The following is a 71,626-nucleotide window of genomic DNA, read 5'->3' as shown; positions in this document are numbered from 1 at the left end:
CCCACCAAAATATTTCCTAGCGCACCTTACAACTATAGACAACACGAGCGCGAGAGCTGCCCTAGGCGCCCTCAACACAACACCAAACGTCTTCCTCCAACACAATATGAATCTCACCCGTCCAGTGACCAGGCTCAAATCCAAGGTCATAGGCTTTATAGCTAAAGCCCTGACTAAGCCAGCTCATCACCCATTATTCCCATTCATCCAACAAGCACAAAACTCTAATCCGAAAACTCACCGCAACGTCTTCCACCAGTTCTTTCAACACGAACTGGGCAAGGAATTCGAAGACTTTACCACTCAGCTACCAATAGACCCTTCGGCAGTTTTGCAGAGACCAAACAACTACTCAACAATCATCCAAGAACGAGAGTCAACAGCGATCTTAGGGACGAAAGGCCTCAAACCGTCACGAGAACACCTGATTGTATATTCAGATGGGTCCCGTATCCCAATCAAAAACACCGCTGCGGCAGCGTGGTGCCAAAACACTAACAAATCAATTGCACGACACCTAGGGAAAGCACGACTTCACGGTATCTACCAAGCAGAATACAAAGGGGTCCATATGGGACTGACCCTTGCACTGCGATACACCACGGAACAAACGAGACGAATAACCATCATCCTCGACAACCAGTCGGTCATCAAGGACATGGGAAATTGCCCAACTTCCATCACATTGCTTCAGGATAGGAAAGAAGCCTTCAAACTACTCAAGTATATTTCGGCAGCATTCTGCAACGCACAAGTCACAATACGCCCAGGCCATCAGGGCGTCAAAGGTAACGAAATTGTTGACAATATAGCTAACAAGCTAGCAAAACACAACCTCCCCAGCACATTCACATCAACTCCAAGCCTCTCCAGTTTCTTAACAGCAATCAAAGAATGGACAAAACTTGAACAAAACAACTACAACAATAAGGACTCTAAACAACTGGGACATAAACCATCACTCAAAAAACACCTCGACGCCCTACGCGACCTCACGAAACACGAGTGCACCACAATTACCCAACTCAGGGCTAATCATGTGTATCTCAACTCATACCTCTTCAAACATAAACAACAATTTGACCCCCTCTGCGATTGTGGAGAGGGAGTTGAAACCATTGACCACTTTTTATTCATATGCCAGAGATTCAAACGCCATAGAAGGAACCTCACCAATGCCATACTTGAACTTCAACTTCAGGAATCAACAGACATCCTCAGACATCCCAAGGCCTTCAAGAGCATTGCCGTGTTCTGTAACAGCACCTGGAGGTTTAAAAATCGCTGGGTCTGGGGCAATATCATGAACAAAGACCCCCCGAGAGGGGCACAAGAACCTCTTTTGTAATCATCCCTCCTTTAGCGCCACTAGTAGTCCATACCATGTAGTTAAAACGTTGAAACAGCCAGCCCGTTTCCTTTTCCCCACAGAGGTTTTCACTGGAGCGGAGCAAAATAAAGTAGCCGTAGTGCCTGATAGCCTTTAGCTCAGGGGGAACTTTAAACAATGAAATAAAAAAAAATAAAAAAATAAAAATGACAGGAAAAAATTCATTATAAATCAAAAAGCTCAATTGGTAATAATAAGGAGCGCCTTCTCAGTGTTGCAGCTGCCTTGGACATTGGCAACTGACAAACTCTACATAAACATGTTGCCCTCGACTCACAATACTCTTGACTGCCCCGTGAGACCAACTCAACCCAACCATATTTATCAAAACTTGATTGCAACTGGACATTAACTGTTCATATTAGGGTACTCTGCAAACTATACACCTGTTTCTTCATAACAGCTGGAGGCAACAGACACAATAGGAATGTTGAATTGTTTTTCTTGCTCAATGAATAATAAAGGCATGACCAAATGCTAAAGTGTTCCTTCTTCCGCTGGATACAACAGGTTCCAGTTTTGCACTTACCCAATTCCACACTTGAAGCAAGTGAATTCACTTCAAGCAAATCATTGTTCTGGAAGTTCATTTAGGGGGTATCTTACACCACGGGGTAAGTGTGACGTGGCACAAACTGGGTGAGACTTGTTTTTGAAACGGTCTCGTTTTTCATTCAAAAGAAACGGCCCCAGAGAGGTTCCCAGATGGGACCAATTCAAACTCGCTCCTGTCACAGAGAAGTTGCCGAGGCTGGCATTGGAATATGACCGGCCTTCGCACCGCCCCAAGGACGTGCTGACACGTCCCTGGAACGGTGTGTTGGAAAATGTACTTGATACGGTTCCATAGTGGGACGTTCCGTTCCCGGTGGCCTCGCGGTCACCAGACCCAAGAATACCAAGGATGAGAGGGGCGACAGCAACACTGTCTTCGATTTGGGGCCTCATGACTTCTGCGTTTTCAAGATTTATCAATATAGTTTCATATTGATTGAAGCATCTTGAGCAATTGGTTTTCATGTATTAGCAAGGCAGGCGTCTTGGCTTCTCATGATTCCAAAAGTATTTCAAAGTTGGAATCAAACAAAAAATAAGTTGCTTTATGAAAGGAAAATGAATTGTTTAAAAAAAGGCAGGTGAAAGAAAAGTCGCATGTATTGAAATGAACTAGACAAGTATGAGGCTTTCATAGTGTGAGTCTTCAATAAAAAGGGTAACAAGGGTAATGAAATGTAACAAGGATTATTATATTCCTGGATATAATATTGGAAAAAAAAAAGATGAAACCTGATGGCAATCTCAATTGCTATTGAAAGCTGCTCACTATTGATGTAATCCTTCGATCATACAAGGCTTGGTTCACCTTCAAGGACCCACTGTTCCAACTCGGCTGGGGTAATGATACTTAAGCTGTGTGATTGTTTGATTACTTCAAAGCTTTGTTTGCCTGTGAAAACTTTGCTGTCATATTGCATTATCCATTGGTAAAAACTGTGTAACAAATGATGTGCGTGAGTGCAGAAAGTACTGTAGAAAGCAAGATATGTATGTACTGACAATTTTTGAGAAGATGGGGAAAGAGTCGCAACCCAAGCCAGTCGCTTGTCAACACAATCCCACATTGATTGGTCACAATTGCCTTTTGTGTTTCCGCTTCTTGGACGGGTGGTCTCCTTTGATTCTGATTGGAAGATAGCACCTTCGAGACGCTACAGTACATATGTAGTGATTGGTGTGGTGATCAGCTGCGTCGAGAAGGTAGAGAAAAGCTCACCAGAAGAGCCATTCGACTTTTATCACTGATTGAGGCGCTATGCCACAATTGCGCGTTGCTTTTCTTCAGGCCCACATCAGTTTGCTTGCAAAACACTTGAACTAACAGTTCGTTCAACTGGGGAACTAAGGAGCCAACTGGGGGGTCTTTGATATTATCAAGGATCTGAGTAACATCATTTGTCCCTGTAAGCCTATTGTTTCTTGAGCTTACCTTTGAAATTACTCACTAGATTTTGGTATTTGTTTTTCTCAGACTTGGCAATTTCCTTGATAAGTCGTCTGACTTGATTGTCTGCTGCCGTATCTTCACGTCGAAAGTCTTCAGGTAAGTTGGCATCCTCAATCTTACTGTCTTCCTCACTAAGAAGCAAATGCTACGTGTCCATATCATTAGCTGATTTTTTTTGGTTGATGTAGAAACTAAAATGAAGTAAAAATCTCACTATGAGCATATTCTCAAGTGAATCCACAATCGGCTCGTTTTTGGTGTTGTAGGCATTTGAGTAAGCTTATACTGAGCTTCCAATCAGAATTTCTTTGATCAAGTTCCTGATCAAACTCTGTTTGTTTAAATTGGGTCAGTTTTATCCCAGATGCTACTTTTTTGAAGTATTGACTTACTTGAACATTTTCATTTGCTTTCCAACTGACTTTCTCACTAGAGAGTCTGATGCAAATATTATCAGTGGCGGTGATGACGGTTTCACTGATTTCTTTGTTAAGTTCAAGAAACTGTGATCTCAAAAAGCATATCATTGCGATCTGACGTGCTTGATTGTTTGGTTGCTGCTACAAACAGTCAGTAAAACTACTGGGTGAGATTCAAAAAATGATGAACTTACCTTATACACTTTCTCAACTTCTGAGTATTCACTTTGGGAGAGGCCAAATTGTTGTCGTATGTTGTCAATCATGTTGGACAATGCACATGGGTCACTCACTTCCTCTTGAGAATTGAAACTTGACTGTCCAGCATGCAGGCCAGATTGCATTGTGGAAGGAGTGCCCAGATTATGATCTAGACCAGATTGATAATCTGGCTCTTCACCCAACACACTGTGACCGAACGTTTGTGATATGCGGGGGCAAACATTGGGGGTGTTTTGGTGTCTACTGTCCATCCCAAACGCAGAATAAGCTGAGCGGACACCGGTTACGTTGGATGATGACAATCGGTCATAGTTTGATGGAGGATATGATAAAATTGAGCTGAAGGAAGCATGATGAAAGTTGTATGGAAAGGTGGAACTTGAAGAAAAAAGGGAAGTGCGGACCGAACAGGACAGAACTCACCGGGTGTCTTTCCTTTCTGGTTGGTTCCATGTCAAAACGGAAAGAGTGCAAAGAGCAGATTCAAAAGGATTTGAACAGGCAGGTTTATTGGTATTTTGATTCCGCTCTTTGAACTCTTTCCACGTGGAACCAGTGCAAAAAGAACTTATAAATTTTTAACTTTGTCTTTTGATTTTTTAAGATGTCCCCTTCAAACACTTGTCTCACATCTCCAAGTCAAAGATGCAAGAGCTGCATCAACTATCACCAAGACGACATGCCTATGAAACTCGATTTCAACTTGTACTCGCCAAAGAAAAAGAAGGGGCCTCAAGGTTCTGAAATGACTTATAACTGGCACTTTAATCTTCCTCAATCTGAACATTCTATTGATATCAGCAACACATCGCTGGATGATATCAAGCTTCATCTAAAGCTCGTGCTTACTACCGATTCTTAGTCTGAATCCATATCAAAGGCAAAGAGTGATGACTTACATATCTCTCAAACTCATTCGCCACCACATTCATCAATAAGCTTTCCATTTTTAACCTATAACATCTTATTCCATTCAATGGATCGATCAAAAATTGAAGTTACAAATTCACACAGAAACTACAATGATTCTACTACAATCTCGATTTCTTCGTTTTGGTCTTAAATTTCTTTATTTCAGTCTTAGTTGGTCATTGATCTTAAATCCAATGATTCAATCTGCTCAAAGGGTTTTTGATCAATTGATATCTTTCAAAACTAAACACTTCAGATTCAAAACTTGATAGTGGTTGATGTTGTCCAACATTAGTTGTATTGCAATTTCTTTCTTTCCGTCTTAACTTTTCCAAAGCACAACTTTTGGCTTGATTGATATCTTTCAAAGTAAAAAACTTCAGATTCATAACTTGAGAGTGGTTGATGTCGTCCAACATTAGGGCCCGCCAAAAACTGTTACACAAAAACATGTTTGATCTGCCCCTTATTCAAGGAGGGGCAGATTGAAAAAGCGTTTATTCGGTGATACAATTGACTGAACAGTCATCAAAAACAGTCATCAAAAAACTATGAAGACCTCTTCTGGAATGTTCCGCTGTTTGGTAAATTGTACATAGATCGCATAAGAATTGATTTTGAAATTTCAATCTTGATGTTTTAAACATCATCCATTGCCATCATCAACTACATGATCAAGTCTCCTTTTTTTGCACAATGCACAAATCATAAGACTGTTGAATGAAAGTAGATACAATATGTATGTCTATGAATTATCTACTTCATGAAAAAGCTTGCCTTATAGAGGAAAGGAGTTGCTGTTGCTTCTGTCTCATGAACTTTTTATGTAGGTAATTGAGTGAACATCTTTTATGAGAAAAAAACCTAAGAATACCAAACAAATTGATTTCACATCTTTGAGATCTGCAGAGGCAGTCTGAGTGTTCTGCAGCCTCAAGGTAGAATGACAGAATGAATTCAAAAAAATCACAATTTCTCTTTTTTGGAGGCTAAAGCAGTATAAGCACCCTAGCTTTTTTTCCCTTCTTCTTTCCAACGTCTTATCCCACAATGTATTGCTTGAGACCAAGCTTCCGGAGTGACTTGTTCTGGTTCAATATGAGCCCATTCATAGTGTGCCTGACTGTTGTACAGGGTGCCACTGTTTACAATAAAAAGATATGAGTTCTTGTGAACAAGTGTTTGCAAAGGTGCTGCTGGTTCACAGATTTGATGTTCTGTGATGTCCTGTGCTCTTCCTGTCTGACACTGGGAGTCATAACAATTATGCTGAACATTGATTGAACACCTCACTTCCTGCAGGCGCAAACACATCAGGTCTCATTACAAAACAAATATTTGAAAGCTGACTCACATCAAGGTATAGAGAGACCACATAATTGGGATCAATCTTGAGCGATTGCATGCCATAGAAAGAATGGTAGCCATTTGACATTGAACCCCATTCAAGTGAAATGATTGGAGAAGTGTGATCCTCTGTGGAATACTTTGGTGACCATATTGTGCGTATCTGCCCAGTCCATTTTGGAGGGTTCATGTATGGAGTCATTAGCTAATTGTCAAAATAATGTCAATACACTGGATATGATACATGTAGCAAGGAAATTTTGTCACATACGCTCACAAAGTCCCCATTTTCCACTTGTTGTCCTTTTTTTAGAAGAGTAGAGGGGACAACCTCCAAAATATCCCCATGCAAAGAAAGGAAATTCTGAGCGGTTGTAAATTTCTGGTGTGTTTTAAACCCTGGCTCATAGTATGTCAAGTTTGAATTCATAATTTCTTCCCACTGGCAAAGCTTGAACCCAAATGTATTATCAATCACCTTTCCATCCTGCTGGAGAGCCTCCAATTTGGATCCGCCTTTGGTCCACTTTCCATGGGTTTCATTCCAAACCAGGCCTCCACCAAAATCATGCCGTGAGACTTCCACATTTAGGAAATTCTCAGCCAGGTGTGAACCATGGTCATGCGGCTGGAATGAATAGATGCAGTTGGGGTAAGTATGTTTTCACTTTCAAAAGAGTCTGTGTTGTACAGTAATGGAGGTCTATGACGCCTGATTGCAGCAGTCAGATGAGTTAGCATGTGTAGTTTAGGTTTGTTCACCCATCTTGCGTTCAATTTGATCATACCACACAGAAAAAGGTTGATGGGTTGGTCCAATTGATGACAATGCTTGTCCATGTTTTTGATTTCCAGTTGATATATCTTTGACGTCATATGACCAAGATGAGTCCATACAGCCCTCTCATCTGCGTTGAGCCATTCAAAAAGTACAAAAGGGGCACCCTGGACCACAATACAAAATTCTTTACCAGTCAGAGAAAGTGCGCAATGAACAAGCCTTGAGGGTTGCAACTACTGGATTTTTAGTCCGGATATGTTGAATGCTTTCCATTTAGCCACCACTCTAGCTAAATGTGTCTTTGGTATCTTTTGAAGAGCATCCCTGTACAAATATTTGACTACTCCTAATAAGATCACATGTAGCACCTCAACGGGTGTATCTAAGTGCCCATCAAAACCTGGCAAATGTTCAAGCTTAGCCAAGAGTTCTATCCAAATGAAACACAAAATGATGTGACATAACTACATACCATCCAGTTTGAAATATGGATTCCACATCCTGTCACCAAGCCTACTCTGACACTGCATAGCAAAAGTTTTTGCCTTAGCTGGACCTTCCTCACGATAAAGTTTTCTGTATTTATCAATGAACGGCTGTAACATTGTGTCTTTTAAACCATAAGACTTTTGCAAAGCATCCACTTTGGAAATCATATTTGGTTTCAGTGAGTCATTCCAGACCTGCTCGGACACCCTTTTTGTTTCACTCCAATCTCGGGACTGACCACTAATCTAAGAATACAAGAGAAGTCAGTCAACAACTATAACTATTTCCAGGTAGAAAAATAATATACCATTTTGCCATCTGAGTTGATTCCAAAAGCACGTATGTACTCTTTGCTCTGCCTCAAATCCTTTGAATCCACCCCCAGATGACATTGTCTACAAGGGTGCAGACTAGTGCCTGGTATATTAGTATTGGTGATTTCAGCATGCATTGGGGAGTCACCCAGGTGCACCAGCTGAACAGCAATCACTAATACATCTTGTTTGATACTGGAATTGTATGCAGAGACACCCTCTCTTGACAAGAAGCTATCCCATATCAAAGAGTTATATATTAGTTACAGTCTTTGCAGTAAGTTTTGTGTACTCACTTTAACTGGTCTACGATATTGTCTCCCAACTCCAGAGCATGTGCAGTGATAGAAGCGACAAGCGAGTGTATGTTGTACTCCAAGTTGGCTAGCTTTGAAGGTAGGCCCGAGTAAGTAAAGTAGTAGCACATGTGCTTGTTAAACCTCTTGGAAGTTGAACCAGAAGTGTCATCACTATACATTGTTAATGGGATATCCCTAACAATTTTGCCCTGTGCTCTAGCTCTCCACGGGTTGGGTAATGGGATTGGAACCACAGTTCCATTGCCCATGCATTCTATCAACAATAGTCCATTTGTTCAATGTGTAGAAAAAATTTAAATCTCCAAATCTCAAAGATACTCACGAAAAAGAGTATGACCATACAATACTTTTGAAGGATCTCCATTTGGCAGAATTATGTTTTCAAAGGTCTTCCTAAATTCCAGAATGTTAAACACTGCAACTTCATTGTAATCAACTCTTCCCTCCTTCATTATCTCCATACATGAATCTCTTGGGTGCTCATAATCCACTAGTTTCAGTTGCAAACATTCTGCTACCAAATCATCACCCAAATAATAAAAATGAGTGGGTACCACTACCTGTCCTGAGCTTAGCTGGACTGGCTCATAAAGGCAAAAATTGCCAAAAGAGCTGTACACCATTGGGGCCCGCAGATGAGCTGCCAAACCATTCAGCCATTTGTCACTATGGCAAAATTATTTGACCAGGCCATCCTTTGATACCACAGGGTAAAAATCCAAAGCACACGCAACATGTGGTTTTGCTAAATCCTGCATTTGGAGACATCAACAAAATCATCAATCGGAGCAGAACCTATTATGTTATATTAATTGACAGCAACATACCAATTTTAAATGTACCTTCAGGGGCAAAGAATAGCAAGGATTGTTCAGAGGACTGATTTTTGATACCACTTTCAACCCCATTTTATCTTTGACTCTGCGCAATAGCCCCTTCATTGTTTTGTAAGATGGTAGTTTGAGGCCAGCTAGACTCACTGCGCTGCGTACTGTCTCATGTTGTGTTTGAGAAAGCAAGTTGTGTGCTTTACCATAACACATCACAGAAATGATGTTCTGAAGAAGAGGATAATTCAAAGTATCAAAAATCATGACCTTTGCTTCAGGGGTCATTCTGTACTTGGTACATACCTCCAATGTTTCAAATGGGTACAAATCATCATTTATTTGAAACCCTTTTTTGCTGGTGCCTTGTTTAAAAGATGAGGTGTATTTGGTACTTGGTCCGTAATACACCACATCCTCCCAGTTCTCTTCATCATCTCCAAGTTCATCATTAATGACTTGCTCCATCATATTTTCAAAGTTTTCAGCTTCTGATGAGGGTCCATCAGACACTGATGAACCAGTCTGATTGAGACTATTTTCCAGTGATATATTTGAATTGTCCATTCCTGCTGGCGTTGTATTGTAGGGTGAGACAGGTGAAATACGTGTAGAGCTTTGCCTTGGCATGTTGTAGAGTGATGTGGGTGAATTTAAGGTGGACCTTTGACGTGGAATAAATGAGGGTGGTGATTGCGTTCCAACTGAAGAAGGCCTGGACTTATCTAAATGAGCAATGTCAATATGACTCATACTGTAGAGTGACCTGGGGGAAATTGATGTTGATCTTTTCCTTGAAATAAATGAGGGCCCAGGTGATTGCATTTTGACAGATGAAGATCTGGAATGATGTTGACCTGAGGCTGAAGAATTTCCAGAACCTGAGGAAGCTCTCTGCCTTGTAATGGATAACTTCCCAGGTGATTCCATTTCCACCAAGGTAGATCTTGAATGATATTGAAGACCAGCTGGAGAATCCACAGAACCCAAAGTATCTCCCTGCCTTGGAATAGATAAAGATCTTTCTCTGTTCATAGTTGAGGGGCCTGGAATACCAGGTGACTCCATTTCAGCTGAGGAAGATCTGGAATGATATTGGACAACGGCTGGATGATGCCCGGAAACAAAGGGATCTCTCTGCCTTGAGATAGATAAGGATCTCTCTCTGATTAAAGATGAAGGCCCTGGAAGTTGTTGTGGTGGTGTCTCTATTCTTTGAGGAGTTGAGGGGACCAATGATTGCCTTGTGGTATGACTACTGGCTGCTCTTTTTTCCAATAGAGCCTTGCAGGTGGCCATTTTTTTCATGTGGGTAACTAACGTCAAGAGTTTTGCATATTCTGCAATTGTTCTGTTACGAAAAAGAGCACAGCTATACCGGGGAACATTATTTGCTCCCCTATATGAGCTGATGACTAAGATTTGGTGTCAGAAAGCTGCGCATCTTTGAGATGCAAAATTACAGAATGAACTCACACTCAGGAAGCTCCTCCACCATGTCTCGTGAATGTTTTGTTTTGCTCTGATGAAGAAATAACAAAAAATATTATGTTAAGACAAATTTGTCTGGATTAAAATGAAGACTTCAAGATGATTTTGCGATAATTGGGAGATCTTTTAAATTCTCAACAGTGGAAACTCGAGATAACAGTTTAGAATTGGGGTTCTGGGATTGTTGTAAGTATTATGCTTCACAAGATTTAATCTTGGGATAAATGGATATTTTGTGATAATATTCCAGTAGAAAACTTGGAAGTAACTGCTCAGTGGGTACTCGACAATTCTTCTTTTGATAGAGGCTTTTTACCTTTTTATACTCAAATGACCACAGTGTAGAATTTTTAATCACATTGATTGCGGTGTAAAACATGTTAGTAAGCATCGATTACACCGCAATCGAACCGATGCAACATGTTGTTATGGATCGATCACACCACAATCAAAGCCATGCAACATGTTTTACACCGCCGCAATCGATGCACTATTGGAGACCGCCTTTGCACGGTGATGATGAGTCACCGGATGCGATCGGAAAGAAGTGACGCCATCCATCCGGTGTCAGAAACGCAGTTCAAGCCGTCTCTGACATCCGAAATGTCCCTGGGACCAGGGGAAGGCTGGTTTGGACACGGTTAAAGTGGGAACCGTGTGGCACGGTGACTTTTCCCGTTTGAACTCGGCTCCAGTCACTGTTTACACAGATCACGGGACTGGAACCGTTCAGATCACGATTCTTGCTTGGTCTCATCTGGAAACCTCTCCATGACCGACCGAGGCCGAGGAGATTTACCCTGTGGTGTAGTTGATGGATATACTCACTACTTATCAAATGATAAATCTTAATCTTTGTTCTTGGGATTATGCCTGGGGGTTCAAGAGCTTTTGGGGGTTGTTGATGTTGTATCTTCTTGGGTCAAATCTAAACAGGTTTTGCAAAGGAAGCTTTTGAATTGAATGTTGTTTTTAGATGCCCTTTTTGGCTATATTATTTATACAATGTATGGTGCCTTTGGAAATTTTACAAATCAATCAATGAAGAATGCATTGGGATGAGTATCTCATTCAGCAAATGAAAGAATTATTAATCTCAATCTCAATGGAAAGATTGACCCTAATCCAGTCCAAAAGTCCAAGTTGAACAGGATTTCAGGATCAATAGTTGGACCTAAAGATCAGATCTGCTGTGACTACTAATCAATGAGGATTGGAAGGCCTTTGCCACTTTTATCCAGCTAACATAGGCAACATCACATCTAATTAGCACACCAGGCCAAATGGGTACTGCATCCAATGATTCATCTACATATGTTGATGCAGTCTCAAGCATTGAGTCAGTTCATCCTGATAAGTGGGATGCAGAATTGGGTGTCATCAAGTTCATGATTTGATGACCTCCTCAATAATCAAATTCAATACACCAGAGACACACTCTGTTATCAGCCTTTTTAATGCAATGTTTCATAGATTGATCTATGGCTCAAAATGGGTTGTGCAAATCACTGGCACCAGTTCTCTTTAGGTCCTTATGACCAGTGTTCCACCAAGTTTGATTTTCTCTTAGATTTGATCTATTTGTAACATTGAGCAAGTTATATATTTACATCATTCATTGTGTCATTCAATCTGTCTATCACACCTCTTCTTTCTTGTCCTGTATGGATACAGATGAACAACATACATCTTTGAAAAACCAAATTGAGAACCTATTTAATGGTTTTAAATTTGAATTAGTCGTATTGATTAATGAAGATTCTGAAGATTTTACTGGTTTAGGAATGGTTTTGAGAGCACCGATCAAAAGAACTATGATTCAAATTGAAACATCAATTGAATGTTGTAAAGAACACTCGAAGTTGTGCTTTGAAGTTTGAAGTTTGAGTTTCAAAGTGTGAGTTTTGAAGTTGAAGTTGAAGTGAGGTTTTGAATAATGCAGTTGTTGACTGATTGGATGCGTCAAATCCTATGATAAATCAAGTTTTAAGCTTTGGTAGATTTGAGCAAGTGTGATGCAAGATTTGATTTATTGCAGGGGCGGCAAGTGTAAAACAGGCCCATAGTGGACCTGTGTGCAATTTAGCAGTAAAGTTACAATAAATCACCTCTTTACCGCAACCATAGTGGGTGCTCTTAGGGAGTTGTGAAATCCATAACGAAGAGTCTTATTTTATTCTTACTCATCTTTGAAGAGTAGTGTATCAAATTGGCCAAAGAGGTGAGTAATGGTTTTCAAGCATTTTTAAAAATCTCGTTTACTCTTCTCTAACGATTTTCAAGATTTATTTGTCCCACTTATTGGATTCTTCTTTACCAATTTTGTTTCATCCATAGTGTTATCAACAAATTCTCTTGGTGTTCTCTGTTTGTGATCACAAATTTTAGTTTTAATCTACTAAATCAAAATTTATCTCTTTTTTAAATATGATCAGTATTGTCGTTGATCACATTGATCATTTTAAAAGAATTGATGAGATTCTTATTGAGTACAGGAGGATTGGTGGGTGCAATCCCTGACGCGCAGCGCACTACCCTGCGCGAAAAATGCACTGGGAGGCGCCTCACTGCAGCGGGATTGTCTCCAAACCCCACTGCGCCATTTAGCACCACCGGGGCTTGGTGGTTTGTCACCCAGTGCGCACTTTCACACCGCAGCACAGCGCAATGTGCGCAAACTGCGCAAACTGTGTGGCCCTGCGCAGCTCCAAGCAGATACAGGCAGATACCCTGCCTCCACTTCAGCCAAAGCAGGGATGTCACTTCCCCTTGCATCCATATATGGCCGAGCCAATATGTCACCACCACTGGCACCACGATTGCCTGCTGTCAATCTAGGATTTCAACTCGAACAATCCTCAATCATCATCATGGACTTACGGATAGTCATTTACAATCTTCAGCAACCGCTCAATCGGTTGAACGACGGCGCCAATGCCTTGAATTCTCTAAAACCAATCCATCAGTCAAACAGGACCGCTCAAAACTGTTATACTTCCTTATTACACCACCTGAGCGTATCTCAGTCTTATCACAATTGTTACTTTTACTTATCTTTCAAATCATCAAAAGCTCACAACAGTTGTTTCAATTTCTGCTTTTACTTATCATTCAACTTATCTCAATTGCACAAATCATCTCATTTCTATTCATACAAAATGAAACAAAACACAAACAAAATAAGCTCTTCCGTCAAATCCAAGTCAAAAGGTTCATCCAAAGGTCCTTCTCAATCCACATCATCTTCCAAGTCATCTTCCAATTTCCGTAACACTGCCATTAAGGCTAAGTCAAAAGTCACACCCATTGAATGTGAACCCGAAGATGAGCAAGATCCCAATTGTGTCACCAAAGATGAAGATGAGGAGGACGATCCTCAGGTAGACAAACCTGAAGATAACTCTTCCGAAAGCACTGTCAATCCCGCAAATGGCAAGCGCACTCGAAAAGTCCCAGGCAAATCTTTGGTTCAAAAGAAACCCGCTGTAGTTAAGCATAATACACGAGTAAATCATTTCTTTAACCTGCTTTGTTTCGATTCCCTTCTAATTTGTTTCTTCCTGTCTCTTAGCCAAAGTCAAAGTCAAAGAACTTCAAATTGCCCGACAATGTCAACCCTGATCAAGACTCAGATATTGAAGAGATACCGCCTCCTACTGCAAAGCCCAAGATTGTCTACAACCAGCCGAAGTCATACTTCTCTCCTGTGCATTATGGGAAAGATGAAGATGGGAATCTAAGAGATCCGGTAAAGTGGTTTCCTTATTTTTATTCAATCCACTTTTTTATCAGATTTCATTATAATGATGTTTGATAAATATCGGAATTTTAGATACCTGGCGAAAAGCCATGGTATCACACTTGCTTATGGTGTGACAGGGAATATAAGATCAATGCCAGAAGCAAATTTAACTTGAAGGGACACCGTGATGGTGACCTTGGTCGGAAACCTTGCGAAGGGCGTTACGAAGCAATCACAGCTGGTGCAAATCTTCCTCCAACTTATCAGGAAGAAGCAGCTCAAAGAGCGGCTGCAGAAGATGCTAAGAAGTATTGTCACGAGAAGACAACCCTCCACAACTTCTTGAATTTACCAAAATTCTCTGTTTCTTTATTAAATATGATACTCGTTCTTTGGCTTCTTCGTAACTGTATCCCTTGGCTCCCTATGGAAGACCCCTGCCTTCAAGCTGCATTCATTTTATGCAATCCAAACGCTACTCTTTGGTCAGCATTGTGGTCGGCTCGGCGTGCAATGGAGTACTTTCAGGATTTTCATGGGAACTTGGTTAAAACTCTCCAGGTTGGTCTCTTCTATTTGTTTCTTGTATATTCTTTCCCTTCTACAACTCATTCCTGAATCACATATTCATAGGCTCTTGACTCAAAAGTGTGTGTCATACACAATGTATGGACCACGAAAGGAGGTAAACGTGCCTTTATCGGGGTTGCTGTATCTTATATAGACAACAATTGGGAGTTTCATGTCACCCACTTGACATTGAAACTTACTGCATGGAATCACTACAGTGCTTTGTTAGCTCGACCGGTAGGGAACTTTCTGATTCGCCATGGAATTCAAAAAAAGATAAGTTTTGATCTTTTTTTCCTTGTTTCATATGTTATCTATGCTAATTACTTTGTTTAATGTTCTTACTGGTAGCACAGACAACAGACTCAGGTTCCAGCAACCCTATCTTAGCACGTCAACTTCAGATCATGTTCATGGATTGTGACAACCCGGTCTTTTGGAACTCATCTTGCAACCAAATCCGGTGTTACTGTCACAAGTTGGCTTTGACAGTAAAATCCGGACTTTCATCGATTGGACTAGGTGATCACGGTCAAATCAAGCCCACTGTTCCTTCTGGAAAGCGGCTCCGACTACTCCTTCCAGATGATCATCTTCCACCACCCAAGATCGTGATGGCAGATGGAAGAGTTGTTGATGAAGATGGGCAAGAACTCGATGGTGTCAGTGAGACAGACAATGAGCTGGATTCTCAGGAAGGTGAAGTGGGTAAGGATGTTGAGGCTAGCGACGACTCGGAGGATGAAGATAAGGCCCCTGACTACAAGTTACAGAAGCCTGACGCTGCTCTCTTACCCCAAGCAGTAACTAAAGTAAGTATTGTTTTGATATAATTCTTTAGACATAACTGACCCTTTGTCTCTATCTTTTCCCAAAGGTACAAAGAATTAACAAGTTGATTACATCAAGCGCACCTTGACTAAACCATTTCAAGAATTGTGCAACTCAACTCGGATTTGTGGGTGGAGGACTTATAGCTGCTCATGGACAAAGATGGAACATCTGGCCCGATGCTCAAACACGACTGTATAAGGCTAAATCTGTGAGTTTTATCCTCTTGGAATTATGTTTCTCTCTTCATGAACTACTACTAATATTACCAATCTTTCTCAGGTTATAAACTTCATGATAAACGAACATCAAGAGGGTTTTTACGAAGGTATCACCATCACTCCTGACGAATGGAAAGCGATCGAGGCTTTGAATGATGTCCTTGTTGTGAGTTGTTCTCTATGGTCTGTTCTATTTACAATTGCCTCGACTCAGTATTGTCTTTTCATCTCGTTTCTGTCCAGTGTTTTCTAAGATCAACCAAGAAAATGGAAGGTGATGGTCCTACTGGGGCCTCTGTCCTATTCCAGTATTCTGGCTTGATTTCTGTCCTGGCCGATATTAAAGAGAAGACTTTACATGACGGCTTATCTGATATGATCACTGGTATGATCAAACAACTGTGAGAATATCAGACAGAGGCACTTCACTGTGATCCGATCATCATGGCAACTATTCTGAACCCTAGGCTTCGATTGGAGTACTTCAAGAACAAGTATCCTGATTACGCAATTCGAGCCGATGAATTGTTTCGCCGCAAGTTTTCTGAGTACAAACAGAACAACCCTCATTTTGACTCAAGGCCGACCTCTGAGGCTGATGAAGCTAAACAAGATGTTGATCCACTCGATGAAACCAACGTGTTTGGTGGCTCTGCTACCAAGGCTCTGACAAGCGATGAAGAGCTTGATCAGTACCTTTCAGGTATTTGTCCGTGTGAGTGTGACACGGAACTACTTCACACTACACGAAATATAATGTTTTCTGGGCAGAAAATTAAATTATTGATACACAAAAATATTGAGAGGCCAGGAGAAGGGCAAAAAATAAATAAAAATATGCATCTTGTTCCCTGCGGTGAGAGCTTCACTCTCCATATTTTTCCATATTTTTACAGTCCGTATCAATAAGTGTACTAACAATAAACCTTCATAATCATCCAATTACAACCTGTAACAAGCACTGAAATTTGGCTCATTAGTGTTTAGAGAAACTTTTGATTTCTGAAAACACCTATAACTTTGTCAAATCGGCCTCAAAACACTCGATTTTAAGTGCATTAGAAAGCTGAACTCTTCCTCTCGAACTTTCATAAGATCAAGAACTATGTAGCTAGTATGACAATCATTCTATGGATCTGTATGTACAAATGTATAAAAAAGATGATATCTTTTTTAGAAGACCAGCATGCTGTGTGGTCCTATTATGAACTATTTGGAGGACAATTCCAGCTTACCAATGCACTCAAAATCGAGCGTTTTGGACCGGAATTGAAAAAGTTATGAGTATTTTCAGAAATCAAAAGTTTCTCTAAACACTAATGAGCCAAATTTCAGTGCTTGTTACAGGTTGTAATTGGATGATTGTGAAGGTTGATTGTTAGTACACTTATCAATAGGGATTGTAAAGATACGGAAAAACATGCGGAGTGAAGTTCTCAACGCAGGGAACAAGATGCATATTTTTATTCATTTTTTGCTCTCCTCCTGGCCTCTCAATATTTTTGTGTATCAATAATTTAATTTTCTGCCCAGAAAATATTATCTTTCTTGTAGTGTCACTGGTGGCGTGTAAGTCTCCTTTCCTTTTTTTCTTTCGATTTATTTAGGTAGTGACTGACTTGGCTCCTTCATTAATTGAAAGCTTAATGAAAAAAGGTTCCCAAAACTTGCGAAATTGGCCCGCAATTTCCTATGCTGTGTAGGATCTTCCTGCGCTGTGGAACGAACTTTCTTGACTGCAGCTATTGTCTGCTCTAATTGACGTAGTGGACTCACTTCTTGATCCATTGAGAGAGCTGTTGGCATCTGCCAATGGCTAAAACAAAAGTTTGTGCCTGATGGGGAACTAGGAAAGGCTGTGGCGGCGGTGGAACAGCTGGTGGCAGGTATAGCTAAGAAGAAAAAGGTAGCTGCAGTTTAATTTTTTTACCCTCTATTGAAATCGAACACTGTAGACTATAGTGTTTTATTTTGTTTCTTTCCTCCTTATATATTCTCTTAAGTCTGTGGTCTTTTTGCTCTCAAATGTTTGTGGTTATAGTCTGTTTTTATCTTGCTTTGTTAATAGACAAATATGGCCGTTTTTTTTACCGTGATTTACAAATATGTGTGCACTCCACTGCGCCACTGCGCTGTGCACACTGCGTTATAGCGCTTTGCAGGGGAAGAGCCCTTTTGAGCACACTGCACGTCCTGCGCACCGCAGCATAGGCTCAGTGCGTTATTTGTCACACTACAAACAAAAACTGATTTTCCCCAGGGAATTTCGATTCTGAAACAGCGGAAAATCACGTGACTGGCGTACAGCGTGTTCATGGGTCGGGTAGCTCATGATGTACGGTACACCTCTGTACACGCAACCAGCTGTAAATCTTCCGCAAGACAACCCCTGACGACTCACAACGGTGGCGTCTGTACACCGACCAAAAACGGACGGAGCCAACAGTAATTTCGACGACTCAAAACAGCATTCTTGGCTGAAACCATTGCAAACGGCCGTTTCCGTCAAGTCTATCGTGATCCTCCTCCCTCTCTGATCCAACATCACGAACGTCTGCATCAAACCCTTGCGTTCACGTTGGAAATGCACAAGTATAACTTTCTTGTGTTCACAATCCACAGAAATGCTTGGTGGGGCCCCTTACCCACAGATCGCCAAAAAGCAACCAGAGACGGCTGGCATGATCACCAACATGGTTCTAGATATTGACAATGCCGAGCAACTGTACTTGTTGGCAAACACAACATCCCCGTTGATGCCAATGTTTCAGTGACTGTTCACGTTCTACTGAGACTGGTCATTTCAATCTTAGTTTACTTGATGAACGTTTGGAGTGATCTTATTTTGTACTTCAAGTTTAATCTCATCCTCTCTTGCCTTACTTTGCAACCTTTTCCTTATTACTCTTATTTCTTATGGTTTGTCTGATGCAAGCCACCAGTTTTCAAAAGCGATCATTGAATACAAACTGTCCCTTGTCAAATGTTAAGAATCGAACAGTGATACATGATACTTGCCCAACAATGTTTACAACACTACAATGCCATGAAAATACAAGGCATTCAACCCACAATCAAGTAAGTCAAGCTAGAAGTTAAGAACAGCTTCTTTTGACCATCTTGAGTGTCTACTATGATGACTGACTGAATATTTGTTTGCTAATTTCCTTGACGCTTCCGTGTGTGGATAGCCATATGCTTCTAGATACATAGCTTAAACCACACCTGTCAGCAATCAAAACCAGCACCTGAGGCTGAGTATTTCCTGCAGCTTGCACATGTTTTTCTTTCTCATGCACCAACCAACTTCATCTTAGTGTACTTATTGAATTTGAACACTTGCATGTCTTGGGCTTGAAGTAGTCAGTCCAACTTGACAATCCGGTCCAACACCATCCTTTGTGATCTAATCATCTGGCAGCTTCACAAGAATGTAGCGTGCTCAACAGCTTCCCTGTAGATATACTAATTTGGAGGATGTTCGAGATGCGGATCGACAATTGTAATGTGCTGATCAATGTACATATTTATATAGTCAGCAGGTAACTCGTGATGCATACTTGAGGTCAAAGGCTGACTGACCTTGCCACAGTTTACCAAGAGAACGAGATGGACCAGCTTGGGCTGACGACAGATTGAGAGAAGTGTGAGGACAACGGGGACCCAATCCATTCGGCCGTTTTTGATGGTTTCAGCCGTCCATTTTGAGTTGTGGAAACGTCGAAGGCGAATCAGTCCGTTTTGGGTCGGTGTTACAGCACTTCACACATCTCAGTCGACGGACACGCGGTCTCAAAAGTTGCACAAGCTATTAAAAACTCTCTGATAGGAAAATTGCTGAAGGTGAAACTGGAAAGAGCTGGTAAGGCATTGTTTTCCCTTCACAGATTGTTTTCATACCTGTTCTAATAATTCTCTCAATTCCAGTGCATCCAAGACCTCGAATGCTGTGATTCCAAACCAATCCGCTCCAACATCTGCCAAGCAAATTGCGCCTGCCTTATTAGATATTATTCACATATTTTGTGTAAAAGAGAGCTGCGGGTGCTGTGTTTGTGCACAGGCGGTGAGTGCTGGAAGGCTGCTTGAGAGAGGTACACCGTACGACACCGTCGAGGGGGGTGATAGAAACAGTGGTTGGCAATTGTTTCAGGTGAAGGGATCGTGTTCGTACGATTGCCGATGCAGAGGCAGCGTTCGTGATGGTTGCCGGCAAAGAGACCACGTTCGTGATGGTTGCCGGCAAAGAGACCACGTTCGTGATGGTTGCCGGCAAAGAGACCACGTTCGTGATGGTTGCCGGCGAAGAGACCAAGGTTCGTGGTGGTTTCAGACGAAGAGATCGTTTTGACTTGATTGGGAACGTTTGACGACGGCGTCGTCCGTTTTTGGTCGGTGTACAGACGCTGCAGTCGCGCATCGTCAGAGTGGCGATGTATGGGTGGATGTGTGTACAGCGGTGTACAGTACATCAAACCGCGTAACCTCTGTACACGGTGTACATATGTCACGTGATTTTCCGCTTATGGGAAATCAAAAATCCCCGCGGAAAATCAGATAGTTTTTGTAGTGTCAGCGCATCACAGTAATGCGCAAAAGTGCGGTGCACTGTGGTGACGTCAGGGATTGGTGGGTGTCATTGGGTTACCATGCGCCAATTCCGTAATGTCATCGCTGGTGTCTTCTCACCTTCAGACCCCAACTTCATTTTTCACTTCTCCAACATCGCTCGTATTGCAATTGGCATTGATGAAGCGGCGGGACGCCTTGCTTACCACATTGGCGGTGCCCCACCTCCTCCCGGCAAAGCACTCTCTTGCTTACCAGTTGTCCTGGACTCCTCTTATAGGGTCCCAACTGAAGGGATCCGTTTTTATCAGATGCCATCAGATCTACATATCAGAACACCTTCTCTTCCCCCACAACCTACTGCCTCCGGGAGCAGACTCACTGAGGCCTTTAGCACTGGAAATCCTGCCAGGTCTCGATTGGTTTTGAGAAGGCCAAGGTCACCTATTCCGTTGGCCGACAGAATTGGTCCAAGAGCTCAATGTGCCTCAAAACAGGAGCCCTCCTCGTAGGATGTTTTGGACAAGTCCCTCCAGAAGTCGGTGCTCTCGGGGTGGTTCTGAGGAACGACCTCCGATTTTTCGTCAAGAAGAAATCAACTTTGAAGCTCGTCCCATCCGGGAACAAGTGGGTTCTCCTAGGAGGCCTCCTGTTGACGAACAACCAGCGGCTTCTAGATCTACAGGGAAGGGACATTACTTTTCGCCCTCCCCAGCTCCGAGATCAGCTAAGAAGAAGTCAATTCCCCCTCCTCCTTCACCACATGACTCCTCTGACGGTGACGACTTGGTGGACGACGTCTATTTCCCGCTGCCAGGTGCAAAAAAGCCTCGCCTCTTTGCCAAGCCAATGGAGGCATCGGTCGACTCAAAGGCTTCTCCATTCGCCAATGCTATAGAGTGTGTTCATCCCAAGCTCAATGGCAAACGGATCTATCTGGTTGCCTCTCTGGAAATGAGCTCACCCAGCCGCAAGACGTTTGTTGGACATATAAAGCAAATGGGTGCAGATGTCTATGACACACAAGCGCCGGATCCAAGCTGGGAAGGGGATCGTGATGCATCAGATACAGTTCCAGGAACCGCCCTTTCAGCCGCTGATTTCGTGATATGTGATTCTTGCTCAGGATGGGAGTTTTGGCTGGCCTGGGAGTCGGAGAAGTCTATTGGAACATTCCAATGGATCACTGCTCTCCTCAACATTACGAACCCTCTCCATTGTCGAATCCAATCCCCTTTGGCCAGACTCTTTGACTACCCGATACCGCCTGGGATGATTTCCGGATGGGATCCTAGTAAAAATGTGGTCTCAATCACCAACTACACTGGCTTTTCTCGAGCTTGGCTAATCCGACTGATTGAAAAAATGGGACTCAAGTACAGCGGGCCGTTGGATTGTAGCACATCCCTTCTCTTGGCTGCAAAGTGGGTCTTGTTTCTTCTTCGACATCAAGTTCAACTTTGACTACTTTGACTGACATGTATATTTTGCATTACCCTAATCCTGCACAACACAGCAAAAGTGGAAAAAAGGTAGAGTGGGCATCTGAATTGGGCATTCCCACCGTTAATCATCTTTACCTCGAGGATTGTTTCCGGAGTTGGTCAAAGTTGGAGGTCAAGTTGATTCATACAAGCTACCCTAAAGATGGTGATTTGCTTCAGCCAACTTACAATTCTGGTTACACAATTGAGACCATCCAGAGATGGTCCCAAACATCAGCTGCTAAAGAGGAAAGAAAGTCTGTTTTGCAAGAATATCATTGGTCTTGCAATATCAATGCCGCCCACAATAAATTTGAGTCTCATTCATTGCAAGAGGTGACCATCACGGACGAATCGGACCACATCAACCCAGATGATCACACAAAGCCTCTTTCCAATCTTGCAATGTCTGAGAAGCCTGTGCCCAAGAACAACACCAAGCTCAAAAAGGCGGCTTTGCGTGACACATCTGACGACCAGAGTAGGAACCGATTGCCTAGCCCCTTAACGTCGGGTGCTTTCACAAGTGCACACGAGTTTCCCAAAGAAAACGGCCACTTGTCAGCCCCATCTGCTCCCTCCAAACCAGGGCCTCCTTGCTCTTCTGTAGGCATGCCTGACCCTGATCAGAGCGTTGGTCCTGATGGTTGAGTTGTTCTTAGTGCTACCGAACCAACCGATTGCTCCAGAAAAACTTCCGAAATGGGTGTGAGTAAGTCTGGAGAAAATGATGGGGAAGCTCACCGGCCCCGCAAGGACTTGAGGGTGGGTCTTGAACACTTGAGAAAAGAAAGGAGTTCAAACAAAACGGACAAAATGAATGCCAAAGGTCCCTCACTTGATGATATCAGCAAAATGAATGCCTCAAAGGCCGTGGCCAGCACCCCCAAATGGGTCAACAGCAAGGACACTAGCCATCAATCACGTACATCTCATGCACAGAAAGCGCACCAATGACATCTCTCTGACACCCCGATTCCAGCAAGCAGTTCTTCTCAGTTCATCAGACGCGCTTTGACACGTACAACAGCCAAGAAGACCACGGCTAAGTTGGCGGATTGCACTGCGGACATGCTCTTGCATGAACAAGAGAAAAAGTATAATGTCTAATCAGGGCCAGGCTTGGCGGGACCCAGTGATGGTGGTTACTTTGGTGACGTAGGCGCCAAGCCTCCGTCAGCTTCCAAGAATTGTGGTGAACAACAAAGAAGCAAGATCAGAGAAGGTAGCAGCTTGGCCAATACTGATCAAGCTCAACCATAGTAAAGTCAGCAGCTAGATTTGTTTTCCCTTTGAGGTGTTGATTTGCTCATGCTTGTGTTTCACATTCAGCAACTCCAGAGCAGAACCGTGGAACAAGATCATGCAAGCAGATTTGTAAAGCCTAATTTTCATGCTATAAAAAGGCAACATGGGACCTCACTCCATTCATTCACACATGTTGACTTTCCTCTATTTTTCTTTTGCAATTCATATTGTCATTTTGTTCTCGTTCTTCGACCCAATCCCGTGTGGCTTCTATTGTATTTTTCCAAGTCCTATCATTCAAACATGACCAAATTATTTCGTACACATCAACAACCCTTCTTTGTTTCCTCTGTGCAAATAGTATCAAGAATGTCTTGCGAGATATTGTGTGCATCTGCACTCCACGTCAGATACTGCTCAGACCTTGCAAATCTAAAATATAAAAACGTAGAAGCAACTCGCATAAAGTACCGCTTGGCACCATTCAATCCTCTTGGCTCCCGCTCATATTCCTCTATGTACATCATTTTTCAATGCTTTGAAATGAGTACAGATGGATTCGACTCTCTCACTGGACGCTCGGGACTATTGGAAGTACGCGGAGTGGTGCCATTGGCACGCACAAACAAAGTCTTCTGTATTGCTGCTAACTTGAAACTTGAGCAAGAGAAAGACCCCTGTTGGGGAGGCCTGAGGCCTTACAACTGTCTACTGTAAAAAAATAATTGGCTTAAAACGTATAACTAAAAAGAGAAAACACATTTACTCCATCCCTCCTAAATATTAAACTGAAACATAGAGAAATATAAACAAAACTTAAAAAAAAACAGTCTAAATAAATGTAAATAAGTAAATTATTGATAGGAAACCTGCCGGTTCTTTTTTTTTCTTCTCTGATGGGTGGGTGGGTGGCTGGGAAGAAAAAAAATGACAAGCGCCAATGATGGAAAGTCTGCACACGCTGTAGAATGGATTTGTTGTAACAGAGCTTGAAATGAGTGTGTGAATATGGAGTTGTGGTTATTGAGACTGAGCGTACAACTACTGGGAAGAGGAAAGTTGGACCGCGAGTATTCTTGGAACTATCCTACATTATTGAGACTTCAACCACAGCTTCAAACCCAGCTCATTGGGGTACAAGTCTACATGCCGTACCTTGAAGTTTCCCCAATCCGCTCTCAACATATTATAACAAATCATTCGGCGACTTCCAGTTGTCGTTTGTCTTGTAAGTCCATCCTGACTTATTCCACTCCGTTAATCAAACACCAACCTTGAGGTCATTTGAGTGATTCCCTTTTGGGAATCCTGTATTACAAACTAACTATCAGTGGTAGTTACTAATGATGTGTCACTATTTTTCTATGTTCAAAGGTAGCTAAATATCTAAGTTTTATTGTTTTTGTCTTTGAAACTTGACACAAGGTGACATTTGTATTTTTGTAATTTTTATATATGTTTTTTATTTGAACTTCTTTTGGCTTTTGCTCCATGAAAGCTCAAGGGCTGACAGAATCCATCAAAGGCTTCAGTATCTTTTAGTATCTTTTGCAAGCAGTGGCCTGCCTTGGTACGCTGCCATTCTATTTTGAACTCAAGATTGTTACCAAGTTTGGCTGATTTCCAATGAGTTCTTCATTTGCGATTTCATGAATGTACACTTGTAATCATGATAGCCGGAAAGCTGGCGAAATCTTCAACAGCTAAACCATTACGTCATTAACTTTCTGTCATAACCAATTTGGAAAACAAATGATACAGTCTGTTATAATGTTGCGGTATGAGATACAAGAAGGCTTGTGTATAGAAATGGATACTGAAATGGACTTGTAGGGACAAATGGACCAGTAGCGTAGACTAAGTGTTTTTGTAGGCCTGCATAGGATTGATACATTTGTATCAGTAGACTATCTTTGTGGACCTTTTCAGTACATATAGGAGCATTAGATGTACAGTGGTGGTTGGTATGCTGCTCCTAGAGTTTTGAAATTGGTAACTGTGGCGGGAATACCCACGGGTTCTCTAGTGTTATAAAAAAATTGAAAAAAAAATAGTGAGAAGAGATAAAATAGATTTGAATGGAGAATATTAGAAAGTACTTGTTTGAGTTCTTGCATCTTGTTCTTGACCATTAATGTTGAAATGAATAAGCGAAAAAAGGAAAAAAAATAGGGAAAAGAATAGAATTTTTTGAATGCCTCCTAAGATTGTAGGTTTTTTTTGGGTGAGGGAGGGTGGGAAATCAAAATTCTTAGAGACAAATCTATAAAAACTGAAGAAAACTGAAGATTGGGAACTACTTGTAGCTGATGCAATCACTGAAGGTACGATTGGACAAAAAGCAGTTACTAGGTCCGGCTGGGAGAAAGGACTAAGAAAAACATATCGAACAATAGTATCCTTGATCTACTATTGATGTCGGGGATTGAATCGTCTTCAGGGAGTCTTTCTTGATTAGTCTTTGGTTGTTTCCAAGGATCGGCCAGTGAAAATTGATTTGGAAGCTCTGCTAATGTTTCAATGAACCCATGATCCTCATCACAAACTTCTTCCCTGTTTGTATACAAACCAATAGACAAAACACAACAAATGGTTACAAAGATCCTAAACTCTCTCTCCAACGTCATTGTTGCCATCTGATATCTCCTTTGGTGACTATTGTTGGAACCAAACAACTTTTTTCATAATATCTTGCCACAGCTGGATTATTGATGAATTAGGATGAATTCCAAGATCTACATATTCCTTCATGGCAAAGGCATGTGAGTTTTGAAATATAATTCAGAGTGGAGTTTGGGAGCGGTATGAGGTTCCGACTGGAAGACAGACAAGCATGGGAAATTTGGAGATACTCACACATAGTGTGGGAAACTAGCCTCGATCCACCTGCAGATCAGCAACTGAGGCTTCCCTAGTACAACTTCCATCTTGCAGGAATCAGATCACTTCAGCATCTCCACGACTTCTGAATTTGGTTTCTCGATGGCAGCTATAGGAGATCTTTCTTTGGACAACCGCTCCAGTTCGGTTCCCATCAACCTGGCCGGTTGGCCCAGCCGTTCACCTTGATTCAATATTGATTGATGTTTCATTTTTAAAACATCACAATGATGTGTTTGTCATTTTCTACTTTAAGTGAACGCATATAATAATTTAGTGAATAAAATAAGCTAGAGAGTAAAAGAACAAAAAATGAATTGAATCAAATCGATAGAGTTTTCGAAACCAAGTTCATGGCAGCAGGCAGGTAGAATGCAGCTAAACCGGTCAACCTTGCACCTAACTGGGCTAAAACTTGTGAATTAAACATGTCCACCACCACCACCACAACAACAACAACAACCACAACACCCTACAGGGCAGCAAGTGGTACATATACTACAATAACATCAAAAATGTAACACTAAACGGAGAATACCATTTGTACACTAATGAATATGAAGGAAAGAACAATTGAAATACACAAAGAAGAATAAAATAACATAACAAATGAAAAGTAAAATCTTTCCGCAAATAAACATTTTTTTATGTGATAGCAAACTTTCTCAGAGGCAAATGAAGAAGACCAAAAATAAACAAACAACAGCGACAACAGGGTGGGAGGGCAGGCTTCAAAAATTGATACCTTAGAATGCGATCAACTAATGTATATTTGAAGAACTAAAAAATGGAACTATTGAAATGTAGATGTGGTAAAGAAGCATTTTTGGTAAAATGAACAAAAATTTGGTAAAGAAGAATGTACGACGTCATCTTACGTGTTGAATGGCAAACCCTGCATCATTCGAGCTTCGCTTGCCAAGTACTGTTCCCTCATTTCCTTTGTTGCTTCTCTTGGAGCCGGCCAAAACTCGGAATTCTTTTTTCCTCCAAGCTGGTTAGCCACTGAATGAGCCGTGAAGGTTACATCATTGGCAACCGGGCCAGGTATAGGCTCATGGCAATGTCGACAATTGCAAAAGTCTTGCAATCGATGACAGTATCTGAGATGCTTGGCAAGGCTAGTTCTGTATGTCCACACATACATGTTGACGCAGTCGGGGAACGGGCATCTCTTTGGTTCAAATTCATGCGAATCCCAATGGTGAATCCTCAGGGCCCTCGCTTTCATAAACGTTTTTTTTGCAGTCCTTGTAGTCGCATTCAAATGGTCCAGGTTTTAACTTTTCCGCCACTAATTCTTTGGTGCATATTGCTGCGTGGGAGGTTAGGCTCTCACCCCTCTCGGTCCAATACAAACAGCCTGGTGTGACCTTACGTTTGAAATGATGAGGTGATGGCAGATTTTGGGATCCTCCACGAGGCAGCCATTCTAAAGTTTTCTCTGATGGGGGCGGTTCTACCCACAGAGGCGGACTGCTTCCGTTTTCACGAGCTGCTTTGCATTTCCGGTTGAATGCCATCATGTGACGATGCTTGTGTTGAATGGCAGTGGAGGTAGTAATGTCAGATATAATGTGCCGCAGTGGTGGCGTCTGGGTTGGAGTTGAGACTTTCCTCCTCAGTGTTCAGTTCGTCAATCATTGCAGGTGTCATCCAGAAATTTTTGCCAGTGCTATCCTTGTGGCTCACATCCATCTCCTCTTCACCCTCCTCGCCAGTGGCTTTGATAGGAAAAGACATGTCAGATGACAGATGAAAATGTCATGAGAATGGATCATGAGAAAGAAGACATGCACGGTATGGCACCTTATCATTATCACGGCCTTCCTGATATACATCCACCAATCTATCCAATCTGGCTGGATCTCAAAACGCATCACCCAACTTCCCTACAGAATCTGGGTCTTCTGGACAATCTTGTGTCAGATTGGTGAGGTGACAAACTTGGAAAACTTGGCTCACCTTTGTCTTCTTCAACCAAGGCCCTTTTCTTACTGCCCTTTTGACCTTTTTGAGGTGCCTTGGAAATTGAAGCGGACGAGATTGATTCAGAGGCTGCAACAATTTTTTTTACATCACTTCCATACGGATTGTCTGTATAGGCTCCAGGGCCCAGACCTCCTTTACTGAAAAGATCCAGATTGAACGGTTCAAGATTGGCAAAGAGTTGTCTGGCGGCAAGGTCGTCAGTCTTACTGCAACCTGTATAGCAATCGGCCGTTCCATTTTTGACAGCGTGAGCTGAATGAGCAAGCTTTTGTGCCACCCAGTCACGGTTATTGCTATAATCACCACAACCAGCCAATTCGAATACATCTTGCGCCACCCCGTGTCTGATCGAATGAAACATAATTCAATGTGCAAACCCGGCCATTTTGGCCATTGTCCTCAACGATTCCAAGGGTTGTCAAGAGCTCGCAGGGGTGCCGATCTTCAGGCCGTAAGGAAAATGCGACAATTCGCAGATGGCAGGATATTTGGGATAGGCCCATTGGACCTTTTGATTGGGTTGTTGCACAGCATAGCAAAGGACTTTGGAGAGCTTCTCCCCCCAAGAACGGTGGCATGCCGCATTGAATGGATTCACATCCAGGAGATTGGGCATATAGCCGGATTTTTCAGATTAGGCATGACACTGTGCTGGTTCTGGTCGTACGGGGTGACTTTGTGACCCTTGTCGTATTGGATGTGAATACGACAGGCTTGGATGTCCTCCAATGTCGTTTTGGTGTCAGGGTTATTGGGCGCTTGCACCACAATTTCAAAATCCTCGTAGCGGAAAGACGCAGTGGAGGGGGCCTCATCCGTGATCCCAAGCGCACCGGTGCAACAACCGGTGGCGACTGCCAAGACAACAGTGAGGATACGAGATACTGGAACATCCCAGTTGGAACACCCAATTTGAGAAAGCTCTCGGAGAAAGTTTGTCACAATGTGGGTCAAAGCTCAAATGTTGATGACCACGCGTGGGTGCCAATGACCGATGGTGGCCCAGTCATTCTTGATGGCTCTTTGGATGTAGGTTTTGATGTTGGCCTCTTTGACGGGATTGAGGAAAGGTCCCCCTTCCCATTATCCCTTGCTATCATCTTGATGTGGCCAATTTCTCGACAGACGGTGTTGGCAGAAATGGTGGGTTTGTCTTTGATGTTTGAGACCTTTTCACGCCATCAAAAGCCCTGGTTAGGGTCTCCAAGGCAAACCATGATGAATCGGGTGATGTCGACACCGTTAGGTGTGGTCTTGTCTGCACGCTCGATCTTTTGAAAGTTGTACCACTGTTGCTGAACAAGGTTGAAGTGATCATACACAGAGAGTTTGTGGGCCTTTGTACTTGCTGAACCAAAAATGTTGAGCACACAGGTCATATCCCACGCCGGCACATCAGGCATAGTAGTATCCTTGCCCGCAAACTGTTCCCATTTCCTTACAGGTTTCTTCTTAGGATCCTGTTTGGCCTTTTTTGACGGCATGGCAGTCTGCATATATCAAACGCAAGCGAACATCAGTCAGAGAAAACCAAATAATAGGAAAAGGAGGGGATGGACTGACTATGCGGAAGGCCTGCTAAAACAGTTCCAGAGTCCAATCCAGTGAGCAAGCGGTGGAAGTCTAGAGTCCGAGCCAGGAAGTCTAGTGAACAAGAAAGACTTGATCTCAAGCAAGACCTAAAAAGGTAAAGATTTGTGTCAGTCAGGCAACACTTTGTGTTAGATAGCATCTGGACTCACCCTTTTTTACCAATGAGTGCTCAGAATAAGAGTGTATCGTGTGAAGGAGGTAGAAGGTCCAATTGTAATGGAAGCTGAAGCAGACTTGGACAAAGAGGCAGACGGTCAATAAGAGCTTGCCACAAGCCAGACAGGAACAGGACTCACTCAACACAGATTTGCAGGCGCTTGGTAGTAATGTAGAGAGAGACAGTTCAAACAATACGATAAAGTCGATAGCTGATGACTGTGATAGAAATTTGTAGTGGAAAGGAAGTAAAACGAGACAATAATGTCAACAGCCAATAAAGTCAATAGCTGATGATTCTGATAGATAGTCAGATTTTAAACAAAAACGAAAAGATAAAGTGGATGAGTTGAACGGATATCGAGAACAGAATGCTAAGATGAGATGGATCACTAATGTGATCAGAAGAGGTCAATGGATAAGAGGAAAGAACACTATAATGAGGCTTAGATATTTCTTGAATGGAAAATAAAAGAGCAAAAAGAAGAGAAATTCAACAGCTGATGAGTCGGATGGAATTGAGAATACTAAGATGAGTTGGATAAGTGATGTGGTCAACAGCCGATGGGTTAACTTGGATAGATAGTTTATTGAGAGGTCAACAAAGAGGGTCATCAGCAATCAAAGGATAATCATAATCATCAAATGACGTCACCAAATTGATCAAGACATTTTGAAGACATAGGTTGCCATGAGAACAACATGATCACGAGATCTTCGCAGGTCAAGGACTATTCCTCCTGGCAAGCAGAGAGTATGATGTGAGAATTCCCACTGAGCAGACTTGTTCAAGTGTGAAATGAATTGCATACAAATTTCCTCTGTTGTCAGAGTTCATGGAAGGGAACAGTGGACCCAATGCCTAGTGGCCAAGGAAAATCGAATGAAGTTTTTGTAGTGATGTCTCTCAAAGTGTCAAGCACTGGAGATCAAGCTTCAGAACCACCATTCTTAGAACCAATCTCTCAAACAGGATCTATAGGACTCTATCGGCTAATCAAAGATTTGGAATGTATCATCAGACTTTTTAAATTACCTGTACATAGGTGCGGAGATGTGAACAATGTCACACATCAACTGAGATGATTATCAGCTCAAAAGAAGTGGGTTATTGCGTGAAGTACATTTTTTTGGGTAGGTAGGGGTTAAATGCGGCTAGGGGAAAGCGGTGATATTCATCAGGCTATGGTGTAAGCCGACAGTCCAGTAGCAATCTTAGATTACTAGGCAGGTGAAACGGTGAAGATTTATCAGGATGTTCTGCTTGATGATTCACACAAAAGTCATCAAAATCAAGTTTGATGGCATGAGCCAAGTTCCAACGCAGTATTTCACGCTGTGCCCAAACATTGACAGCAGTTGGTAGACCTTTCTTGCAGATGTCCTTGTTGATGCCTTCCGGAAAGAGAGCTTGAGTCAGAAAATTGTTGATCAAGTCCTGAGTTCTTTGCCATACTGTCTCGGTGATGGGTTTGTTTATAATCAATTGGTTCAGTAAGATCATAAAGTGCATGAGTTTCGTCTTGGTAATGTCTCTACTAAAGTCTTGTGGGTATGAGATCAAAGATTGCACACCCCCAGCTAGAAAGTGGAGGATTGGTGCCAAGGTTTCCGGTTCCAATGCGGCCTTGAGCTTCTCCGTGACGTCTTTGAAGTTCTTGTCCGATTTGGGAGTGTGAGAAGATTGTCCAAAATGCCTGAGAGCACAACAGATTGATGCGCCTCCTGCAGCTGCCCCATAACACCTTGTGATCAGGAAATCCAAGCATTTAAAACTATTCTCTGTACATGCGCCATCATCGAACTCAAGGTGTGTGTTGCCAGGCTTTAATTTCTGATAGTATTTGGCACAATTGATGGCCATCTTGACAGACTCGGAAAGATTGGTGTCTTCATTCAGTTCCATCGGTTTAGGCTTGGAATCTGTTTCAGAGCCAATGACAACAACTGAAGCAAGGATGATTTGTGCAGCGTAGATTTCTGGCTTCGGATTGTTGAGGGAATGAAGGACATCTCTGGCACGCTGAGCGGAGTCGTCTGAGGCTGTTACCCCCAGTGGCTGTTTCACCAGGTCAATGTTGTCAAAATTGAATAAGTCATCTCGTCAGTACGGTGAATCTGCTCCAGGTTGGAACATCTGTTGAGCTGAGATCAACAGCCCGAGAGATTGTCAGCCAAAGACTGTGACAAAGAAAGAGAGTTCAAAGGAAACATAGGGCTCACTCGTCTGATCATAAACCCATTCCTTGAGCATCATGTTTCTCTTTCTGACATACTCTAGTCCAGGCTTGGCAAGCTCGGCTGAATTATATGCCTTTCTTCCTGGAGATTGGGCGCCTTGTCCTCTTAGAAATAATATCTTTCCAACAACATCATACATTTCTTTACACTCATCAATGTTGATAACTCCCTTGAGGCCTGTTTGGGTATTTAAGTCAAAGTATGAGTTTTCTTTCCACATGGTGAGCTTGTCGTGTCCCAAGACCAAAGGGGGTGGGGCAGAGTCTGGGTTCTCCACAGAGACAGGCTTTTGTCGCTTGGAGGGATTTGAGTTTCTGGAAGACTTTTTTCCTTGCTTGTTATTACACTGCTCCTCAACCCAAACCATTTGGCCTTCCACGTTCTTGAACTTTCCAGCCAAGCAATCTGGTCATGTTACATGGTCAGGATTGGGTAACTTTCAATTGAAGATGAATTGGTGAAAGGCCTCTTACCTTTCCTGAAACGCTGGATCACTACGCTACTCAACGCTATCAGGACCAATCCGGATAGCGTAGATGAGCAAGTTATCATAACAACGCAATAATGTTATTCTGGGGACCATTAGCTAACACTTTGTAATTAACGTAAGTTGACCAAGCTAACGAAAGAATTGAAATTGCAAAACGTAACTGTAGAGCGCTACAAAAACGCGCTAACAACTAACATAACGTAAAAAAAAATTAATCGGCTTCGCCGTAAGCTATAGCAGCAAGGGCTGGCTTAGTGGTAGAGACTACTATGATTGATTATTCGCATTCATTGTGAGGTTGCAAGCTGTTGTGAGAGTAGGACTTTAGTGTCAATAGCCACTGTATGATCATCAAATTGGGATAAAAACCCCAATTCCAATGTAAACCAACCACAGGGCGAACTGACTCGCACGTTGGGGTTGAGGGTGCATACAGAATACTATCTCATCATACATCCTACAAGTTGGTTACAACTCTTTACATCAAGGATCTTCGCCTTCAGGAGGTGAAGCCCTCAAATTGGTGCAGGGGCACGCTAACCAAAGCTAATAGCTAACATCAAGTCTTGATGGCTGTCAACGTACATGAACAAATCCAGCTAATGCTAAAAATGTAGCAATACCAAGTTAACAAAAATTCCAGGATCTGGTAGCGTAGATCACCACATCTCATGGAAAACGTTGGTGGAGATGGATGAAAAAGTTACGCTACCAGCTTCTCTAATGCTTTTTTAGCGTAATTGGTCCAGCGTTGTTTCCTGACTTTCTCCAAAACCTTGATGATCTTTTTGTACCCTTCGACAACCTCCGACGTCAAAATCTTCTCAGCCAGCTGTTCTTTATGCCAATCTACCTGTTCTTTTAGTGTAACAGCATAGGTCTGTGGACTCAGACGCACGTGTGCATCTGCAGATGGTCAAATGGTTTAGATTGGTCAACCTGAAATCAAAGCAGTCGAAGTGTGCACATACCTCTATCCATTGGCGATTGAGTTGATGATGTGGATTGAGTTGATGATGTCGATTGTGTTGACGATGTTGATTGAGTTGATGATGTTGATTGAGTTGATGATGATGATGATGATGATAATTCAATCATTCATCATATTTTATTTGAAATTCTTACACAGAGCATCCCTTTTTCTCTGACTCTTTCACCAAACTCTGCTGGGTGGCAAAGTTTGGGGGCCAACTTATTGCTTAAAGTAAGAGCTAGTATCTTATCAAATTGAAGATGCCTGGTCTGAAGGGCTTCAAACCAGATCAACAGTAAGCTGTAAAGCTCAACATTTGGCGAAATGTGAAGCTTACATCATGTAAGCTTCACATGTGGCACTTTGGCGCCTGCTCATCTGGAGACGTAAGCTAGGATCCAAACAAAGACCAAACTTTGGTCTTGGTAAAGAACATCATATATATGGAAATGCTCTCCTGACCAATGCCAAACGAAACTTAGAAATCTGTAGTCATTGACAAATATTGATGGATAAGATATTCTAAAAAAATCCGAAGTAGGAAAGCTTGGAACAAAAGATTCAATAATGATTATGATTGACCTCAGAAACAACCATTTGCCTTGTAAGGCGTGATCTGAAATAACACAAACTTTGAACAAGCAGGCAACATTTGATCAATGAGACTTTTGTCCAATATTATTAGAAGACTTAATAAGTGATGTGAGTAAGATAATACAAATCAAAAAGCACTTCAGCCTTGTTTCTGCCTTTTCTTCCCTTTTGACACATGATGGTTTGGCTGCTTTACAAGGCGGCTGGACCAGCGTACTTTTCCAGGATGGTCAGAGGGTTCCGGTGAGGACTCCAGATTGGTTACGGGTGAGCGGGTTTGAATATGATCCTTCAGATGCTGGGGCAATGTTGATTCCTTCTTGAAGGAATCGTCCCCCTGCAGACCATCACCTTCTTCTACTTCTTCTTCACTTTCGGGAATGGGGGCATCGGAAGGATCTTCAGGAGGACAACCTGAAGCTTTGCTGCAAGTCGTCTTTTGCAACGCTTCTACACAATCTTTCAAAGCAATGTTGTAAGTGAGCAACCCAATCATCTCAAAAGACAAGACACACACCTTCAGTAGTGACCCCATCCTCGGGTGGAGAGGTCATTTTGGTTTCACTTCCTGCCTTGGAGACTTCCTTTTGAGGTGTTGAAAGGCAGAGCGGCATTTGTGCTTGGACTTTCTGTTGGTTGTATTTTTTAATACAATCCTGAGCTGTCTGTTCCAGGGTTTTTCTGGCTGTTTTGAGGATATCCCCATTCCATGAAGTTTATGTCTCAGTATCCTTTGATTTTTGCTTGGAAGTTTCCTACCTCAAAGAAAGCCACGGATGATACATGAGTCGAGCCAAAGTGTAGTTGGCAGGATGAATCTGACACATACACAAATCCACTTCATCATCTTGGCTCGATCTGTGACAAACATTTTGACCAAGTGGATGAGGTACAGACCACAGTCGTTAGAATTAGGTTGAGTAGGCACAGGTACATGTATTTGCGTGATGTTCTCCACATTGGACACAGAAAGATTTGTTTGTTTTTTGTTGTTTGCTTCTAGAACAAAGTACCAAAGGATTCTCTTGGCGGTTTCATGATGGCACTGATTTAAAGAGTCAAATATCAAGACGCACAGGCTGAGATGGACCAACTCAGTGACTTTCATGTTGGCAATGGAAACCAAGATTAACTGACCTATCCATTGAGACATCCAACAATTTCCCAGGATTTGCAACAATGAAGCTGTTCAAAGCATTTACATTAAGATCACCAACAGCCATGTCACAGACAAAGGAATAAGAACCTCACATCTCTTTTGGCTCAGCTGTGAGTTTCTGGAAGAACTGAGCACTGAACATATAAATTGAATCCATGAGGTTTGGATCACTTCAGAGAATCTCTTGAAGGTGCAAACTAATAATTTGCATGCACGTGAACATCAATGGTGCTCATGGGACATTCTTGTTTGATGAGCTGACCTTAATCCGAAATCAACCAGCGTGTCATTCAGCCATTTGGTTTCTTTCATCAGACGGGTCAGATCAGATTGATAAAGCCAAATGGGTTCCTTTCTCAGACCTAGCCATTGCAAAAATCTGCAACTCAGTGCAAGTCAATCCCCAAGGCTTGATGAGCGGTCAAATTGGAAGCTTACATCTCCTCCTCATCTTACGTTTGCTCAAACCTCAGAAGCTCAACATCAATTGTGATGCCTTGTGTCTTGCCCTCAACCGGTGCCTTATACAAGGTCCTGATGGGTGGTGGCCTGGGTGAAGTGTCAGCATCAACAGAAAGTCTGATGCCAAAGAAGCTTTCAAAAGATGGCTCACTGCGTTCTGGAGGATCGATTTTCAGGTAAGGGCATTATCCCGAGTTTCCAAATGAAACCAAGCAGAGAGAAATGGGAGTGGTCCTCAGATATACAATGGACAACTGTGAGTTTTAAGTAAACACTATGGGGATATTGGTCAAGAAAACGGTCAACAGCTATGACATCATACAAAGCTGTGGGATGATCCAAAAATGTCCGACCCGCCAGACAATCCTCCCAATGATCCCAATTTATTTAAAGAGAAAAGGCAGAAACATCAGAGTCCGAAAGACAAAGAAGATCATAAAAACCTAAAAGAAAAAGTTCAAGGCACACACGTAGCTTTCCCTCAAAAGCCTAGGTTTGAAAGCGTCTGATTTCAAGTAGCTGTCTCTTTCAACTTGTGCTTAAGTATCAAAGTCCTATTCTTAATGATATGAGTGTTGTTTCCAAAAAAACCTGTCAAATTCAAGTTATCTGATAGTTGTGCATGTTTCAAAGCAAATTTATTTGTAGTCGTTTGATCGATTTCTTTCCATATATGTATGTGGGCAGTTTGATCAACTTGACGCTTTTTCCTCCCCAGAAAATCAGAGGGCAAGCTCCACATCTCATGAGATGTGGAGCTTGCATAAAAAATGGTATGTAGTCCCAAAGAAATCCACACATTTGTGAGCTTCCAAAAAAAATAAGTTGTATTCACTGCATCAAAACATCTGTGTACCAAAAGTAATATGAATTATTTCCACTTATCCAAAAAAAGTTATATGTCTAAGAGACCTTTGCAATTCCAAGTCAACACATTCAACACTTCACCTGTCAAGATGAAGTCAAAGGCCATCAGCATCTTGAACTCCACAGCCAAAAATCTGGGAAACTATCTCATCCATACCAATCCACCCAAAACACTTGGTTATTTTGGTCTTGACTTGACCCACACTGGAAGCGCTTCACAAACGTTGAACCTTGATAACCCTGCCAGTTGGACCACATTCATCTCATTCTTGAAGAATATAAACGCAAAGAATGGTCACTATGCGGGACTGTTGGTGAAGATGCAAAATCCTGATCAAGTTCATAAAATGATGGACGAAAAGGAGAAACTAGGAAATCACATGACAGCGTGGAAAACTGTGCAGAGTGGCAGTGGACTTCCTGCACGCCCACAACCAGAAATCATCCTTCCAAGTCCAAACTCTAGTCAACAAAACTTGAAGACTGTACAGGCCATCACACAAGCAAACTCCTTTGGAATAAGTGGTGGAACAACCCACATTTGATATGTAGATTCTCTTGATAGCCGCTACTGGGTTGCTGTCAGTATGCAAATGATCCGCTTATGGGCGGATGCTTTGGTTAATATGTTTTTCTCTTCACTAGGGATACATCACTACTAATCCAGAGTTGGCCCTTTTGTTTAGATTCTTGCCACCAATACTGGCTCAAAACTAGTCACCCTAAAGATTCCACCCAAGATACCCGAAATCAGGACTTTCCTGATTGGAGTTGATCCAAACATCCCCAGTCTAAGTTCTATGAGCTCTGCAATACCTTTGGAGCAACCTAAGCAAGCTGTTTCAAACAATCAACGTATGCATGATCCCAAGTTCTGTGATACCTTTGAAGACTTTCTTTGTTTTGCAAACGTCAACATTGGGCATCCCAACTCTGCTCTTCTGCAACTTGCTTCAAAGCAATTGTTTCAGACAACATCATCTTTGGCGGCTTCCAAGTAATGGATATCTAAATGAAATAAATAGTCTAATTTTTCATATCCCACATCTCTTCATCTCAAACCCCTCTTCCGAACAAAAATGAGACTGTCATCTCAAACTCAAAATGTGCAACTCCATTCTCTCCTCAAGTGGTTATGACCTTTTATGTATGTTCAAGACCAATGCTGTATATTACTTTGTATTTACGTATAGCCCAATGAAAAGATAAAATAAAGCATTTGTGAAAAACTGGTGATTGTCTGAATCACTCACTCACAACAGACTCCACAATATTGATATACAAGAATGAGCTGCTTCCAAACAATCCAAAACTTGGAAATAGCAATCTTTATCTAAATCAACAACACAATTTCATTACAAGAGAAATACAATCTTGAGAGATGCTCAATTCTTGATGGACTACACAAATTCACAACAGCACAACATAATTTTAGGCTTTTAAAGGCATCCTGAACCACACAGCAAGCCCCGTACAAGTTTTGGAGTGAGGACATCTTCAGCAGTAAGATAGATAGCCTTGGATTATTGCTCAGGTGTCATGGCCTGCTCAAGAACATGAGTCCTACAAAATCTGGACTTGGTCAAATCAGAGGATTTTTCAATTGGGTTGTATTTTGGGCTATAGGCTGGTAAGTACATCAGTCAAACACCAAATTGGTTGCAAAGCTCCTGAATAGCATCTCCATGGTGGATTGTAGCGTTGTCCATGATTATGACACTGTTCTCTCCTGGCCACAGACTCGTCACAGGAAGCTATGTTGTAGATTTCAGCTGATTACATAGACACCTAATCACTCGAAATGTTTGGTGGACTTACCAGGTACTGAGTGAGGGAATCCTCAAAGTCCAGTCTATGGATTGAACCTTCAATTACCATTAAGGCTCAGCACCCACTCAGTGAGATTGCAGGAAGGATACTGAACTTTTGAGAGTTGATTGCTTGGGGCAGTCTCTTGGTACGTTGACCTCGTGGAGCTCTTGCATTTGGTCGATGCAAGCAACAGGCAGCAATAGAACTTTCATCTGGAATGAATCAAGGTCAGTAAGCTTGCTTGAGACTGATACTAATCAGCTTACCTAAGAAAACCAAGCACCGAGGATCAATTCCTCCAACATCATAGACAAATTCAGCACGAGCTTCTGGTGATTGATTTGGGTGTGCAGTCCGAGCCACCTTCAGAGTTAGTGCCAAGCAATCACGTATTTCAATGGCTAGGGCGCTGATTGAAATAAGAAATCCTTGCTCATATGCAAGGTTTTGTGCAATCTTGTCAAGGTACAGTGTTGGATCAGCATCAATCATATCACAAATGAATGTTCACTCTTCAGCTGCGAGGATACGTGGTGCACCACACGGCTGATAGAATCCTGGATTCGAAATGACGGCGCGGGTCTCATCATATAACTTGGACCATTGGATTAGGGAGTCTGGTGAAGGCTGGTAGGCGAGTCAATCACGGATCTCTTCCTTGGTGAACCTTGTTGAAATAGCATGACTGCAGAGAACTTTGTTTGTGGATTGTTTTCAACAAACCTCATTGCCTGACGCGTGCATTGGGGAAACAAAATCAACAATGAGATAAAGTCTTCAATATCAGAAGTGTAGGGAGCAATCAAATCAAGCAAGGTTGAGAGGATGATGAAGTCAAACTTACAGGTGAACTGTCAAATTCTCAAGGTACAATAGAGTTAGTGGGACGATTTGAGTGGAAGTTGGTTTTGATGATAATGAGAGCGAGATTGAAAGGTTGCTAAGAACTTCTAGTGAGGAAAGAAAAGCAAAATAGTGAGTTATTGTTGTATGGATTCCACAACAGCTTGTACTCATCCTGGGGGTCTGAAACGGAAGGATATCACAAGCGGATTATCACACACAGCAGGGTATCAGGCTGTTGGTCAAAAAGAAAGAAATTTGACTTGCCAAATCAAGAAAATAAGCTGATGAATAAAGGTTGGTCAATAAGAATCACTTATTGGTCCGAATCAAGAGTGAAGATTGAAAGGGTGAAGTCGATAACGTTTGAACCAGATCAATGGGATCTGTCACTCCAAATTGGTTGAGCGTGAAAATGGATGATGGATGTCAGGAGGGATTATCAAGAGAGACAATGGTGTGATTGCGAGTGAGTTGAACAGAGATTGATGATGGTACACTACAGTGGGGAAAGAGAGGGGGGAGAGATCAAATGTCATAGAGGAGTCCATAACTTTACATAGACAGAGGCTCTTTTGGCGGTTGGTTAGGTGTATACACTTCCGGCATTAAAGAGATTCCCCATTTTTTACTGCTAAATATCTTCATAAGTATTTCCTCAGTAGCCATTGTGATATATGTAGTCAATTTTTTGGGCGTAAAAGTTACAGAATGTATTACATGTGAATCTCTCAACCAGATGAGCAGGTAACTGAGCAGAGCTATATGTAGATGATAGCTAAGTATTCACTCAGATGTCTGCACATATGTAACATATGCTTTATTGCTCAGATGGCCACTGCGTAATGGTTTCATGACCTATTCTACTCTCAAAAGTGTTCCCAGCCTGGTGCTGATTCCCATCAAGGAACATCTGTAATGCTGGCAGTGATAGACCTAACCTGAACGATGTGAAGAAAAATAAAAAAGCAAGCTATTTGGGAATGGCTGTATTTTGTATTTTTTATTTTTTATTTTTTAATTTTTAATTTTAATTTTTAATTTTTAATTTTTAATTTTTTATCTTTTATTTTTTGTCTTTTATTTTTTATTTTTTATTTTTTATTTTTTATTTTTTATTTTTTATTTTTTATTTTTTATTTTTTATTTTTTATTTTTTATTTTTTATTTTTTATTTTTTATTTTTTATTTTTTATTTTTTTGTATTTTTATTCTTTTGCACTGTGAGAAGACGCGCCCAAGGGCGCCAATTTATCAAAAAACATGCCTAGGCGCACCTTTCTTTTCAAGGGCCGCACCCCCATCCTGAAACACAACCACAAGTCAACCATAATTGATTGAACACATAAATTTTGAATCCTAAAACGCACATTTTCTGCCCCATTTTTTAAGTCTATTCCAAAATCCTCCAACTGTTTTTTGTTTTATATGCAATGGGACAAAATGGACATCATCACACCAAAGACAGGCAACGAAAGGCTGAGTATGCACCTCCAAAGCCGAGTGTCAATGTAAGTATATTTTCTCTCTCTTGCATTATTGAAATCAACTGATGGTCAAAATTTGCAGCTGGACACTGAGCGCAAAAGATTGAAAAATGCAGCTTGTCAAAATCAAGATTTGATCAAGATACTGAACAATCCTAGTAAACCACACAGAAAGTTTTGCCTTGTTAGAGTGGAAGATAACCTCAACAATGTTCAAAACCGCAATGGTCCTTTAAAAAAGCCATTCAAACTGGAAGGTGCACCAGTGTGGATGCTTCTCAATAAAAGAAATTGAAAAGTAGTTTCTGTTGCCCAAAGTACTCCTTTCAGTTCCATGTCTCAACAAAAACTATTCAAGCTTAAATTTATTTCAACCTATTTACGTAATGAGCGCAAGTATGGCAATCCTGTCAAATCTAATTGTGCAATGTTGAAGGGCTTCATGGGAGCTGTTGGTCATTGCAAAGCTTACAATACAAGGAAAATTGGTGGTCAGTCTCTATCATTCTTTATGTACAAATCTTAATCTTCTCTTGTCATTCTTAATCCTTTTTGATTTATCTTAATATTTTTGAACCTTTTGATTTTATAGGTGGTAGTCATCCTTGTAAGAAGGTCCAATCCAGCCACAAGTTGCTCAACCACTGGTGGAGATGATGTGTATGTTGATGCCCTAAAGTCAAACAGATTCATTCACCATATTTTAAATCACTTTCATAATCTTTATTTGAAAAAACTCAAGAACATGTGAAAGAACTTAAGATACCTAGCTTTTAACAAATGTCTCATTTAGAACATGAACAGCAAAAGAAATCCATTGTACTAGGGAATGCTTCAAACCCTCTGGAGAATCTACTTGACTCAGTACTTCAGTACAAATTAATATCAAGTATGAGAGGATGGCTTGTACTCTGGGCAGCTGTATACAAAGCTACAAAAATCAAGCACCACTTCCATTGGAATTGAAGCAATACAAGTCATTGGACATCCCTTGTCCCAAATACTTTGGTAGTGCTTTATTTACGTATCAGATGTATCTTAGACAAATTAAAGCCCAAGAAACACTTGACAGATCAAAGAAGAAATGCTGTAAATGATTTTTCATATGTTTCATCTTTTCAAAATATGATCTAAATCACAAAATGTGACAATTTGCTTGCATGAGTGGATTATTTTTCCAAATTTGTGGTCCACCTCCTTTGACTGTTTTGGTCATTGTCCATTACCTTTGATGTTGCTTTTCCTCACCTTTTTAGTTGCATTGCTTTTCTCCTCCTTACACTTTGTTTGTTTCTCAGTCTTGAGTTACTTTTAATGAGCTCCTTGGCTCCTTATTTGTTGTTCATCTGTCCTTGCCAGGTTTTCATTTACTGAGCTTTTGCTTTGATCAGGCTCTTGTATATTCCTTTGATCTGCCTTGTGTAAAAGCTTCTCAACGTTGTATTTGATTTATTTTTAATGTTTGCGCATTGTCAGTTTGTCATCCTCAAATTTGATTTTCAAGGAGGGCTTCATTTATTGTTTGTCTGTCGGTGCCAGGCTTGCATATATTAAGCTATTGCTTTTATCAGGCTGTTGTAAAAGGTTGTAAAAGTTGCTTTTGTTTCATTTTTAGGATTGCAGTATTTGCACCTCCTCCCCCTTATCAGGCCTTAAGTTACACATAAAAACCTGTATGTACATATGTACCAATTTATTTTTTATTTGCCTGGGCCTGGTCAGTTGCACACCATCACATTCTCGTCCCTTGCATTCAATTTCAAGAGCAATCCCAACATTGAAGCCCTTTATGAGTTTGTCATTTTGTTTGTCACATGTCAAAAGACTATGTCCATTACTTTAACTGTATTTTTGGAATGATTGATAAAATTGATTGTATTAGCTTTTGCATCAGTAGACTTTCTCTCTCTCAGTTTTGGAAGTGATCTATAAAGAGCCCTTCACCGGCTCGCTATTGCTTTGTAACAGATCACAAACATAATTGGGGTCACATACACAATGTGGCCACACACATAATTGGCTTTTGTGCTGAAAGCAAATATTGATGATCTACATATTAAGCTGAGCTGAAGTTGAACTCCCTGTATTGTTGGGATGGACTGGACAGGTTTGTTTGTTATGACCAGTTTGATGACATAAACTACATGGTGGTTCAGTCTCACCAGCATCTTGATCTTCAAAAGCACTTCTATCTCGCTTAGTTGTGTTCAAAGCACCTTGTGGTTGACCACAGGAGCAAATTGGGATTGGATTGCTGACAGATGGAGTTGGATCTGTCAAAATCTGCAAGAGTTGATTTTTTAGGAGAGCTTGTCAACGGGGTGGTAAAGTTGCGTATAGAGTCTGAATGCTATTGAGCATTGTATTGATCTCAATGCACTGGGGTGGTTCAACATCAGGTATAATGTGGTCAAGTTTCCAATGAATATTGAAATGTTGAACCTGAAGCTTGTTGCTGGATTGAACACGCTCCTTTATAAAGTGCACGCAGGGTAAACCCTGTGATCCCAAAAGTGCATATGTGCAGATCGAATTGTTCTTTGATAAAGGACTTTTCTGACCTGCTGATACACCTGAGAAAAGAGAAAGATTAATTACACAACCTCAGGGGGGACAATAGTCATAGAAGAGCAAGTGAGAACGGACCTCAGTGTGAAGTGCAAGATCTTCCTATTTACCTCACCCCAGATGTTGCTTTTAAACCAATTCACGAGATGAGTGCGGTCGTATTTCATCCACTGTGGAAATCAAATTAAACAAGAATGATGTTTATATATACAAGCAACAATTCCATGTGCCAATCTTAAGCCACCTGTTTTGATGACTTAATGCTTTCAACCAATCAACTCAAAATCTCATTGATAATTAATAACATTATTATCATTCTTGAATTCACTTCAATGCATTACATCATCACAGAATTTCTAAATTTGACATGAAGGCAAAGATTATATATCTTTTTGAAGAAACATCACACATAGACAACATATCAAATACCAGTTTTATCCTCTCACTATGGCACATTGAGTCTTAATCAGATTATCATTACTATTCATTTCATTCTATGATGGTTTCTATCATTTCATTACAAATTATATGAAGAGTTTGAAGAACTGTCTATCAAACACAGACAACATGATCACTGAAAGAAAAAAAAACAGATAAGGCAACACATCAAACAAAATGCATACCCAAGAAAAATCCACTGTTTCCCTCATTACTCCCTGTCTCACCAGTTTACAATAGCGTAAAGCTACCATCCAACCAAAGTCTTCTTGGATTTTCTTCACCACAACTATGTGGCCTTCAAATTGGTCGGTGATTGGTTTCCACCCACAAGCAACCAAGTGAGTACAGAACAGTTCTATGCAGGCTCCCCATACTTCATAATCAATGATTAGCTCTTCAACTGGTGTGTCTCCTCCGTAAATTTTTGCTTCACCTGATTTTTCCTTATCTGATTTAGTGGATCCAGCCAACCACACCTTTTGATCAGCCACTTGCCATTCCTCATTGAAAACCGTAAGCTGGACATAAGAGGTCAGTCCTTTCAAAATGATAGTCAACCCCAGCGATAAAAGTCCCAAGGATTCCTTCATCTGTGCATCCCCTCCTTTTAGAATTTTCCCATTGTGTATCACATTGCTGTTTTCCATTTCTAAGGTACCTTTCTTAGCTGACATGGTTGCAAAAGCTTTATCGGACTCTTCTTTTGCCTTTGCGCCTTTTAACCACAGTGTCCATCATTGTAGGATTAGTAAGAGGATGGCTGTCTTGATGAGTTTCAACAGCTCCGTGGGTTTTGTGAGTGTTGACTCCAGCATTCTCCAGTTGAAGGATGCTTGTTTCTGGTCTAACCTCCTTAACAAATGCCACCAATGGAGTTTCTGATGTGTCTGTGAGTGTGTTGTCTTCATCTATCACTTATCTATTTTCCCTCATGAGAATTGTCTTGACTTGTCCTTATTTAGGGTTTTTAATAACAAGGCGGCTTCCTTGTCATCACCACAACTGTGAGCTTCCTAGATTAGGGCTTCAATTGCTGTTCTCCGTAAATCATCTGCTCAGAATTCCAATTGACACATGTTTCCATTTATGTCAGTTCTTGTTTTCAAATGTCTTGGTGTATTCTTCTGTGTGTTTGTGAAGAAACAATTCCTTGTGTTAAACCTATGGGCTGCCAATACAAGGTGGTATGAAATGCTGGACTGGGATCTATGGTCCCTATTGTAAGCTGGAGACAGGCTGGTCTCCTATCATGAGCCGGGCCACACTTGACTCCTACTGTAAGCTGGGCCAGACTGGGCACTTATCATTAGCCAGGTAGGCTTTCTTGGTCTCAGTTCTTCCTTGCTATCCTAGTTCCTGTCTCCAACTTCTCAAAAAAATAATCAAAACATATGGTCATTTTTATTTCTTTGTAACACCAGCTGTCCCAATATATGCTGGGAGGCTTAGTGTTACCACCTTTCATATTGGAGAAGTTTAAAACTTTTTTTGTTATAATAAAACATAAAAGAAGTACTATGAAGAGTTTTGGGACAGAAAGGACTTTGTGTAGACGATTGATACAAAAATATAGAGATTTTGAGGTAGAAGATGGATTGAAAACAGATGTGCATGATTTAAACCGGATATTGGATTGAAGACGGAAGCTGGAAAGACTAAAGACTTGAATTAATAAAATTGAACTGTTTGTCTCACCTAGTTTGTCATTTTAATCCTCTCTATCCTCCTCCTCAGACTCTTCCACTTCTTCAAATCCTCCCCACTCTCCTCAGTCCTCTTCTTTAGCTGGTAGATCTTCTCACGGGCCTTTTTCTTTGTTCTTCTGACGTCCTTCTCTTTCCGTGATTTCCTTAGATTTCCTCAAGAAAAGATATGTTGAGCAACTGAGCTTAATGCAGAAATAAAAATTCACTTACCAACTTGTAGAAAGTGATAGTAGGCCAAACACGGAAATTCATGTTGAATGTAAGAACCACCAGGCCTCATAATAAATAGAACATCAACCATGTATATATAGATTCAGAACACTCTGTTACACATGTTGAAAATGAGATCAAAGTCAGTGGAGTAAACAATAATAAGAATGATCAAAGAAAGCCCATGCATCTTGTTCACTTTGTAGCAGAAAATGAATGCTTAAGATCATTGCTAGGAAAAACTCAAAAAAGATACGTGCAAGTCTACTTGAAAGTGCGGTTATAATTTTTGCATCATTTACAACTTCCCCATCTTCCTGATTCAAATCAATTTTCAATCCCCAATCCTTTTTCCAATCAACCATCTGAATAGCTTCTGAAATCCATTCCATTGCATTGTCTAGTAAGGATCTTGCTATATTTGTAATTATGTTATATGATTCCACAACTTCTGAGCTCAATGAGTTGGTGGAAATGTCACCATCGGTGATGTTGTTTGGCATTGATAGAATGGAAGTTAAATGAGGATGAAGTCAATTGAGAATGGATTTGATTGAGATTGATTTGATTGAGGATGAAGTGGACAACTTTTACTGTCTCGTGACAACTAAAGATCACAAATTTCATCTCAAGATGTTGAGCCTTGGATTTCAACTTCATTCTCACCTCTCTATCAAACTTCAATTCAATCTTTCATCATGGGATGCGGTCCATCAAAGTATCCTGCCAAAAATGATGCTAATCAACAAAGCGCAGCAATTGATGCACAAAACAAGGAGGATTGTAATAATGCCAGGTGTGAAGGATAAATACTCTCTCTTATGAAAAATGAAAAACAAAATTCACGAGGTTAAAGACACACATCAAATGTCAAGTTTTATTCATCTTGTTTCTTTTGTATTGCCTTTTATAGAAAATAAATCAAGATCCTATTACTTGGCGCGGGTGAATCTTGAAAGTCAATGCTTGTCAATTGCCTCAGTGTTAAGAGCCTCTGCCCTGTTTGAACTCCTGTAGCACTTGCTTCTGCTTGCGTCAAAACTTGTTTATTTAAATTAGCTTCTGTTTGATTTAACTGATTTTGAAACAACATCTTTTTTCTCAATTTCTTGATTTATTTCTTTGTGTTATCATTTTTAACTTGTACTTCAACTTTTGGATCTTTGTATAATCTTCGATTAACATATTCAAAAACCTTCTATAACCAATGAGCCTAAGAAACAAGAGGCAAGATAACTAAAGGTGTGTTCTTTTCAACTGCTGCTAATGAGGGATGAAATTGAAGTGGGGAAGAGAAAAAACTTTCTATATTCCTTTCCTGCCAAGTTACACAGGGCGCTGTAGAACTCCTACGTTGTGTGGTGTAGGCTGAGCCAGGGAGATGATGAAACTCGAGCGCAGTGAAGCTGCCCTCAACCTTGTAAATGAAGTCCAAAAATAAAAATAAACAATGAAGCAAATCTCTAACAACTTTCTACTTTCACAAATACAACCCATAATACTTTTGTAATAATTCTAAAAGAACCGCAAGATCTGGCGGATTCCAACTGTACCCCACACTACACTACACAAGGTGTTGATGCAAAGCTATGTGGATTTTGAGTTTAATGTAATGCTTGCTACATGTAATAAAATAAAATAAAATAAAATTGATATTTGGAAAGCCCTGATTAAGAAAACCCGGCCCTGAGCTTAAATCCGACGGACTGACAACCAATCTACAACCCAGCTCAGCAAAGCACAATAAAGCAAAAACAATATCAACCACAAAACCCCACCAATCTTCAAGACACTGATCACTATGAACAATAATCTAAATAACAGTAAAGTAATGTTTTTCTTCTCTATCTTCCTCTTCCTTTCTTTCAATAAAAAAAAAGATAAAAAAAACCCCAGCAAGATTGCTTTTAATCGGACACAATAAGACTTTTTTTAAAAAACTAATGATTTCTTCTCTTTCTTTTTCTAACTCTTTCAATAGGACACTTTTAGAAAAAAAAAACCCATATGATGACAACACTATAATCATCAAGGACACACGCGACCCAAAATACTCAGATACAATCACTAGAACACCTTCCAACAGAAACTTCAAAGACTCAAGACACTTTTAAAAGACACTCTTAGATTGACGCTTAGACACGAACACACACAAAAAAACGATGATCCACTGATGGATAAAAAAAATGAAAACAATATGATTCTACACACAGACACTCCTCCACAAACAGAAAAACAGATCCCTCCTCCAGATGAAAACTCCTTGATACCTCTTTTCCTTCTCTCTCAACTTTGACTCCATCTCTGATCGGACTTCTCTCGTTCTTGGCTTGTTTAATCAATTTAAATTTAAATTTTGATCCTTTTATGTAAGTAATTGCTTTGTTTTCTTTTGTTTATTCTTTTATTTGGTCTTCTTTCTTTCTGCTTGCCTCCACTTCTCAATTCCCTTCTCCACTATCTCAATCTAGATTTTACTATTTAGATTTCGATTTTTTATCTTGATGTTAGTATGTAGTTTATTTTTCTCATCTATCTTCTCCACTCTCCCATTTTACTAACTCTCTGTCTTGTCTTGTCATCATCCTTCTTGATAGAACTTGGCTTCATCAATCTTGATTTTGACTGTTCATCCAATGAGTAGATTCATTTCATTTTCATTTTTGATTTTTGGGGTCTTTATGTAAGTAAGTTTTCTCTTTTTTTTGTCTTTATTTGTTCTTCTACTGATTTATCTTCCTTGTTTCAACTTTGATTCCTTTTAATTTCACTTCTAGGTACCTTCCTTTAAATCACTTTTTTGGCATTTTGATCTTGACTTCTTTCTCAGGTGAGTTCTTCACTTCTTTCAATATTTATCTTGAACTTTCTTATTCAACTACTCCTTCTTTTGCTAATTGAATTTGATCTTCCCTTAATTTCTGGTTGCATTCGCCTCCTTTTCTTTTAGGCTTCCTTTGATTATGTACTTTTAGATTTAATTTAACATCCTTCAATCAATTTGATTTTCAATCTTGACCTGTTCCTCTTTGTTCATGGTAGGTTTGTACTCTAAAATTGAAGCTCTTGTTGAACTATTTATTTCCTTCTGGACCCTTGATTTACAATGCCAAGTAAGTCATCTTGATTTCCATGTATCTACTATCAGATCTGAACTTTGGGCTCTAATTCTGATCTTGCAAACTACTGACACCTCTTTTCTATTTATTTATGTCCTTTCTCAGTCTGCATCTTTTAGATCAATTCTATGGCTCTCTAAATGTGATACAACACTCAACCATTCTTGTTGGAATTCAACTACATTAAATTTTCAGCCTTTTCCTCTTAGTTTATTTTATCTTAATTTTAATGATGTAATGCAATTTTAATGATGAAATATGAATAATTTGTACTAAAAAAGTTGTATCTCAACAATATTGCTCAGTGTGTATTGAGTTGGAGCGAGTCTCTGATTGTGAGGACCATTTAATGATGAATAAATAGCTGAGGAAAACTTAAGTCCAACACCCAAGCAAAATTGAATATAAAAAGACCATGTATGGATGGATTTGATCACCACAGTGTGTACATGTCTCTCATTAGTTCACATGTCATGGACATCAGCACCAAAACGTGCAAAATGTGCCTTGTTTGGTGCTCTACATGAATGTAGTGGCAAAGAGACCAGGAAATGGATTTGCTTCAACGCTCCTGGTCAACAATGACAAGAATCAGATCAATCCTACTTATGAGTTCTACCATACAAAAGTCATCTTCAGAGTCAATGAACATAGGGTCATTAAGCGGTGGGATTTCTGGACAAGATACCCAGGCCAGCTCATTTTTGAAAACAACACAGTTTTGAGGGTAGTTTCTCAAAAGATCCATGAAGGCCAAGGTTTCACTGTGGATCTCTTCAATTATTGCCAAACAGCTCAGGCTTTGCTACTGGCCACTTGGCTGGTGTCAAAATTCAAGGAAGAGATGGAATACTTGGATTTGACGAGTACACAGTGCAACTTGCTGCCTGGTTTGCAAGTTTGTCCTTCTCACTGCAACACATATAAAAGAATATGCAACAATCCAACTAACAGTGTGTTTCAATGTAGTCCACAGGTTCTGTCACACTGTGTAGTGTATGAAAATAATCCAAATGAACCTTCTGACCTTGCGTACAATATTTTCATGATTGAAGAGCATTTGGAGGGTACCAGCATCAACCATTGAGACCATCTTGACTTTTAGACCATGAAGAATGAGACTTTTAAGAATGAATATGATGTGATGTGGGCTCCTTCTCACTTGACATATGGGCATTTCAATGGATTGATGTTCCTTGCTGGAATTCATGCCAATGGAATGGTTATCACAGATACCAGCTTCATGGAAAGGTGTGTGGATATTGTCTTGACAACTCAAGTATATGTACTGATGCAATTGCACAGGGGCAAAAATGGATGCTCACATAGGGGTGAGCATAGATATTCTTGTGTTTTTCCAACAATGGGTCAAATTTATTACCAGATTCTTCCTGTTTTCACTCCTATCTCTTCCTGCTTGTCAGCTGATTACATGATCAACTGAAACTGAACCTTCTTCAGGCTTTTTGCTAAGGGCCAAAGCCTGAGGAGGGGCCAATCCATCTGCTCAGCTAATGCTGAACAGCATGCCCCTGTTGGGTAGACTCCAAGGGGGGCCAATGAGGATTTGCTTAGAGGTTAAGATGAACTAGATTCATCAGCAAATCCTGTGCAGCATCCTTGGGACAGATCAAGGAGGGTCATCCCTGCCTCAGGCTTCTTGGCTCAGGAATAAAGCCCAAGGTCTATCTGCTCAGCTAATCCTGAGTAGCATCCTGAGGATAAGAGGGATTCAGAGGATGACACTGATGTTTAACTGAGCGGTGCTCAGTTCATCTCAGTTGCTCAGCTAATCCTGAGTGGAATCCTGGGGATCATTCTGATCCAGAGGATGTCACTCAGAATCAGCCAAGCAGATGAGCCATACCTGCCTCGAGTATCTTTGCTGACAAATGAAGCCTGGGGAAGACCTAGTTTATTTGCTAAGACCCTGCCAATTGTGTGAACAGCCTGATCCAGGGGACACCACTTAGGTTTAGCTGAGTGGCTGAGATAAACTGAGCAGATCTCTTTTGTCAGGCTTCAGTCCTTAGCAGGAAAGTCTGAGGAGAGGCTGTTCTATATGTGATGCGACCAATGGACACTACTGAGTATTAGCTGAGCAGCTGAGATGGAACAACCCCTGTGCAGGCTTCTTACCAATGTTCCTCTTGGTGTGCTGACCTGTCAAGTTTGCCAAGGGACCTCTCTTTCATTAGCGGGGTTCAAGTCAGAAATTCTGAGCAGGAATTATACAACTTCCAAGTAAATTCTTGAAGCACAAGGTGAGCTAAAGAATCACAAGGATTCATAAAAAGTGCTTCAATATACGCCACTGTCTCTTATAAGAAAGAAAAGAACAAGCTTGAAAAATTGCATCATATCTGCTGTTGTGGATTTAATGAAAGAGAAAGACAAAAAAGGAAACTGTCAAGAAACGCAAAAGAAAATTATACACCTTTTCTTGACACAAAAAGGCTTTTTTTTTCCTCAAACCAAAAAAAAATCAACCTTCTTATAAATTATAGGCATTTTCCTATATTTTCAAACCTCACAGGTACCTCTAGAGGTGCTCGCAAGCTGGAAAATATGGTCTAGAAATTGTGACCTCCAAGCAATGCCTAAAATTCATTTTGGGTCTGATTTCTTTTGACTTGAACCCTGCTATTGTCACTTGATCCTTTTACATCAATTGGTCATATCTTGTATTTTTCATTATCAATTTACGTGCACAATTGTTGTTTGATTAGAGCCAAGTATCAGTGTAATACTTCTATTCTTTTCATTGTACACATATTTTGATTGTTTTACATGTGGTGGAAGTGATTCATATTTTTCTTCTTATTTTTCATTGTCATGAAGGATATCATTAGTGTCAAAAGTAGATGTTTCCTCCATACTCAAAAGCCACATTTAAGGAGAATTTTTTCTTTCTGTTTTTTCTGAACTTTACAAAAGTACAACATCTTTCAGTATTATTATTTTGGTCTACTTTTAGTTGTGACGAGGTCTTGGGCGGCTGCGCTGCCCCTCGGTCATTCTGCTTCAGTTGGGTTTTTGCAACTTGTGTGAGTTGACCTGTCTAAGTCCTTTTCCCTACTACTCTGACCACTATGAACCCTTTGGACCACAAATGCACAATACCTGGAGTTTCCCTAGACTTTATATTGTGAGTGCAATAGTTTTGGAACTTGCCACACATTCTGAGTACTCAGAGCACCCGCAATCGTTGGCGTTAAAATTGGAGTTATTTAAAAAAATTAAAGATTCTTTAGCTGGGGTTAACAAATTTAACCACAAGTCCCACAGTCGTTGGCACTAAAGTTGTATTATTTAAAATTAACCCACACTAAAAGCCTGGGTCCACAGTGGGTTGGCTCTAGACTGGAGTCAAACCAAACTTTTCTTTTTATTGTGTCGCACCCAAATTCCACATTATTGCAACTCTTTTTATTAGCAACATGGATGATATAACTCAACAGCACTTGGATCTCCTTCAACAAGAAGAAGATGAAGATTATGATGAGATGCATATGTTCTTCTTTGTTCAACCAGAAGAAATGAACAGACTCAACAAACGGACAGTCATTGAACGTTACTGGATTGCTGCTGATCAGTGTCTACATCGTGACTATTTCAAAGAATCACCGCTATATCCTTGTGCTTACTTTGAGAGGAGGTTTCGAATGAGTCCTGAGCTCCTTCGCAAGATGGCTGCTGATCTACAGGAGCACAATGTTTATTGGATACAACATCGCGTGAGCATTCAACTTCCATGTTCATGGTTTGATCATGTTGATCCAAGTTTATTTCTGTTGATTTACTTACATAGGGTTGTTGCAAGAAACTCGGTCTTTCAACATACCAAAAGATGACGGCTGCAGTACGACAGCTAGCCTATGGAATTTCCAGTGATGCAGTCAACAAGTACAAAGAATACCCAAGACCCCCAAATCCCGACAAACTTGAGATAATACTAAAGGAGAATGAAATGCGGGGTTTTCCAGGCTGCAAAGGGAGCATTGATGGTATGCACTGGCTGTGGAACAACTGTCCTCAAGTGTGGGCGGGTCAGTTTGATGGAAAAGACAAAGATACATCAGTGGTTCTTGAGGCAGTTGCCTCAAAGATCCTGTGTATCTGGCATGCTTTCTTTGGTACGCCAGGTGCTCTCAATGACATTAATGTCTTACAAAACAGCCCACTTTTTGATGCTTTCATCAACGGTCAGTTTCTCTTTGACACCATTCAAGAGAGAAACTCGGTTGATTTTTGATTTTGGTCTTTTGTTTGTATTGAAACTCACAGGTTCTGAAGACCAAATTCATTTCAAGTTCAATGGACATCAATCCACTTGAGGATATTACCTCGCTGACGGGATTTACCCTCTATGGCCTGTCCTCATCAAGTCAATTCATAGGCCAGGTGATGAAGCAAGTAGTTATTTTTTGATGTTGCAGGAAGCTCTTTGAAAAGATATTGAGTGTGCATTTGGTGTTCTTCAAGCACGCTGGCATACACTCACATCACCATGTCGCCTTTTGAGTATAATGGACATGACAAACATAATCTTATGTTGTACCATAATCCACAACATGGTTGTTGAAGACCACAGCAAAAAGGATCAGGCTATCATAGACTATCAATCACAACACAATCCTGAGATACATGCAAATCGCCTCAATCCTCATCTCAAATACACTCTTGCTCAATACTTCAAAGTGAATGCTGAGCTAAGAAACCGAGATCAACACTTACAATTAATGCAAGATCTCAAAATCTCGATGTGGATGAAAAGAGGCACTGGGGGGAATTAGTTGTTGAAAGATAAGTTTCAAAATATTCATTTCAATCATCTTCCATTACATCTTCTAAGGTGTTCTCAATGTGTATATAAAATAGAAACTGAGTCTGAACAAGTTTGAGGAAAAGATTCAACAAGATAAAATATTGTGTCATAATCACTACCATTTCTCTTTTTGAATCATTGTAATTGATGAAATCTAAGTTGAAGCTGAGCATACAAGCTATTGTGATTGGTGAAATTGAGCCTACTAATCAACAAGATAACATATGATTTCTTGATCACTATCACTGCTTTTTTAAGCTAACAAGATTGAGGGAATAAAAATGAAAAATGAAAATCAATTCTGCACAAGTTTGAGACAACAAACCAACACAATAAAGATAATTAATTGATTTCATCATCTACTTCTTCCTTCCTGTACTTCTTCATTAATTTTGCTTTCATTAATCTGAGGATTTCTCTTGATTCATCATCTGGACATGATTCAGGTGAATTCAATAGTGTGTTCAGGTTTTTAGCTTCTTCCTGAATTTCCAGAGCACGTTCAGCAAGTTTGTGTCCTTTCTCCATTACAATGGCTTTTTGCTCCTGAATTTTGGTGGCACGTTTGAGCGCTTAGTTACGTTCAGACTCAATATTGTGATTGGCGTGTTGATGTTTTGATTTCTTCTGACCAACCGGCCGTTCAAGCAAATTGATAGATTCCGCAGGGGCAGTTGATTCAGCAGTTTGAGGTGAGCTAACTCCTGAGACACTAGCAGTAGTTGAAGCTCTTCTGATTGGAATGGCAGCTTTTGTCCATTTGGGAGCATATCAAAGGATTTGCCACAAAGCCTTGTGCTTGAAATTATTGTTTGTTTGATTTGAAAACTCCTTCTTGGCAATATTCATGTAATCGGAAGGAGCAGTTCAACTTGGTGGGTTACGTTGAATTGACCCATAGGTTGCTGAGAACTTCAGAGTTGATGTGTTGATTGGTTTCCAGCTATGATCAAATGTGAATGTCAAGAATGTAAAAAATCGATGATTGGTTCATTTTGACTATGAAGACAAAAATTAACAATAAAAATAAAACGTGAAAGGTATGTACTGGTTCCTTAGTTGTTCTCCTGTACAAACCGGCTTTACATTGGGTAATGCCAAAGCAAAGTCATTGGCCACTTTGATGTAGAAGTCAGTCCCGGATTGCTGGTTTGCGTATTGTGGATCTTTGCTTATAGAAATCCACGACATTGCTAGCTGTTCATCTTCAGGCACTGTCCACTTTTTCCCATGTTGCCTTGCAGCAGTTCTTTCACTTGGGTTGGCAGGGATTTGGTCGACGTCATGATCCATCTGAAGCAAAGAACGAGTTGAGTGTGTGGAAAAGTGAGTTGAGTGATGAGGAGGGAGATCACAGGTGGGTGTATATGTAGAAGGGATGGGTGCGGTGTTGTGATTCGGTGGGCACAGATTTTCAAAGAAAATATCTAGGCAGGGTTAAATTTAACCCAGCTTGAAGATTTTTTAACTAAAGCTTGCTTAAAGATTCAATGTTGTGAATTTTGAACAGGCTTTAGGGTTAAAATTCAATAAAGCCTCAATTAAAGCCATAATTGCGGGTGCTTCAAGCATAGTAGAACAACACACACATTTGAGATGCACTCAGGAGTCATTGCAGACTGCAACACCCAACCAGGTGTTGAGCAATTGTAACAGAAAAGTGCTCACCCCCTCTGGCACATTGCATAAAAATCATTAACATGCTAAACATTGAGCTTCCACATGTGCTGTACCAAGTTCCTCTTTATGTACCACAGCTCTTCTTCTACTCCCCAATCCCATGCTTAAAATATCAAACTGCTCCTGTGCTTTTTTTGCCACATTCAAGAGCACTCCCTGGCTGGAATTCCTTGTAGTCTATTGTTGTGTCTTGTTCCAGACTTGGAGTGATTCAGCTGGATCTTGGTCACCTGGTCAAGAAGAGGGTCAGTTGGCATCAAGTGGCCAAACAATTATCAACTTGCCCACCCTAATTTCTCAATTATTGATGATGGCCTTGTCCCCACCACATCATCCCTCAAAATGATAGATTTCCCAAAATCAAATGCATTCATATTCATGGAGGAAGTAATCCTTGTGTCCAACAAATAAGTGGTCTCAAATATCAAATTTGATCCACCAATCAAAAGAACTATGCTGGTAATGAGTTCTAAATCTAATCAATGTTGATGCTGACCACACATGCAGAGCAAGTGTGCAACACTTCCAACGCTCTTATCACCAAGACTCCTCCACCTCATTCATGTCTGCCCCAATCAACAATATCTCCAACCCCGCAAGTCAACACTCTATTGACCATGCCATTGGGCTGGACTTCAAACTTGCTAATCACAATTGTACATTTGTGTTCCTTGAATGATGTTGAACTGCAACCCTTCCAGAATGGGGGTACAGGGCCTCCAACACAAAACAGCAGATCTTGCACCAGAGTAGCACCGGTGCACTTGCTGCCAGCAACAATTGGGACACTTTGAATTGTGATGTGATTGTTAACTTTGCCTGTGTCAAAGCGTCAATAATTTGAGCTTGAATACTTACTGACAAATCATCATTCAGCTCGGTCCCACAGTGTCACTGGTATCAATATTGATGTGCAACAGTGGCAGTGTTATTTAGATTACTTCCATGTGAGCTTTGACTCCCAATGGTTGGTGAGTGTATTCTGTGGTGATTGATATAACAGCTGTTGGGAATTGTTTTCCACTAACCAACACTATCAAATCTGCTGCTCTTTAAACACACATAACCACATTGGCCATTGGCTGGAATGACAATCCCCCGCATTTGGTAAGGGCATTGTTCTTGGAGGACTGGATGATCCAATTCCACTGTGGCAATTGAGTTAACCTGGGTCAGTAATTCTTCCTTGTTGTCCACTGCTGCAAAGGAAATGTAGCACCATGATGTCCCATTCTGTGACCAGATGTGCACAGCCAACATTGATGTCTTGGTTTGAACAATCCGAGGCATCTATGTTGGCGGTGGTGTTGCCTATCTGAAAGGCAATTGTAAGGGCGTACCCTTACAGGTAGCGCAGAACACATAGTTGTATGGGTTTAGACAGTAGCTAGTAGTATTACTTGTATTCAGTGCCCTGGCTCCAGAGTTCCCTTTCCTCAGGAGAACTCTCCACTTGGAGCCAGGTGAGCCTTTCTTTATCTTGTTATCTCTTTTCTCATCTATTGTACTTTGGTTAGATTAGGTTGCTGATAGGAGGAGAACTCTCCACTTGGAGCCAGGTTATCTTTGGAATATAGATTGACGGGTTTTATAGGTAGTTTTGGGCTTCTCGAGCTACCTTTTGTGACTAGTGAAGGCTCTCACGCATCTGAGCCTTACACTTTTTTTACCTATACCTTATTCCGTCTTCAAAATTTTTTTGCTTTCATTCCTGTCAACTTTGAATTCCTGATATACCGCTGCTCCGACTGAGTTCAATTAAGAAGAACCTCTGCTGTCAACACTGCTGCTGCCGCCCTTCGAGTGATCACTATTGGCTAGTTTCGGATGTCAGATCGTCGAAACCTTCCGAATAATTATTCTGATAATCCCGAAGCGTTACTCCGCCGACCTAGACAAAGTCAAAACCTAATTTCGCCAATACGCAGCCCACCGCCGCCTGTTCCTCCTCGCTTCAATTGGCGTGAGGAAGTGCCCGAAACTCCAGTATCTGAATACAAAGTTTTATCAGCCAGCCAACCACTTCACGTTGTAGAAGAGACAAAACCCTTTAGTACGCCGACTCAACCGTGGCCAATCCCTGAAACTGAAATCTTGAAAGCCAGTGATAAACAGATAGTCCAACGCTTCTTCAATCACCTATTAGAAGAGGGAGACACACGGACAAAGAAATCCGACAACCTAGCGACGCCACGACTGCCAGGAGCGTTTATTCATACGCCTCAGCCAACCGCCCATAAGAAAATGGCGGAACCCTCGTTGTCGGCTCAGAAGGGGAAGGCTTCCACGGTTATTACCTCGGTGGAAGACCAGCTTGAGTCTTTGAAACTTCAACTGAAGGAAGCAGAGGAGCGTAACGAGTTCCTGGAGAGGCGATGTGACCGGATCGACAACCTTGAATCGATGGTGCACGACTTAGCTCAGGAACGGCAAGCAACCCACGAGCCACCTGGGGACCAAAGTTTTCAGTCATCCAGATCGAATAATCCTTATGCCTTGTTCATGGAACAAGAGCCGGTTTCACCTTCGCCAGCAGGTCGCCAACAACCTACAAACCCTGTCGACGTAATAACCCCACCACCGATCAACTACGCGTCACGACCTTCAGGTTTAACGGCACCACCACCTCCGACTTATGTTTCAGAGTCGGTAGAACAAAACGTACCAATGTCTCGGACCGCGATGCCGTGGACTTATCCTTGGGCGCAATCGACTCCAGCAGTGCACTGGGTACCGACTCAAACTGCACCAGTTGTGCTACCACCACTTTCTCCGACTTCTCCAGCATTGCCACCACCACCATCGGCTTGTACCGCGCCTTTGCCTCGACTGGTTAACAAGACAACTGGGTACAAAAGTGACGATTCAAGTGCTATGATAACTGCGAGCAAGATTCGTTTGGCAGAGGCGCCGAAGTTTAACGGACCGTATGGGAAGCCAGCCGCTTTATTTCACTGGCAGTGGCTAGTGGAACAATTCTTTGATGTGAAGGATCTTCGTAACAATCGAGAGCGCCTCAAGCTTTTGGGATCCTTACTCATTGATCAACAAGCCTCGGCGTGGTTCCAATCTGCTAAAACTGAGCTAGAGGGGAAGTCTTGGAAGGAAGTGATGGAATTATTTGCAATTGGAACATTACCGGAGGACTGGATATCGGACATCGAACAGCAGTTGCGAAAACTCACGATGAAACCGTCCGAAAGCTTTGACTCTTACATCGAACGTGCCCAAAGCTTACATCGTACAATTTTGAAGTTTTCTCGGATCTCTCAGAAGGAACTTGCTCAATACATCTGCTGGGGAGCACCACCGTTGTTTGATAGCGTAGCTCGCAAGGACAGACTGTTGCAAGTTGAAAATTTCAACATGATTTACTTCATTTCTCGTGCCAAGGCCATTTGGAGGGTACTGGTGGATGGCGGACAAATTAAAGAAGGCAAACCGTGTGGCCTAGCACCTAATGCACCTCAATATGCAGCAGCCGGCAATAACTCAAACAATCAAAGCACAAATACGAACCGGTCTTTCGCTCGATCACCAGAGGAACGTGCTGAGAACACGTGGCGTTATAAACAATGGATGAAGCACGTTGGACTGTGTACAACTTGCAAGAAGAAGTGTAACAATCCCAACTGCACGGATTCTTCGAATGCATTTATTAGTGTACCACCACCCGATCAGTTCAATGCAGGTCCGCGTCCGACACACATCGATTCGCGACCACCACCAGGAGCTCCTACACAAAAACCAGCCGGCCGACCTGTGAATGGCAACACATCAACAACAACCAGAGTCACTGCTTTTACGGAGATGCCTGAATTGTCAGCTGAGGAGTTGGAACGCTACACGGAGGCGGATAGAGTTTTAGTTGCCTGTATGGAGGAAGAGAAACAAGAGAGGTGCGTTTCTGATGACAGAGAGCCCTCAATAATTGTTGATCTTGTGTGTAACGGTGTTCCCATTGGGGCTTTGTTTGATTCAGCCTGCAAAACAAATCTAATGGACGAGGACCTGGCGCAGAAGGCGCGAATCCCGCAACGTCCTCTGGTTAGGCCAGTAACTGTGGGTCTAGCTCTTGCATCAGAGGGGCCTGAGAAACAACTTACTCATTTTGTGTTTGCCAATCTGGATTCGAAGGAACCAAAACTCAAGTTCGGTGCAAATTTTTTCAAAATTGCAAAGTTAAACGGAGGTTACGACATGATCTGTGGGACGCCTTTCTTGAAAATGCACAAGATAGACATATCAGTACATAGACGTTGTATCTTACACAACAAGTCCGGGTTAATGCTCTATGACCGTGAATTTAGGAAACAAAAGAAAATGGAATATGTGGAATGCAATAAATCTCATGATTGTTTGAACTTGGACCTTCGAGGTGTGCCGGAGAAAGCATTATTAGCGTGTGTTACGGAAAATTTGAAAAAGATTGAGAGAGCAAGATTGATGTCTTTGAAGGAAACTGAAATGTTTGAAGAATTTAAATCTTTATTCCCTGATGAATTGCCCGCAGTCGCGGAAGGGGAGGACGATTTTTTCCCTCCCACAGACCAACACAAATCTTCAACTGTTTGTCATAAAATTGTGTTAACAAACCCCAATGCCACTATCAACGGTAAACAGTATGGTTACCCGGTGAAGCACTTAGGAGCTTGGTGTCGACTCATAGATGCCCACTTGAAAGCTGGTCGTATTCGACGTTCAAGCAGTCAGTACGGATCTCCCTCACTGATTATTCCCAAAAAAGATCCTATGGCAGACCCGCAATGGGTCTGTGATTACCAAGAGCTGAACAAGGTTACAGTCAAGGACCGCTCACCGCTTCCTAACCCTGAGGAAGCTGTGAGACTGGCAGCAACGGGTAAAGTCTATTCAATAGTTGACCAGATCAATAGTTTTTTTCAAACTCGCATGCGACCAGAAGACATTCCTCTCACCGCCGTGAAGACTCCTTGGGGAATGTACGAATGGGTAGTAATGCCCATGGGCCTCTGTAATGCTCCTGCCACTCACCAAGCACGTTGTGAAGAAGCATTGGGGGACCTGATAGGAAAAATCTGCGTTGTTTACATTGATGATATCGTAATTTTTTCCGATTCAGTGGAAGAACATGAAAAACATCTCAGGGAGGTTTTGAATCGATTGAAAGCCAACAACCTGTACTGCTCTTCGAAGAAAAGCAAGTTATTTCGAAAGAAGATCACATTTTTAGGACACGAGATTAGTGAGGATGGTATTAGTGCAGATAACGGACAGGTAGATAAAATCACGTCATGGAAGACTCCTCGGTCAGCTAAGACTTTAAACTCGTTTTTAGGCACAGTTCAATGGTTGAAGAAGTTTGTCGATGGCTTAGGACAATATGTGGCAACCTTATCCCCGCTAACTAGCTCAAAACGAAAACCATCGGAGTTCTGCTGGGGTAAAGCTGAAGACGTAGCGTTCGAAAACATTAAGAGATTGATCACCACTCTTCCAGTGCTGAAGAAGATAGACTACAATTCTGAAGACCCTGTCTGGCTTTTCTCGGATGCTAGCGGACATGGCCTGGGCGCCGCTCTTTTTCAAGGCAAAGACTGGGAAACCTCGTTTCCAATTGCTTACGAAAGCAGGACCATGTCACCGGCGGAAAGGAATTATCCCGTGCATGAGCAGGAACTGCTTGCGGTGATCAATGCTTTGCAGAAATGGAAATTGCTACTGCTTGGTTTAAAAATCAACGTGATGTCAGACCACCACAGCTTAGTACACTTATTGAAACAACGTAATCTCAGTCGTCGTCAAGCCAGATGGCTCGAAACGTTGGCCGACTTTGATCTAAACTTCAAGTACCTCAAGGGTGAGGACAACTCGGTGGCCGACGCGCTCTCGAGAAGGGAGGATGTTGCGGCAATCGAAATCAAAGCCAGTCTGGATGATGAAACTCGATACGCCATCACGGAAGGGTATAAAAAGGATGCATTTTGCTCAAAACTTCTGCTCACCCTACCTCTGCGGGAAGACACACGACAAATTGGGGACCTACTCTACCTTGATGGACGCCTCGTTGTTCTGGAAGTTAAGACTTTACGTCTTGGCCTCATATCAAGGACACACTCCGCTCTGGGTCATTTAGGATTGGCAAAAACAATTGAACAGCTTTGCTCTGAATTCTTCTGGCCGGGTATGACGAAAGATGTGCAGCAATTTGTAGCGAACTGTGACAGTTGTCAACGCAACAAAGCTAGAACACAACTCACTTCCGGCAGACTACAAGCAACTCCCGTGCCACATGCGCCGCTGGAACATATCAGTCTAGACTTTGTAGGTCCCTTTCCTAAGGTAAACGGTTATGACATGATTCTATCAATCATAACTCTAAAGGCACAACCTGGTTTCTCGGCGAAACCGGATTAAACCATAAGGCCTAACACCCTAAGTACCTACAACCCCCCTCACCAATCACCCACCAAGTTTCCTCTCCATCTTTCAATCACCGTCAAGCAAGCTGATGTATACCCCTCCACTCCGGTCTTGCAACTTTTGGCCCCCACTACACTCCAATTACAACCGGTCCCATCCTCTAAAGTTTGGTATTTACTTTCTGCACTGTCTCCCGGGCGTCGAGACCAAGAAAACACCACATCAAAGATTACGAGACCGAAAACATTTGACCACATCAACGATCGCGAGGCCTGAAAAACTTATATTACGACACGACTAACCGTTACACATGTCACCATGTTGCTCATTTGGGCAGAGATCTTTCACGAGCATGCTTGCTTGCTCCTGAAAGCCCAAAAATTGACAATTACCATGTTGATTTCCACCGGATCGATTGACACAAACTATCCATTCACATTGGCGGCGATTTCTGTCATTGAAGGCATAGGCATTGGGGTCAGACAGCTAGGTACGACGAATGACCACCCCTTCATTTCATTATAAAGTGACGTCCCTAAACCGACTTCTGGTACTTCATACCATGCCATTTACTTCCAAAATGTGCATGACCTCATTGACATTCCCCCATCCCTTTGAAACCGAACAATTACCAGTTGAAGTCGTCCGATTAATCGTTGAAAACATAATTAATCAAAGCCCCATTATATCTGCTGACCCCACAAACTGTACCGACACTTCATTCCTACATCATACGCAAGTTACCCGTCTGCTTCAGTTGCGTTTATTAAGCAAAGCCTGGGACATTGTCATTCTCGACTCTGTTTTCAAAAATTTGCGCCTACCTCGCGATAACATGGCCAGCAGTCTTGCAGGCATTTGGAAAACATCATACCTGACTCCTGGCTTTCCAAAATTACAACGACTCTGCCTGGATGGAGTCCAACATCCGATGCCTCTTTCCCAACATGGACAACCATTGCCGTCTCCAACACCAGTGTACCCATTTTCTATCCGACCCCAAAACGCGGCATCAATTATTAGCTTATGCAGGTACACCTTAACCCAACTAAAACTTAGGTTTATCGACTGCGTTGGATTCACTCCTGAGTTATCAAACACCATTCAGCTTGCTACAGGTTTACATACTCTCAATATTTCAGGTTCCCGCTCCTCAGGGGTCCCACACGATTCAAAGTCAATTAAGTTCCTACTCGAAAGGATTCCGCAACTAAAGTCTTTATCCCTCAACTTCTCATTCCTATCCGCGATGGAATTGGCGCGCAATTCTCTTCCCGACTTGGAGCACTTTTGGTTTGCGTGTGATCTCGACAACCTACAAGCTGCAAAGGACATATGTCAGTCTTCTGCAAGAAAAATCAGTTGCCTAGAATTACTCCCACAGGCTAATCCGGACCCAATAGCCCCGATAGCCTTAGGATTACAAGACATACTCCAAGTTCTGTTCATAATTTCTATTCCGGACCGTATCCCACGCAACAGCCGCGACACTTGCTTTCCTAAACTCCGGGTTCTCCGAAGTGAATACTGCCACTTGAATCCATTGGAAATTGATCTTCAGTGGTTAAAATGGCCGTTACTACAATCAATTGAAGTGTTGGTTACGAGTTATTGGCACGGGAACGTATATTGGCGAAGCATCTTAGCTCAGACTGACCGCGCTTCAATCACGGTTCCTCCAAAACTAAAACACATAGTCTTCACAACGCCCAAAGGATCTGGACTTCGTGATCAGGAGCTGGTGGAAGTATTCCAATCAATAGGAGTTAAATGCCATTTCATGTTCCAGCCAGCTTGCGCAGATCTCATGGTAAGCAACACCTCAATTTCACTGACACCTTGCGTTCTGATCTGACACCTATATTTCTTATAGGGTCTGGCAAACTTATTGAACACTGAAGAACTCCGCTCCAATGATGTGGTTGACCCAAACTGATAATGTTGCGTTTGGAGATTGCTTACGAGACCTATTTCTTGTGTCAACGAAATGTCTTCACATATTTCTTTCCGCTCCCAATTCTGTCTCTGTTGAAATGGCATTTCTTGCGCTATAAAGTCACACGTTGTAATTGTGATTGTTACATATTCTACCGCTTCACCATCGGATTTCATGTGGCGAGCGGTACCATTACAAATCTGTAAATTAATATCAAATTTCACCTACTCTAGACTGATTCATGTTTCCACTCTTTGGTTTTTCTAGCTGTGTGATATCTAACCATATCGATGTTAAACTTGATTGATGTTCTTACCTAATTGTGAAGGTAAACAGGTGGTGGAAATACAGTCATTGGAGTCTTACTTGGAAATAAAAATATAAGCTTACCCATTGAAGAAGAACTGCCATCTACCAACCCATGAGGCCCAAATGGCCCCGCTCTTTACAAATCAAGGTGGATGGGATTCGAGAAATCGGGTCCCATATGTACCGTGGTTACCATGCGCGCAGGTATCCGCATTTGAAATGACCAAATGTATACCGTCGGAGTTTGAGGTCCAGTCCGCAAATTTTCCGACACTACTATGAAATCACGACTCTCAACGCAATACTGGTGGCCATCGCGTATATTACACCGTTTACATTTCGAGCCAACTTCAAACTTCAAATCAAATACTCATTCGCTTGCCGATCATATCACTCGAATTTCAGACGACATTGCGGAACAATGAAATATTGTGAAAAAGGGAGACCTCGCGCGGTATCCAACCGAGCATCAAGACTCTTTCAAATGCCTGTGAGGCAACATGATAATCCGACAGCTCTTGAAAAAGTTTGTGATATTCATTCACCCTGTATTTCACTATGGTAATTACTAACCAATTACCTGGGAATAATCCGATAGTCAATTTTTTACCTTTAGAGGGACGCCGCCTACACAATACACATCTCTGTGCGAAGAAGCGACTTCTATCAAAAGTTTGACAAACGGAATTACCCAGCACTCACCCTCCGAATGTATGACAATGCGAATAATCACCATATTATCATTAATCGGTGGATCGCATGTCATTGTCCGATTTTCTACTTGCAACTCCTTGCTTGATGCTTTCACTGACTGCATTTGTTATCTTCTTGAATCAACAATCACAATTAATTAATGCCCCGCAACTGGTAAGGCCTCAGAATCTATACTCACAGGTCCCCAATTTACCTTGTTTTCACTCAAGATGACATGTTGTCCCCTAATACAATAACATTATCATACCTGATCATTTGTTTAGCAGTGAATCGACCCGCACGAAATCCCCATGTCGATTCATTGACCATTTCCTCTGACATTTTCGAACTCGCTTGGACAACGAGAAGACGTTCCTTTCGGCGATCAGACAAAACACGTCTCGATAAACGAAATGTCAGCGGTGACAATCATAATCTTGTGTAATTCATACAAGCAGTACGTCATGAAGTAGTTTTTTTTCACACAATTGTTGTCCTCTGTCTTTATTCATCGTTATTTATCTTTGTATCTATTTATTTGTGGTTTGATTCGTATATAAAGACACAGACTCTTGCTTTATATTCGCTCAGTTTTGTGAGTTAACTAATTACCAATCCCCATTGACTAATACCGTCTCGAATCACGTATTGGTAAATCAATATTGTATTGTATATATAGACACTCCGGACTCATCCCAATCCAAAACGACAACCCGCTTCCTGTTTGCTTGATTAATATCTTGACTGACCAAGATTTGCCTTCTTTGTTATACCATTTAAATTTTGGACCTTAGATTCACACAATGCCCAACCCCGACTTTAACAAACCAACGGGCCATGGTGTTTATTTCTCGGGGAACTTTGAGATTAAGAAGAAAGTACGCAACCCTACTTCCGCATTTGTTACCTGTCCCAAGTATTGAACCTTGATCTCTTCCAACAGCTTCCATCCGATCTAGGTAAAAAATCTGGCTATCACAGTTATGTGGTATCCATCAATTGCGGTGGCGCTGACCGCGACGAAGAGACTCAATACGAGATTCGAGCTATAGGCTATAGCTCACCCTCAATGGCACTTGACGAAAATAAATTTTACTTTTTACGAGGCTTATTTTTTCCGACAAACACATTGAACACTCACATGGATCATCTTTACTTTGAAGGTTCTGACCAGGCAATGATTGGCCCGGCCGAAGAATTCAAAGGTGAGGTCATTAACACTGTTGGTGTAACTGGCCTTGGAATTGTTACAAAACTCCAAAATATTGTTGAGGACTGTTGCCGAAACCTCAAAGATAAAGACGACTTAGATGATCCTAAAACAATTGTGGCAACTGTGAAACACACCGATTACCACCCAAACGTAAGTATATTTCTTCATAAAATCCATTTTATGTTACATTTTATATTGACATCGTATTATAACTGGCAGATCAAACCTGCTCCAACCTTTTACGTGGAATACCGTATTTGCCCTCTCAAATACCTTTCCGGCATCCCGCGAATTCTCAAATTGGGTCGTGAGGCCATCTTTCATGGTTACCTCAAGGACTTTAACGAGGAGACTCGCTGTTACATAGTAATTGTAAGCTTATAATCATTATGGCACGCTCCAAGTCGCTTATAATGCTTCAACACAGGCCAATCGCGTCTCAACTACTTGTGGGCATCGTGATGAACGGGAATTCGCAGACAAAGTGATCAAAACCGAAGAAGTTAACGACGGATCTGGGCGCTCAAAACCGAAAAAGTAAGCAATTTCTTTTGCCTGTTGATGACAAACTTAAGCCAAATTTCCTGTTTGTTTCTACTTTCAGGTTCACCCCGAAATCAGTCAACGCACCCTTCAAATCACCAATTGTTGAACAAACCTCCATAGTGAGCACTCGATCTGGTCCCGCCGATCATCCTGTGGCCCCAGATTCTCCCGGTAGCGAATCAAGTAATCCCTTGGCCGAGGAGCCGGTGACCAAAAAGAGACCTGCTACTACAACACCTAAGAAGAGACCTCGAGCCCGTCCTGCGCGTCGAACTTCGAGCAGCACAACTCTTGACTTGACTACTTGAAATCAGGTTTTCAAACGAAATTCGTAATTGAATTTCTTATAGGCTTTTGCAAACCCATCACAAGTTAACATTCACCATTCTGTTGAAGTTTCATCTAAACCAATCATTGTAATAAGATTGTTATTTTTTTCTTGAATATAATCCACCTTAAAAACATGCCAAATTTAATTTTGTTGAGTGGTTCGAGTTCGGACAATGTTTCCTTATTTAGATCCCGCTGCATTTAATCTACTTCGGTAGCCTGTTCATTGAGTTGCTCTCTTGGTAATACTTATATTTAAATAACATGATCCCTTGCCCTCCAACATTGTTTGAACTCGTAAATGCAAGTGAACTCTCAATCCGCACGGTCAATGAATTTGCCAATCAGCTGTTAACCACAGACCCCTACGCAAATATTTCGATACAAACTGTGCTATCTAATCCTCGTAATTGATTCCATTACTCCTACTTCGTGTGCCATCAGATAAGCTTGAAGTCTCAGTCAAACTGAAGACTTACATACAAGTTCATGAGGCACAATTATTTATTGCAATCACAATATACAATTCTGAATTTAATGTCAGTAGTATAGCACCAATCTTGGAAATCTGAAGCTGTTCGTAAACCAAAAAACTATTGATCCAACATTCAACAAAAATCTAGAAGTCCATACAAAATGTAATATCTCTTGATTTTTGGTAACACACAACCTTTCTGTTACCAAAGGTCAAAAAATGGAGTAACATTTAAGAAATCCAAATATGACCTATCTCCACCAACACAGTTGAAACTTCAGGATATCAGTAATCAAGGAGTAACATATGCGCACAATCATTTGTGAAGTAGCGACAATGGCCCGAATCAAATACAACTGCCTTAATCATGACAATGCCTGTGTCGAAAATCTACCATAAGCATTGGTGATTATGGGAATAAGATATACTTCACGCCGAGATCCAAACCCGAGTGCTCATCTCAAACGCCCACGTATACAACATCGGATCAAAGACTTCATTTGTTGAACTCTACCGCGATGTACACAATGATGTACACTGTTACCCGGGTCTCTGGCACTTCACCACGATTTGATAAGAACAAACAAAGTCATTCCTTGCGTAAGTTTGCAGAATCTTGTTATGTATTTGAGTCATGCTACTAACCCAATTTGATGAGATACTCTGTACAACGGCAAGATTTCTGGGAACACACATACAATGTCGGTAATAAGTTCATTTACAAAATTTCGCAACCTGAGCACAAGATCGGAGCACACAAGTTAATCATAATATAAAAAAACGTTTTTTAGGATCCCCTTGACACTAACGGAGTTTGATTTAATGCCTACATAACAATCAACCCGAATTCGGATAGACACTATCGGTGGACCTCGCAACGATATGTAAGTAAACATGAGGTGAGCCCCGTTTTTGGTATTCAATTGACACATGACAAATGAAAAACTCTTTATTATCTTCAAACCGCGCCTGGGAACTTGATGATGGTTTGTGTTGATTTGCAGTGGTAACAGCTACAAGAAGAGAATTGTCCCTATTAATTTTGAAATTAACATTAACTCTTGAGAACGACTTACACAAAGATTGGGGTCCATTTCTCGAGGAAACATAACTAATGACAAGAATAAGTCCTTTAGATTCCAATATTCAAAATAACGGGACTTTGATAGCTTACGTGGTGTGAATCGGTTCAAGTGAATGCACGACGATCTGAGGGACCGAAAGGGCCAATTGATGTTTCAAATGTTGAAACATTTGGTGGTCCATATGTTTTATCACAAGCCCCGGGAATGACGGTGAATTGGTGAAGTTGATGATATAATGAACTCGATCCTCTCCACGAACTTTACAATACGTATCGATAATGCTAACAATCTCACGTTGAATAGTATAAGACAAACGAGCAATGGTTTCAGAAATATGAAATGGCTGGGCTGGGTTTACGATGTTGTTCACATTTTTACACATTCTTGAATGAATCGGCATGATGATGAAGAATGTTGGAATCAGAATTTTTTTTAATTTATTATTGGGAATCAAGAGTTCTACGAGCGAATGAACGTGTGATAACTAATTATATACTTGGCTTATTAGACACTACGTTTGGGTACGGTCCCGGAGACTGATTTCACTTTAGGGAGCGGTGAAACATAGTTCATGGTAAATCATGACCGTTCACGAATAACTCAATCGACTTTCAACATAAATTTGTTCTCCGGAAGATTGTCGCGACATTGAGCATTAATCAACAAAACATTGTACACACGGAATTAGATTCAGCAAGGGCAATGGCAATGTACAATCATCCATCTCTGCGTTTATACTCCAAGATACCCGGAAACTGAGTAATCCCCCGGAAACACGACCAAATTTTGGTTTGACATCGATAATAACTATGTGTATGTTCAAACAGGTCTACATTCATATCCATATATTTTTCCGGATACCCGTGAACCGAATAGTTAACTCATGCAATGCGACGTACATTTGCTGTGTGAAACGGAATAGTATCATCAATCACACGCGAAACACGAATAAACGGATTACTATCACCTGAATTTAGACTCACTTTGACTCATATAATCATCATGAAACCAAATTCGAATTCGCTCAAAATCAAGGGAGGAAAATCTTTTGCGAACTCATGAATTCATGAGGTGGAAAGTTTGGATTGGGCACGAATCAATCGGAACCAAGATTAGCACTGGCTAATTCGCTTTCGAAATTCACTTGCAAACACTTAACACGAATAATTTGAATCCTTTGTTTGGATGCGAGTATGGATGGCTCGAAAACCAGGGTATAACCGTGAGTTACACTACCAGCAACGAGAAAGGTACCACAAGACTGACATATAACATCGAAATTGTATGCTTGTAATCAATCAGGGGGAAATGATCCTTCGATTTGGTTTGTAAACTCAGATACTATAATTGTCTAAAAAACCTCGGTGAAATTCAGGATGTCGGGTTCGCAATCAACCCAGATATGGATGCGGATGTCCTATGTCAACATTAAGCAAGTCAACTTTAGCGAGACCGAGAATCTTTTCAACAATTCACCCTGTGTATCGTCAATTCACTAACCAACTAACGGTTCTCGCAACGCCCATGGACAACGTAAGCTTCCGCATCAGACATATGATTATTGAAACACATTGATACTTGATAAAATGATACAACTGACTGAGATAACTTTGCGAATTCAAATACGATAACTGTTTCTGAAACCTCAGTGAAATCAAGGTGTGGAGTCCCCAATTGGGTCGGCGAAGAATACACACAACCTATGCCAAACTTGAGTGCTTCGAGCTTCGCGGTACCCAGAACTTTTTTCAACAAATCAGCCTGTATATCGACAATTCACCTATCATGTAACGGTTCTCGCAACGCTGACGAGCAACGTGAGCTTTTGCGTGAGGCATGTGATTATTGAAATATGTTTGTATCTAATAACATGAATGTGGATTAACTGTGATAATGGCGATTGCTTGATGCATTAAGATTAATCTGCAAGACTACGTAAGTACCCAATACGTTGGTGAAATCAATAAGTCGTCCATTATACCTTATTGTTGACGATTCATTCTCTATTTTGCATTGCTTACCTCTTCATTTTCTAAAAAATCACAATTATCATGCCTCGAAGAGCAGCAATTTGGCGACAAAATCATGGGCTCGCAGTGCGTACCGAAGCACTAGGATCCGAAGCCAACCTCCTATCCTGGTTCCGTGGCGAAATTCCATTCAATTTAGGACCTCAAGACGATCAGTGTACAGGTTGTGATGCATACCGATGGAGAGCGGAACGAAGACTTAAAGACGCTAAACTTCTCAATACCACCTTCCGAAACTGTTGCAATCACGGTCAAGTTGATCTTCCTTTGAGATACTTCCCGCAAGACGTTGGAGAACAGGTTCCAGAATTCTATAAAGCTCTGTTAAGGAACAATGACCAGAGTAAGTTAGCACGTTTGGCAAAAGTACTATCATGATTTAACATTACATTCTTTTCAGGATCTAGAAATTTTCGAGAAGACATCCAGAAATACAACAACGGTCTATCATTTACTTCCCTGGGCGCGAACATTGACGCCAGTGTTCTCGGACAACGCGGACATTCAATATCCAGAATTCAGGGGCAAATGTATCACAGAATAGGATCTTTGATGCCAATGCCCGCGAATCATCCCGGGTTTGCTCAAATTTACATCTACGGAGGGGGTGGTGAACGCGAAGCCCGTTTAAGGATTGAGCGTACAGGAGTTCAACACTTAGACGCCAAAATCATGCTTCAGCTTCAAAATTTCATGTATGATGTGAATCCATACGCGGAACGTTTCAGATCAGCAGCCGAAATCTGCAATGCAAATGGTCCAATTCGCACGCTCCGGATCAATACCATCACGGTGCCCGGGACTGATCACCGGAGATACAATCGTCCAACCTCGAATGAAGTTGCCGCTATCATTGAGGGCAATGGAGAAATCGGAAGACACGGAAGGGACATCATCTTAAGGCGACAATCAGGACTCATAGAACCGATTTCCGAACTCCACACCGCGTATTTTGCTCTACGGTATCCTCTTCTATTCCCTTACGGGTCTCAAATGTGGCATGACGCCTATACAAATCCAACAGAAGACGGTACGAGAAGACTCTTTTTGTTTTGTTTTTGAGTAATGCAAACTTGTTTTTATTCCATGCTAGATCCCGATGGCACAGTCACATGTCTCAAATGGTTCGCTTTTCTTCTCTTCAAGCGCCCGGTCTACTCAGTCATCCTTGCATCAGGTTGCCTCTTTCAAGAGTTCGTAGTCGACATGTACGTATGTGTAGAACATGCGCGACTAAATTTCATCCGCTTCCATCAGAAAGAACTCCGGGCTGAGCTGTACAGTGGTATAGTGGAGGCACTGGGAAATGAAGTTCAGGAAGAAG

General features: G+C 41.4%; 11 protein-coding genes across 11 annotated transcripts; 7 read left to right on the top strand and 4 right to left on the bottom strand.

Moving 5' to 3' along the window:
* Positions 1–5,956: 5,956 nt before the first annotated feature.
* Positions 5,957–10,325, bottom strand: MELLADRAFT_102361 (uncharacterized protein; the record flags this gene model as incomplete). Its single annotated transcript, XM_007404987.1, has 7 exons — positions 5,957–6,244; positions 6,303–6,500; positions 6,567–6,874; positions 7,549–7,810; positions 9,027–9,041; positions 9,180–9,257; positions 9,333–10,325. 7 exons carry the CDS (start codon positions 10,323–10,325, stop codon positions 5,957–5,959), a joined length of 2,142 nt encoding a protein of 713 aa, XP_007405049.1.
* An 8,180-nt stretch (positions 10,326–18,505) lies between these two features.
* MELLADRAFT_90919 (uncharacterized protein) lies at positions 18,506–18,655 on the top strand (the record flags this gene model as incomplete). Its single annotated transcript, XM_007405266.1, has 1 exon — positions 18,506–18,655. The coding sequence occupies one exon, from the start codon at positions 18,506–18,508 to the stop codon at positions 18,653–18,655; it is 150 nt and encodes a 49-aa protein (XP_007405328.1).
* Positions 18,656–20,530: 1,875 nt separating this feature from the next.
* On the top strand, positions 20,531–22,891 carry MELLADRAFT_90918 (uncharacterized protein; the record flags this gene model as incomplete). The annotated part of the gene is made up of 4 exons (XM_007405267.1): positions 20,531–20,901; positions 20,978–21,874; positions 21,967–22,494; positions 22,648–22,891. The coding sequence occupies 4 exons, from the start codon at positions 20,531–20,533 to the stop codon at positions 22,889–22,891; spliced, it is 2,040 nt and encodes a 679-aa protein (XP_007405329.1).
* A 4,358-nt stretch (positions 22,892–27,249) lies between these two features.
* On the bottom strand, positions 27,250–29,538 carry MELLADRAFT_102359 (uncharacterized protein; the record flags this gene model as incomplete). The annotated part of the gene is made up of 6 exons (XM_007404986.1): positions 27,250–27,597; positions 27,755–27,786; positions 28,028–28,398; positions 28,722–28,975; positions 29,047–29,223; positions 29,269–29,538. 6 exons carry the CDS (start codon positions 29,536–29,538, stop codon positions 27,250–27,252), a joined length of 1,452 nt encoding a protein of 483 aa, XP_007405048.1.
* A 1,448-nt stretch (positions 29,539–30,986) lies between these two features.
* MELLADRAFT_90916 (uncharacterized protein) lies at positions 30,987–32,411 on the bottom strand (the record flags this gene model as incomplete). Its single annotated transcript, XM_007404985.1, has 2 exons — positions 30,987–31,903; positions 32,027–32,411. The coding sequence occupies 2 exons, from the start codon at positions 32,409–32,411 to the stop codon at positions 30,987–30,989; spliced, it is 1,302 nt and encodes a 433-aa protein (XP_007405047.1).
* A 1,829-nt stretch (positions 32,412–34,240) lies between these two features.
* On the bottom strand, positions 34,241–35,324 carry MELLADRAFT_59577 (Ulp1 protease; the record flags this gene model as incomplete). The annotated part of the gene is made up of 4 exons (XM_007404984.1): positions 34,241–34,551; positions 34,619–34,730; positions 34,931–35,180; positions 35,239–35,324. The coding sequence occupies 4 exons, from the start codon at positions 35,322–35,324 to the stop codon at positions 34,241–34,243; spliced, it is 759 nt and encodes a 252-aa protein (XP_007405046.1).
* A 1,264-nt stretch (positions 35,325–36,588) lies between these two features.
* Positions 36,589–37,590, top strand: MELLADRAFT_102356 (uncharacterized protein; the record flags this gene model as incomplete). The annotated part of the gene is made up of 2 exons (XM_007405268.1): positions 36,589–37,074; positions 37,276–37,590. The coding sequence occupies 2 exons, from the start codon at positions 36,589–36,591 to the stop codon at positions 37,588–37,590; spliced, it is 801 nt and encodes a 266-aa protein (XP_007405330.1).
* A 3,087-nt stretch (positions 37,591–40,677) lies between these two features.
* On the top strand, positions 40,678–41,697 carry MELLADRAFT_102355 (uncharacterized protein; the record flags this gene model as incomplete). Its single annotated transcript, XM_007405269.1, has 4 exons — positions 40,678–40,755; positions 40,814–40,998; positions 41,062–41,222; positions 41,525–41,697. The coding sequence occupies 4 exons, from the start codon at positions 40,678–40,680 to the stop codon at positions 41,695–41,697; spliced, it is 597 nt and encodes a 198-aa protein (XP_007405331.1).
* A 7,601-nt stretch (positions 41,698–49,298) lies between these two features.
* MELLADRAFT_59575 (uncharacterized protein) lies at positions 49,299–49,862 on the top strand (the record flags this gene model as incomplete). The annotated part of the gene is made up of 2 exons (XM_007405270.1): positions 49,299–49,728; positions 49,771–49,862. 2 exons carry the CDS (start codon positions 49,299–49,301, stop codon positions 49,860–49,862), a joined length of 522 nt encoding a protein of 173 aa, XP_007405332.1.
* Positions 49,863–62,265: 12,403 nt separating this feature from the next.
* MELLADRAFT_102354 (uncharacterized protein) lies at positions 62,266–63,621 on the top strand (the record flags this gene model as incomplete). The annotated part of the gene is made up of 2 exons (XM_007405271.1): positions 62,266–63,495; positions 63,559–63,621. The coding sequence occupies 2 exons, from the start codon at positions 62,266–62,268 to the stop codon at positions 63,619–63,621; spliced, it is 1,293 nt and encodes a 430-aa protein (XP_007405333.1).
* Positions 63,622–65,426: 1,805 nt separating this feature from the next.
* Positions 65,427–66,690, top strand: MELLADRAFT_90913 (uncharacterized protein; the record flags this gene model as incomplete). The annotated part of the gene is made up of 5 exons (XM_007405272.1): positions 65,427–65,501; positions 65,567–65,986; positions 66,056–66,208; positions 66,264–66,373; positions 66,441–66,690. The coding sequence occupies 5 exons, from the start codon at positions 65,427–65,429 to the stop codon at positions 66,688–66,690; spliced, it is 1,008 nt and encodes a 335-aa protein (XP_007405334.1).
* Between the last annotated feature and the right edge of the window lie 4,936 nt (positions 66,691–71,626).

Source organism: Melampsora larici-populina (assembly GCF_000204055.1).
Source record: "Melampsora larici-populina 98AG31 unplaced genomic scaffold MELLAscaffold_3, whole genome shotgun sequence".
Taxonomy (NCBI): domain Eukaryota; kingdom Fungi; phylum Basidiomycota; class Pucciniomycetes; order Pucciniales; family Melampsoraceae; genus Melampsora; species Melampsora laricis-populina.
The sequence above is the reverse complement of the archived record's forward strand: the minus strand, read 5'-3'. Positions and strand labels throughout refer to the sequence as shown.